This window comes from Mytilus edulis, chromosome 8 (assembly GCF_963676685.1).
Source record: "Mytilus edulis chromosome 8, xbMytEdul2.2, whole genome shotgun sequence".
Taxonomy (NCBI): Eukaryota; Metazoa; Mollusca; class Bivalvia; order Mytilida; family Mytilidae; genus Mytilus; species Mytilus edulis.
Window position 1 is genome coordinate 59,097,070 of NC_092351.1, and position 72,089 is coordinate 59,169,158.

General features: G+C 31.8%; 3 protein-coding genes and 1 long non-coding RNA gene across 4 annotated transcripts in view; all 4 read left to right on the forward strand.

Annotated features, from left to right (window-relative positions):
- The first annotated feature begins 11,980 nt into the window (after positions 1-11,980).
- LOC139487059 (uncharacterized) lies at positions 11,981-17,094 on the forward strand. Its single transcript, XR_011655731.1, has 3 exons — positions 11,981-12,046; positions 12,392-12,485; positions 16,664-17,094. It is a non-coding gene; the product is annotated as an uncharacterized lncRNA (long non-coding RNA).
- Positions 17,095-22,077: 4,983 nt separating this feature from the next.
- Positions 22,078-33,269, forward strand: LOC139487060 (uncharacterized). The gene is made up of 6 exons (XM_071272070.1): positions 22,078-22,201; positions 22,595-22,662; positions 23,886-23,994; positions 25,482-25,543; positions 29,430-29,483; positions 30,739-33,269. Exons 1-6 carry the CDS (start codon positions 22,110-22,112, stop codon positions 31,161-31,163), a joined length of 810 nt encoding a protein of 269 aa, XP_071128171.1. The 5' UTR covers positions 22,078-22,109; the 3' UTR covers positions 31,164-33,269.
- A 6,454-nt stretch (positions 33,270-39,723) lies between these two features.
- Positions 39,724-42,977, forward strand: LOC139484228 (uncharacterized). The gene is made up of 4 exons (XM_071267961.1): positions 39,724-39,893; positions 41,640-41,704; positions 42,294-42,402; positions 42,908-42,977. The coding sequence occupies exons 1-4, from the start codon at positions 39,724-39,726 to the stop codon at positions 42,975-42,977; spliced, it is 414 nt and encodes a 137-aa protein (XP_071124062.1).
- Positions 42,978-69,183: 26,206 nt separating this feature from the next.
- The window catches only part of LOC139484229 (uncharacterized), a 3,461-nt gene continuing 555 nt past the window's right edge, over positions 69,184-72,089 (forward strand). The window contains exons 1-2 of the mRNA XM_071267962.1: positions 69,184-69,341; positions 71,910-72,081. Of these exons, the coding sequence (XP_071124063.1) occupies positions 69,184-69,341; positions 71,910-72,081 (330 nt within the window). The remainder of the gene's footprint in view (positions 69,342-71,909; positions 72,082-72,089) is intronic.

Sequence of the window (72,089 nt, forward strand, 5' to 3'; positions counted from 1 at the left end):
TAGCTGTATTTGGCAACACTTTTACTCAGGCATATATTACTTTTACTGTATTTTTTTTTTTTTTTAATTATTATGGATTCGAGCGTCACTGATGAGTCTTTTGTAGACGAAACGCGAGTCTAGCGTATATCTAAAATGTAGTCCTGGTATCCATGCTGAGTTTGTTTTATAGAAAATGATAACTGAGGTATAATAAAATCAAGTAACAAATAATGAACAGTTACTGCAAGTGTTCATACATTGAGTTTAGCTAGTGATGTTTTCGTAAATGACGAGTTGTGTACATGTTGAATATTTTGTTGAACTGATTCCAGAACATATAGTTAATGCTATCTCTATTTACAACGTTGTTAGATATAATGTTATCGACTTTTTCAATTTTCCAACCTTGTCTATGGGTATGATTCTTTTTTAATACTGTCAATTTGGTTTGCTCATTTATAGTTTTTTTTTGGATAACATGACAACCGAGTATTTTTTGCTTGTACATAATTCGGGAAGGATTGCCACTAAATAAAAAATTCAAACACCTTAATTGTACTTGAATTTAAAACGATTAATCTTAAATACTGAACTTGACCATTTACTTTACTCGTTTTGGTTATACATTGGCGAGTGACATCCCCCCTCCCCCCCCAAAAAAAAAAATTCTTAGTTATGGTTTAATGCACCAATCTCATACATGGTTTTATCATTTATCATTCGAAAGGTTATTATCTGTACGTTCTGTTTTGTTTGGTCGTGTAAATAATCATTTTGTTTAATTAAGATCAAAGGTCCGTTCCTTTAGTCATGGTCTTTTTTACTTTTGCTTAGTTAACATGTATCAGATTGTGATTAGGAAAGTTCATTATATAACCAATATGCATGTTTGAAAATTATAATTTACCACCATAACATGCAGACATTAACCCATAATATCCGTTATATTGTCGAAACACTCTTGGAGGATATGTGTACATGTAAAAATATCCTTATGTATACGAAAGTGTAAATTGGTTGGAAAATACAATAATAACTCGACAGATGCAAATATGGCTACGCATACAGATACACACGTCCGATTTCTAATTTGATAGCATTTTTGAAAGTGTTTACCATACAACATTCAATGTACGGTTAGGTGTGGGTTGGGTGCCCGCTAACATGTTTTATCCCGCCATATTCTGTATGTGCCTGCCCAATGCCAGGGCGTGTAATTCAGTGGTACTGTATATATATTTTTTGTTCACTGTTTTGTGCATAAATTGGGCCGTTAATTATCTCGTGTGAATTGTTTTACATTTGTCATTTCGGTGTGTTTTATAGCTGACTATGCGATATGGGTTTTGTTACCTTAAGCACCTTAAAGTCTTTACCCACCCATATGCATTTCATTTAATTTTTTACTTATTTCGGATAGGACCAAAGGGACAATATTTAAATTCCCAGGTTACCCTTGGCGTCATGGGTAAATTATGCGGTTGAGCAAAGCATCAATCATCAATCTAACCTTCGACATTTGCTATATTTAGGTTTTCCACCTTTCCGTGGAAAGACCTTTTGATTTTGTTCTGATTATTATTTTTTTTCTTCCGCCTAATTTTTTCTTGCGTAGTATTGATGTTTCAAAAGATGTCGCTTAGATATTGGGAATATGATACGGTATAGATTTTACGCTTCAAAAATTGACAAAGGCGTAACCAAATACTTTACGTTGAAAGAGTTATCTCCCCAAACACTGTTTTCTTGTGGCCACTACTCCTTTGCAACCATAAAATATTACGACAAATTTATTTTACCAAATTGCTCGTTACATCTTCAGGATTAAGATTTTATATAATTTTAACCGAAACTATCCGGAGACTCCATAACAGAGTTATTTCCCCTTATTTATTGAATATAAGTGAAATGCGTTTCTAACGGATAAACTATAAGTGATAGAGACCTTAGGTCTTTTGATTTGAGATCCTTGGTCTAAAAAAATGAAAATAAGGTCATGGTCAAAGGTCAAGGTAATATTCTAAATTTTGATTTTGGCCTATTTTTGCTTATTTTCAAACACTGTATAACAGTTCGACAAATTATTTTTACTAATTTGTACGATGTGATATGTCATTACTTAATATATATTGAGGTTGAACGGGTACGTAGACAATTAATGGAAATTTTTACCAATACTTTATTTACAATTACGATTAAAGTGATATAACTCGTTAACCATACAAATTAAAGACCTAGGGTCTTTTGTTTTTATGTCCCTTGTTTGTGACCTTTAAATTTAGGTCAAGGTCATAGGCTAATTGGACGTTCTAGATTTGCTTCAAATTCATATGTATACATCATAAAGCCATAGGAACTGACATTTAAAACTGATTTATCATATTTTAATATGAAAATAGATCTTTACTAGTGGAAAGACCTTCAATTGTTCTCTAAACAATTGGTTTTTAATTCTTCTTTCATTTCTTATAATAGTTATCAATAAAAAATGAAACGTTTCACAGTTGGCACTGAACAATTTCTGGACCCTTTTATTTGTTTATGACACGCGTACGTAATGGTGATTATTGGTTGCTTAACGTTCACTTGCAAATATATCATGCATGTTCAGGATAAGCACAAAGTAGCAACACATACTAGATGTAGGTTCCGGAAGGAGGCCCTCCGGAATTACGTCAGGGAAGTTTGGACTGTCACTGGATAAAATGAGGTATAATATTGAATAAGGACACAAATGTTGCATTTCAACAGGCCAGTTATGGACCTCTCATAAAGTTTTTGCAGGAGTTGGTACGGTGTAGTTAGCGTGGTACTCTCTTTACGCGATACATTGGATCTTATATTCCCATTCGGACTGGACGTGACAGCGTACTTTTACTTTACATCCCACACAACTAAACGGGTGGCCAACTTCGGTCAGGTTTTATTGGCGGTCGGAAAAAGACCAAAGTGACCATATTTAATAGTATATTTCCCAGTCATCCTTTACCAAATTCTTTCATGAATAAAAATATTTTGGCTACAATATAGAAAATGTTTAATATGCTGTACCGGTTAAATCAAAACATCACTTAACATTATTGCAATATATGCACACTTATGAGAACTCATAATACCGTACATCCTCTCGATACTGTTTATATTTGGCATTGAACAAGTTCATGCGTTTTATTACGTCTTAACCTAAAAGCGTTGGATATATACTGATTAATACTTTAGATACCTGATTTACCTCTTAGTTGTTATTCGTTTTGAAATAACTATCAGTTACTACAATTACTCATTTGTCGATATTGCATATGGTTTTTGTGCCTTGTACCGACATTTTGAGTTGAGCAAATTACAACTGTACAGGTTTTTGTTATCATGTTGTTCGGTTAGACCAATGTACAAGATTAAGGAGAGGTTGGGGCTCACGTGTTTAATACCGCCGCTTTTTTTTAGTCGGGTCCAAAGTCAGGTGCCTGTAGTACATTGGTTATATAGATCTGTCATTTGTTTTCTTCTTTAGTACATAATTCATAAGTTATAAATATATAACAGTTAGTTTTATCACTAATTTTTTCACATTTTTTTTTATATTGGGGCCTTTTTCTATATGTTATAGGTTTTCCTCATTGTTAAATAATATTTGCTTTATACACCCACTTCATTTAAACTTTGGCGGAAATTTGTCTCACTGGCCACCGAATCACATCTACAAAGTTTTATATGTAAAAAAAAAAAATAAATAAATAAAGCAGTTGGAATGCCATTTATGGCATTCGGCAAATTAAGTTCAACGAGCTCCTATGTCTTTTTTCTTCAAGGTAAATTTGGACCAACATCTGCATTTGGAAGAGCCTCAAATTGTGAAAAGTAAGTCATTAAAGTTGTATTGACTGCACTATACTTTTTGAAACTTTATTTCCTCTGAAATATATTTATTAACTGTTTATTTCATCTTGAATAACGTTGAAAATCTCAATTTTCAATAGAAATATTCCTATCAGATGTATGCTGGTTAACTATTGCAATTTTGGCTTTGGATGACAGATATTTTAAGTTAAGCTACTTTGACTAAGTTAACAGATAAAAATTTACAATAAAATACAGAAAAGGGGTCGCCGACACCATCTCGAATAGCTTCACAAGAAAATGATTTGTGACAGTTTTTGTCAACGAACTGTATATTGATTATTTAAAAACGTACAACGAACATGACACATTTGATGGAACGAACAATACAGTAAGAGAAAATTTATTTAGTATGATATTACGTTTATTCTCAGTTGTAGGGAACATTTGAAGGCACGTAGTAATTCAACGTATAGTTATTTATTATTGCTTAAGGTATTATTATGCAAATGTGTACGCAAGAAAAGATATTCAGCATTGTTTACCTCATTTAACGTATGAAATTACACCATGTCTGTGCGTTTTGTATCTAGCATCTAACGGTCTATGCAATATCTAAAACTTACAACAACTGTATAATTGAATAAATAAACTAACATGCATATTGACTTATTAATATATACTCAAATAAGTTCTAGAGAGGCATTCGAAATTGTTGTCATCCCAAATGTTGTCCTGATTATCGCTTCGAACGCGTCAACGTCCGGATTCATTTGTATCGGTGTTATACGGGGTGGATATTAGCAGTACTAATTTAAATATGAAAACAATATTTCACTTTTAAATGTGCGGTCTGTTGTTGTTTTAAGTTCTAATGGTATATGAATTTATTCCATTTATGGTTTGAAATCCATCCTTTAGGACATGTCTTGCAGTTAAGACACAAGAGCAATTGCCACATATACCATGTCTACCTTATAACGAATTATTTTTTTTTAAATCAGATCTAGACATAAAATGTACTAATGTTGTTCTTTTTAACTGGACCAGATCACCTCTTTACCTAGTAGACATGTAAACATTGAAGACCTGTTGGTGACCTTCTGCTATTGTCTGTTCTATGGTCGGGTTGTTGTCTTTTTGTCACGTTCCCCATTTCCATTCTCAATGTTATTACTTAAAATTGTTGATACATGTAATTTACACGTCTACTAACTATTCTATGGGTAGAGTATAAATAAAACAAACTTGGTAAATAAATGAACAAGAAGTGCCCAAGTAGTTTAATAATCATTCTGCACAAGGGCATTTGTGTAGACATCACAAATTACACGTGTCAACAGACCTAATAAATACAGAATGCTATAAGAATACAAAACGATAAACGAACACAGGGATGAAGTACAGTGAAAATGAACATCAATATTACGAGATGAGCTCCCTGACAAGCAAAAACACCAAAATTGTAAAATATCAAAATAGGCAATGGGACACATTCTACTCGTCTGCATGCATAAAACATGTATAACACACATAAACAATTCTTCAATAAATGTAAACAAAAACGTAGTATAATTGTCATCGTGACAACTCTGCACAAGAGATCAAATAGCTCAGAAATATAAACAATTAAAGATCAATAATAGGCGAACCCAATAGTCAGCCAAATCAAAATGATTCTTGCTGTATTTGCAAGATGACATATATGCCTACATAACTGGAGATACATCCAATTTGTATATGGCGTCGTAACGTATGAGCAGGACTTTAGTGCCACATATTGAAGTATGTCTGACTTCCAATAATTTCAAATAATTTGCAGCCGGTACCTGTATTGAACAAACAAATATTTTAAAAATATGCGATATAACACATTTAAGATCTGACTACTTTAGCGTTTATATTACCTCTGCAATTGTTCGAAGATGACTGGACATAGTTGACCAATCTAACTATAAATATGTGCGTAGGAAGTCTGAAAAATAATAAGTGTTCAATTTAGAACTACTAACGATTATATATTCATTTTGGTATTGGTAACAAAAAGATTGACCAAACTAATAAGTTTTTATGACGGTGATATTCTGTATTTATATATCACAAACCGTTCGAAATGCCCGTGTCTATTGTAACTTTGATTAAATATGGTTTAATGTCTTATCGCTTGTAGTTGTAATTCTATTTTTTTTTCTATTCGTATGTTAAACAAACAAATGTAAAAGTAAAGACACTTTTTTACCCAGTTCATTTCTAAGATTTTATCTTATTACTAACACAATACTATATTAATATTTTGTGATTGTTATAAAATACATCAATTGTCATAGTTACAAACCTGATCTTGAACAGAATATTTTTTTTAGAAATTTACCTTCCTGTGACGTTATTATTGTGGCGTTGACCCAGTCGTAAGAAAAACAGAATGTGGTTCTGTTGTACTTTTTTTGTGTGCTGTCCTATGTTGTTATTCTGTCGAAATGTACTACAGACAATTTTTTTGTGTCACATTAATTTTGTAATATCGGGCTTTTTAATAGTTGAATAGGCGCTTTCGGTTTTGTTCATTGTTGAATGTCGTATGGTGAAAGATAGTTGTTCATTTCTGTGTCGGTTGGTGTCTTGTGGGGTGTTGTCTAATTGCCAATAATACTAATTTTCTTTTTTTTTTTATATCTGTAGTATTGTCGCTGAGCACATATTTCAAAGGAACCTTTATGAATACCAATAACTATTAAACAAATGTAAGACGGCTGGCAAAAAAGTTTCCATACAATTTATTTAAATGTGTTTACTTGAAAATATGGTTACTCTTTCAAAGAGTAGTAGAAAAAAATAACATTGCATACAAAGTCCAATATGCTCAGTTAATTACACTCTTTGTTTGATATATAATTAAATGTATATGAAGTACTATGCCTGAATAGAAAAAAATATTAACAATATGCACATGTATACGAATATTTTGAAATATACAAAATTCAACGTGAAACTATTAACAATAAAGTTTTAACTAAGACCCACCAAAAACCAAGGATACTAACCAATTTTCTATAACTCTATATTCTTATCATTTGTTAATTATTTTTTTTTATAAATTTTGAATTTTATTTTTTGTTTGTTGGGGAGGGGTATTTCTGTGATTTAAGATACAATAATGCCAAATATCTATTGTATATACTATGCCCGTTAATGGTAAAACGTTTAAACAAGAAACAAGAGTGAGATACTACCTTAAAAATAAGTTCAATATTCTGACATTCAGAGTATCATTCGTAACTATATACATTATTTAAATAAGCACTTGTTTATCTACCTGTACATTCATTCACATTCCTATTAAAGACACACCTTAAATATTTTAAAATACATTATATTCTAAATATATTACATTTTCCAACTAATCAGATTACAAAATGGTTATCTGGTGTTGAAAGTCCTTTAAATTAAGTCATTATACGTGGAAAAATAAGATTTTCTACGCATCAATCAGCTCGAGGTTATATGTAGAAAACGAAAACATAATATCATTGTTTACACAGTGAATTTGATAAGGGTGGAACAAGGTCAATTTTCAAAACAAAGCATACAAAGTAAATATATCAAAGTATATACAATCAAGGGCTTTATCAAAACAACAAACACCAGTTTTTCAACTTTTCTAGAACGAATCCTTTTCATTTTCTTAGACACTTTACATAGCGATATAGGTTATTAATTATGTTGACATGTTTAAGAACAAATAGTGATAGTTATAAAAGTATAATATAAGAGTATTCGTACTCACATGTTTTTCTGGAATTACATGTACCTTTATTGTAATTGTACGCGGTAGAATAAGCGTAAGGCATTTTTCAATTTTATTGTTAAGTGCAATTTTGTAATCGTGAAGATAATGCACGTATATATTTGTTTTCTCTATGAACAGCGTCGACTTCCTGTTAACACTTGTTTTCATTTTTAGTGAATTAATTTGATTTATATACTTACCCACATAAACAGACTTGTGAATACTTCTGTTTTCTGACAAAACACTCACCAGCAGTATTGTCTTACTGTAATCTAAACACACACAGTTATCAGAACACGATGTAGTTATCTGACCATATATCATCTATACCCTACTCATTACACATGTATGTACTAAATAACACATATCTATATAAATCATCAACTACTAAAAATAGAATGTTTAAATGTTTAAACTTGTTTATTTCGTGAACAGTATATATGTTATGTGTGTGATATTTATCATCTGCAATTAAAATGTTAAAGGTAAAGGAATATTTTACGCCGTTTACAACAAGTCATGTGAAAGTTAGATATCGCCATCAATCTTTTAAGATCACACAGAGTGTTTGTTATACTATCAAATATATAAAAATAAACTTAAGAAATCCGACCAATAATAACGATCTACGGAAAATTTTCCGGATTTTACCGAGGTGACAATTTTTTTAACACCTCGATATTTTCCGCCTAGTAAGCGAAAGTATATTTATTATTTTTAAAAGGATGATTAAAATATCACCAAGGCTTAATAAAAGTATATTTTCATGAACTATAGAGTAAACACTCATTATTTCTAAAAATTGTCAAATTTTGACAATCCGGAAATAGAAGTTATGGTAAACAAATATGGACAACTCTGTCGGATGCCAAGACAGACGAAGGCGTTTTACAAAAAAAGGTACGCATATTGAAGTTTCATCGTCTTTTCGTAATGTGGAAATAACGTGTGCAGTTTGGATGCAACTGGTTGTTAAATATGTTGCACCGGCATAGGAAGATAAGTTGATAATAGGAATGTAAACACATCACGCACTTGCACTTGCCTTTGTCACTCATCTGGCGATCTGCCATGGGAGACGATTTGAAATGACCGTTCATTAGGATATTTTAAAGTTCTGTATTTACATGTTAAGTGTATATCTGGAGGGAATTGAATCGACTTCCTTATGGTTCAACGCTGATGCCAAACTTCAGTGTAAAACTTTGAGCAGGTAATTTACATTTACATGTCATATCAAAACATTATAAAACTTGAATTGGACAACATTGTCATGTTTATCATGCCCCGGGAACCAAGTTTGCCTGGCAAAACAGCCGTTAGTCATATTCATCTAAACTAGATACATTTATGAAAAATTTGTTTTCTTAATAATTAATCAATTTAAAAAATAATCCCGGTCAGTCAGTTCACATTTGTAACAATTTCAGGAACAAACACCTGAATCTGGGTCCGTTTGCCCTTATTCACATTCGTCCTCGTACCTGTTCGACCAGGTTCCATTTGTCCTGATTACCTAATTTACAGTTCGTATATCATAGTTTTTATTAATTTCAAGATAAATATTTTATCAAAACAAAACATGTTTTTTTTTTTTATTTATCAAGTTTATCCATCAAAAGACAAGTATCACAATAGTCAGCGATCCAAATTATTATGTCATTGAACAATTATTGATCCTAAACAAGTCATAAACTTTTAAATACTTCCATGTTTCCAGAAATTTCAAGAATATATATACCATAGAAATATCTGAATAGGTTTATTCAACTTCAATGCCCTGAATATTAATATTTTTTTAGTAGGGCGAAAAGACTCTTAGAGCGAACGAGCGGACCAAGGGCGAACATGTTATTAGGGCAAACATACATTTGTACCGGATACCTATTACATGTATATGTTCATGACCATATGCGTATACTCATATGGTCCGACCATACGCGTATGATCCGACCATACGCGTATGATCCGACCATACGCGTATGATCCGACCGTACGCGTATGATCCGACCGTACGCGTATAGTCCGACCGTACGCATATAGTCGGACCGTATTAGTATAATACTCGTTTGGTTATTTACGAACCGAACCATATGAGTATTTGTTTCATATAGGTTTGTTTTTTTAAATTACATTTTAAAAGTTTCAATAATACAAAATTTTTATCTGAAAAACAATGATGTTTACATGAAAATGTGTTATTTTGATAATTCAAATACTACGTCAAAAATAGATATTGACTTCCACACAGTATCATAGCTTTTTTTGCAAGTCTTTGTTGTGCATGATCCTTTTCATTTACAACTTTTGTTTGCGAGTGAAAAACTATCATTTTTGAAGTTGTGTACAGTGATACCGAGGTCAAGGGCCATACCGATATGTCTACACTGTTATAAGAAGTTCTAGATCTCAAATATTGTAACATGACTGCAATACACCATATTCACAAGACAACTTAAATTAACTATATTACTTTCCAGAGAAATGTGTTGAATTTATTTTTTTAAGTCGACATATTCATTTTGTTTATTTTCTTTGGTTACATCTTCTGACATCAGACTCGGACTTCTCTTGGACTGAATTTGAATGTGCGTATTGTTATGCGTTTACTTTTCTTCATTGGCTAGAGGTATAGGGGGAGGGTTGAGATCTCACAAACATGTTAACCCTGCCGCATTTTTGCGCCTGTCCCAAGTCAGGAGCCTCTGGCCTTTGTTAGTCTTGTATTATTTTAATTTTAGTTTCTTGTGTACAATTTGGAAATTTATGGCATTCATTATCACTGAACTAGTATATATTTGTTTAGGGGCCAGCTGAATAACGCCTCTGGGTGCGGGAATTTCTCGCTACATTGAAGACCTGTTGGTGACCTTCTGCTGTTGTTTTTTTCAATGGTCGGGTTGTTGTCTCTCTGGCACATTCCCCATTTCCATTCTCAATTTAATATTGCTGTTCACTCGTAATAACAAATCGGTAATGACCATCAGTACATGTAATGAACATCGGTATAAAATGTGTTTATTATAGTTTTGACAAGTAAGTAAAATCAACTATTTAAAACTTAAAATTTGTATTTAGCTAATGTTTTTATTATAATATAATAATACAATTTAATTAACCTATATGATAGCGTCTTTTTAATAAACGGTTATACCATATGAAAAGTTTAGAAGTATTGAAAGTAAAATAACAGTTTTAATTACCCCGACCATATTATTATATACCCATATGGTCATGACCATACGCGTATGGTCCAAATACTCATATGGTCCGGAACATATATATATATATAACACACTCAATTCAAGGCAAAAAACAAACATAAATATATTGAAAACAATTGCAAAAAAGCATTACACAAAAGTGCAGTAGAACTAAATAGGAAAACATACATGCTATAAGAATGATAAGACAGTTGATGGAATCAAGGCTACCCTCCAACATGTTAGGAAGTTGAATTGCCATGGTAAACAAACAACATGAACAATGTACATTTGATATTTGAAAACCATCAATGGCTATCAAACTTGTGACATTGACAAGGACACTGACACAGTACGAATTAATCGATACATATACATGTTTATACTATAGTATATATTTGATAATATCCATTTAAAACCATCTAATAATTTAATCAGCATTTGAATATAAAAAGTCAAATGTTCATGTAGGATACAAAGAAACATAAATAAAGAGCAAACAAACATTTGACGGTCACCATGGTCATATGTCACTGTATGGGATTTTTATCTGTTTATATTCTATTAATGTTAAAAGAACATGTATTCCCCATTTTAATCAGATATCCATGCTGAAACTTTACTCCAGCGCAATGCACCTTGCTGACATAATGTGTTGTTTGCTCAGTTGTTGTATATTTTTTCTGTATTTGAATTTTTTTCGATTAGTTAGTCTTAAACAAAATAAGTATAAAATTGAGAATGAAAATGGGGAATGTGCCAAAGAAACAACAACCCGACCATAGAGCAGACACCAGCAGAAGGTCACCAACAGGTCTTCAATGCAACGAGAAATTCCCGCACCCGGAGGCGTCCTTCAGCTGGCCCCTAAACAAATATATACTAGTTCAGTGATACTGAATGTATGGTCACAAGTTATAAAGGTTTTTAATGTTAGAATTATTTGATTAGTCATTCTTTTTTTTTACATTGGCAAAAAGCGTTTTTATGTGTTTTTTCTAATGTCCAGTTTTCACTTTATTGAATATATATATTTGGTACGAAAATATGTATTACAAACATCATATGTACATACATGTACATTGTACTGCTATACATGTGCATTCCTTATCTATATGATATCAAAATGAAGAAGTACATTTTTGTAACAGAAATTTATATTTCATTTTTTAGAGAAACCATCCTTGTTAAAGATGTGACATTAATCCCTCTAAATCTACAAAACACAATTGATTAGGTAAGTTGCAGATATTTATGATTATCATCCCAAGAAATGTAGCATACTCTTCTGTCATTTATATGAAGCTACATGTACATGTATTTCTGCAATCTGTTACTGTTAATTTAAATGTACATTTATATATAAAGGGTACAGGAAATAATTAAAAATGATATAAGGACTAATTGTGTATGTTTTCATTAATTAATACACAGGTCTTTTTTTGTGTTCAGATTAATAGCACAATTTTGTTGTCAATTGTTGTAGTGTAATTGATAAATGAATGAAATAAATAGTTGTTGTACCTAAAATTATTTGAAACATGCACATGTCTATATCTTTTTTTTCTTTTATGATTCACAGCACTGATCAGGAGGAGTAATTGGAAAATGCATGTACCTAGCATTGACTAAATGATAGCTACATGTATAGATAGCAGTGTGACAGTTTGCACCAGGTGAAGTTTTACTTTAAAATATGAACTTTAACATGTTTAAGCGTTAAGAACACTCTTACTAGTGATTATCTGTCTAAATTAAACTTATTTAGATACAATTTATAACAAATTTTTATTTACATTTAAAATTGAGAATGGAAATGGGGAATGTGTCAAAGAGACAACAACCAAACCATAGAAAAACATCAGCAGCAGCATTTGTATATCAAGGTATCCATGATTACAATTAACGTTTTAAATTTTAGAGATGCTAACCTTTATAGACTATGGACAACTTATTCTACCTAATACATATATACAGACAAACACAAAGAGGCATAGGTAATAAACAGAACAGTTTTCTAAGATACATGTACATGTTAATTGTTATATTATACTTTGTCTTGAAGAAAGATCGATTGAAAACATGAACACATATGTACATGTACCATGTTTACACATATTAATTTAGATAGTTATCTAACCTGTTTAAAAGCTGATAACTACTAAGTACTAACATAATTTTAGTCTATGTGTTTCTCTATTTGTTAATGATTTATTTTATAGTGGATAGAGTTTATAAAGTTGGATAAAATATTCATAATGCTTGCATTGGTGCAAAGCCATTTTGAAAATAAGAAGATGTGGTATGATTGCCAATGTGTAAACTCTCCCCAATACACCATATGACATAGAAATGGACCACTATAAGTCACCATACAACCTTTTTTTTTTTTAACACTTGAATATAAATTTATTGCACTAACGCTGTTAACAATGACCTTACCGCTACAGCTTTAACTGTAAGGTACCCTGAAATAGTTAGTATCTATAAGAACAGGGTTTCATATAGATAAGTATTTTTTCTTAAATTTTATATTAGTATATTACAATTAAATACAATGTTCAATAATAATGTAATACAATTCAGTACCCTGATCTGAAATAAATGATATATTTTCCTTCTATACATGTAATCAAATTAAATAACGCCCATTTAATACTCTTATCCGAAATTGAATGTTTGGTGTCAATTATCTCGTTTAAAAATTACATGATTTAAGAGTGTGTGACATCGATTTTCTTGATCGGAAGGTTTACCTTGTTTAAAGGTGAGAGAGAGCATGCTTTTTAATGGATGTATGTTGAATTAGGCTACTTTACTTCTTTTTTATTTGGATTTTAAACATTTTAGGTGAGTCTTTTCTTTATTTTTATTTATTTAGTTAAAGTGTTCTAGAAATATCTTAATTAAGAGTGTTTTATTTTGGAGAAATTAAAGTTTGAAGCACTTGGACTGTAGTATATTCTTGTAGATTGTAGGATCTTAAGTATTCGTCCAGTTCAACTTTAAACAGATTGAATACATTAGTAGATTTATTTCTCTGATCGGATACATAGTATGATTTGTAGATAGCAAATCCTATAAGTGTCAGAATTATATTGAATCCGATATACTCATTATCTGTTATTTTGTAGCCTATTACAATGTCTTTTAAGTTAATGATTTTGTTAAAATTCATTTGAGATAAGATTTTATTAATGATTTCCCAAAATTCTTTTAGAAATTTACATTCGATAAAAAAGTGTTGATACGTGTCTTTGAGTTGACAAAGTTGACAAAACGGACTAGTTACGATTTTCCATTTATAGAGATTATCTCTATTCGGTAAAATGCAAGTTATTAGTTTCCACCTAAACATTTTAAGTTTATTAAGTTTTAAATGTTGGTGTATAAACTTAAACATATATTTGGTAAAGTCATAATTTATTTCTAATTCATTTTTCCATTTATTTATGCCAATGTTTGGAGAAATTTTTTTTTGAACGAGCATTTGATACACGTTTTTGTTGCTTAAATTTTCAATTTTAATGTTTTCTTTGTTTATATTGATAAATAATCTGTTAAAATTTACTTTTGATTTGATGGATTCTTCTGTAGCTAAAATTTTTAGCCATGAGGTTGGAATTGAGTTTTTTACTTTTGAAATTTCTGCTATCCAATTTTTAGTGTTTCGCAGTTTTCTAAATATTTTATCTTGGGCAATTTTTCCATTATCGTCAATAATATCGTTAATGTAAATAAAATCACTGTGTATCCAGTTATGCATAATAAGCGGCTTGTTTTGAAATTTTATAAATTTATTACCCCAGATAACTTGCTTTCTTATTTCGACAAAGTTTTTCAATTCTGTGATGTTCGTTTCATGAAATAAAATCCAACTTTTTATTATTTCTAAGTAAAATTCTGGAATGTCCTTAGTTATGTAATCTAGTTTTTTTAAAGTTTGGTTATTTAAATTCATTCTAAAAATGAGGAAATTAGAACCTAATTTACTTAAAAATAATTTTGGTATCAATGTCCAATTTTCTTGTTTTGCCTGTAGCAATCTAGAGACCCATCTTATTTGAAGAGAGGAGAAATAGCTTTTTATGTCGGTCATTTTAAGCCCTCCCTGGTTATAATCTGCTACCAAAGTATGTCTTTTAACTTTGTCTTTCTTATTGTTCCATATAAAACCAAAAATTTCTCTTTCTATATCAACTATTTTTGAGTTACTTAAAGCTGTAACATTTGCTAAAAAAGTAAATTGTGGTATAATGAGAGTTTTAACTATTAGAATTTTGCCTAAAATGGTTAAGTTTCTTTTTTTCCACGATGTTATCAGGTTTCGACTCTTTTCAAATCTTGTATCCCAATTTAATTTTTCACAATCTTTTTTATTAATGCCGAAATATATACCTAGCACTTTTACAGGTTTGTCCGTGAATTTAATTTCATCTACTTTATCTCTACAATGCTTTAGTTTACCAATCCAAATTCCTTCCGTTTTATTTTTGTTTAGTTGTAATCCAGAAAAAGTTCCAAAAATTTCGATTATATTTAATGCTGTTCGGATTTCTTCTTTAGATTTTAGGAATAGAGTTGTATCATCAGCCACTTGCGTGATTTTTAAGCAATGTGTTTTACTATCAATTTTTAATTCTATGCCTGTTATTTTTTTGTTTTGCCTTAGTTGGTTAGCCATTATTTCTACTGACATTACGAAAAGTATAGAAGAGCACGGGCATCCCTGTCGGATACCTCTTAGGGGTCTAAAGGGGGCAGATATCCAACCGTTATTAAATATAGAACTATCTATATTTGTATACAAGGTTTTTATCCAGTTTATGAAGGGTTTATTAAAACCAAAATATTCTAAAGTATGATACATAAAATTCCATTCTAATGTGTCGAAAGCTTTCGAAAAATCTATGAATAAAATTGCTCCTTCTATATTAAACTTATCTGCGTAATCTATAACATCTTGTATTTGGCGTAAATTAAAACCTATAAATCGGTTCTTTATGTAACCGGTTTGATCGGCATTAATGAGTCACCATACAACCTTACACAATAAGACAAACCCTACTGCATACTCAGCAATAATTAAAAGGCCATGAAATGACAAATTTTAACAATTCAAAGGAGAAAACTAACTGCCTGATTAATGTACAAAATAATGAATGCAAAACAAATATGATATATATACAGCAATGAAATACAACTACTGAATTACTGGTTCCTGACTTGGAACAGGCACTTACCGAATGTGGCAGGGATAAACCAGGTTGAACTTTATTATGCCACACCAAAGCCGACATTTTCAAATGTTCAGGGAACTATGAACACTTGTTCATCATTGTAATGGACTTAGAAACAACTGATTGAGTATGCTAGCTGAAATATAATAAATTATGTTTGAAAAGCGCTATATTTGAAAATCAATGGCTTCTATTTAAAAAAAAGAAAAAAGAAATCTAGAACTTTACAATCTTTTTTTTTAAATCCCTATTTATATACGAAAGATAATGTATGATTGCCAAAGAGACAGCTCTCAACAACCAACCAAATGATACAGAAATTAATAACTATCGGTCATTGTAAGGCCTTCAAAAATAAGCAAAGCCCATACCGCATATTCAACTACAAAAGGCACTGAAATGACAAATGTAAAATTAAGCATGGTGGGGTGAAATAAAAAGTGTCTTCCGACTCCTTTCTCCCTACATTTATTGTTGGAACAGCCCTCAGTGTTGTAACACATAAACACATTTGGTAGTCATTGCTTTCATATACTATTATGATATTTTTTCTTCTTCAGAATGCTAAATTTAAAAGTTTTAATTAATTCGCTATGATTTTTATTTACTTCCAGCTAGGCAAGATGTTATCTCTCATATCAAACAGATAGTCGCTGCAGAATATGAAACTGGCAGCCAGTTTTCCTGTAATGTGGTACCAAATTCAATACCATCAGGAGCTGAAGACGTAACAAATTGTGTGGGATCTGACCAACCTTAGACTAAAGAGAAAAGTACTTGCTGAATTACAGATATTTGCTCTCAGCATTTTTTATAAATGTTTTTAATGTTAATGCTCTCCTTTATGAAAAATATGTTATCTATATTGACGAGCATGAATTGAAAGTTCCTCATGTCTGTTAAACTGTTTTCATTTGACATTGACCACATTTCATGGATCAGTGAAAAAAGTTATGGTCAAGCACATATATCAGATTCAAAAAGCGATAGGTCTACTAAATTTGGTATACTGTGTGATTGATCTTGATCTCATTTTCATGGTTTGCTGATCAATGTATTTTTTTTTAAATCTTAATATTGATTGATATAAATACAATCATATTTATTTGTACATGTATCCTCTGAACCATCATGACCATGTTATACTTTTATGATAATATGAAAATAAAAATTGAAATGTGATTGAGTTTATTGAATATCATTATAGAAGATGCATGAAGTAGTATAAACCCTATCCAAAATAGTTCGTGGGAGATAATTAACCTAACTCAGTTCAATGTTGGACAGTAATGCTGGGGTATTCTTTAATGAGCTCTCATTAATGCTAGTTTAGATAAAATAAAGGCATCCTCCGTATCCAATAAAGCCGGAGCCCTAATGCTGTTAATCTGATGTCTGGTTTTACACCTTAGACAAAACCGGAAATGTGTAGCAAAACCATAATTCTAACATGACGTCCTTCAAACGCTTTGAGTACACACCCGTGGTAAAATATGACTATATTGTTTGGGCTGTTCCGATCGTACTCCCACGTCATATACTTTTTTATGAATGAGCTTCCCGAGGTCATAGAACAATGACGTAGGAATATAAGCATTTTACGGGGAAAATACACGCTTGTGAGACCGAAAACATCACAACAAGGAAACGTCAACAAACGATGCTAAAATGTGTTATAAGCCATATGTTTTTATATATTTGAGATATATAAGTAAATTATCATTTAAATTCATCTAAAACTATCTAATTCCGTTTTTGTAAATAGTTTAAGTATGTCACTTATTCATTTTCTTCTGTTCTATTACGCCAATTTAATAGTGTGTTTATTTATGGGAACGACAAATACTTGCCTCCACCTAGAGTGTTTCGATCTAAAAGAATTGCCGTACTTGTCCTATTAGAATCGAAATAATTCATGGGGGCTTGAATATATCGTGATTTTACCACGGCTTGGTTCTTTATGCCGATATTTTACCCCTCGCTATCGTTCATGGTAAAATATTTGTCATAAAGGGCCAACCCGAGGTACAATCACGATATATTGAAGCCCCCGTGAATTATTTCTTAAATATTGTCCATGATTACATTATTCAAAAACCATAAACAAATGACTTTGCCACTATAAAACACATACGTATACAAACATGCCATATATCCATACCTGTATTTTTTCCATGTTGCTAAAATAAATGTTCTTAACAATAGGTCCCATTCGATGATATTCATTAGATGTGGGGGATAGGACCTTTGTTGGGTCTTCGGGATCGGGTTATTTATAGATCAGTATTTCGGGACTGCGCCTTTGAAGATCCAGGAAATCTTTTTTTCAAATTTCGGTATGTTGTGATTGAAATTTATTTAAGTTCAAAAACCAAACCATAGAGCAGACAACAGCAGAAGGTCACCAACAGGTCTTCAATGTAGCGGGAAATTCCCACACTCAAAAGCGTCCTTCAGCTGGCCCCTAAACAAATACATATACTAGTTCAGTGATAATGAACGCCATACTAAACTCTCAGTACATAAATATATACTAGAACACACCCGCGAAATCGCGGGCATATGCAGCTTTTGAACTGTTGAAGGATGATTTTTTGTAAAAAATATTATGTATGGCGAATTTCATAAAAGGTATCAAAAGCCCTCTCCCTTTTTCCAAAGTCCGATATGCGTTTCCTTCTGTTAAATTCAATTAGTTTCGTGTGTCTGGCCTGAGACCACAATTATTCTTGCTATAATGCTTCTTTTGGTAAAAGTCAAATAAAATTAAAAATTTTCACCTTTTCAAACATGAAATAAATGTAACTGCTTGTATATTAGTCTAATGAAATATGCTTCTTGGACAATCCACCAGTACTTTTTCGTTTGAGAGCCTTATGAACATGGCAATGGTAGGATGTGAATCATGTATAAATGACTAAAACCGACTAAGGCTAATTAGAGGGGTGGTCGGAGGGGTCCTGATCCCAAAATTCCGGGCTTAAAACCATGAAATCGCGAAATGCAGAATTTGAAGAAATTCATATCCTGAAATCGAAAAATATATTCTCGGATCCCATAAGGATCAATTCCCAAATCCCGAGCTTAAAATCACCCGATCCCGACGCCCGAAAACGGTCCTGCCTCCCTCTAATCTCTACCTTACGTTAATTTTTGCCAAATCACTATTTCCCTTTCAACAATACATTTTTATACCCCATTTATTGGTATTATGTTTTCTAGTCTGTGTATACGTGCGTTCGTTTGTTCGGTCGTCCGTCCGTCTGTCCCGCTTCAGGTTTAAGTTTTTGGTCGAGGTAGTTTTAGAATAAGTTGAGCATGTTTTACTTATTTTCATATATATGCAAGTGGTATGACCCCTTAAATAGTACATATTTCAAAGAAAACAGTAGACAGAATCAGGGACTTTCTATACTAAAGTTACATAGAGTCCCTAACAGAATACAGAGAGTCTCTATATATTAAAGTAGTATAATCGTAGTTTACATGTAGATAAACGCGTCCTCTCTAAGGAAGTATAATAGTTATGGTTCTTGTGATCTAAACACCATGATATGAAACGCGAAAAATAGTTATCCTTTCTAAGGAGGTATGATAGTGGTGATTCTTGCGATCTAAACACCATAAGACGGAGAACGCTCTGAATGGCTTATTTTTTTTTCATTTTTGTTATCCATCATACTATTGGTTGTACTTGTGTCACATGTTTTACTTATTTTAATATATATGCAACTGATATGACCCCTTAAATAGTAAACATTTCAAAGAAAACAGTAGACAGAATACAGAGAGTTTCTATATATAAAATTAGTATAATCGTAGTTTACATGTAGAAAAACGCGAAAAATAATTGTCCTCTAGAAGGAGGTATGATAGCTGTGGTTCTTGCGATCTGAACACCATGATATGGAGAACGCTCTGATTGGCTTATTTATTTTTCATTTTTGTTATCTATCATACGATTGGTTGTATTTGTGCATGTTTCAAACCGGAAGTCTCATATGACTAAAAGTCAGTCCGATGTCGGAATCATATCCGGACTTCTTTTTTGTCGTTTTTCTCCCAAAATAACTCAATCTTAATAATCATAAGGATGGATGACAAATGCGACTCATCATGTTATCCATAGGACACAGAGACATGATGATTGATTTATTGTGGAAGGAAAAGAAGCGACACACAAAATGAGGTCTTCTCGTTTAATAGTATAGATACTATGTACTGTTCTTTTAATTTATCCTACTTTTGACATGTTTCAATTAGCTACTTTTGAAAACATGAGCATAAAGGAGATAATTGTCCTATTCCATGTCCTAAAATTACCTTTACCTTTCACCTTTTGGCCTCAAGGTTGAAGCTTATCCTTTATCTAATGCATATCTTAAAGTAATCATAATTTAAAAAAATTAATGTAATTAAAGATTATAGTACATAAATATTAGTTTACTATAGAAAATTGAACAAAAAATGAGGTCATTATCTAATGTTAGCTCCTACAGTTACTTGACCTTTGACCTGTTGACCCTACAGGTTGAAACAAAACCTTTATCTTTTGAATATCATCAAATGGTCTTTATTTACAAAGATTATGAAATGAAGATTATTGGACCAATAGGTAGATACACTTTTGAAAATTTAGCAAAAAAGGAGATTATTGACTTATTTCATCTCCAAAAATTACCTTGACCTTTGACCTTTTGAACTTTACATGTCATAAATATCAGAGTTTATTCTTATTACAAGTTTATATGTAGTGATGTGAGTTTGGCTAAAGATTTACCTAAATTATACCCAAAAACATCAGACAGTGATACCAAGTCTCCATTAAGAACTGTGACCTTGACATTATAAATAAAAATTTCTCCAAATTGGTACAGTAAAAGTTTCTAATTTTGTTTTTTAGGATGGAACAATATGTAAAGTTAACTTAAATGTCAATTTTTAGTGCTCTGCTAAAACATTTACTTTTGAACCGATGCAGATATAAGATTGACACATTTTAGACCTTTCTCTTTTTTCTATTATTAGTTACAATAACACAGTTCTAAAAATAGAATAGCAAAACGCAATTTATTTCTTGGTTAAATTTTACAAGGTTACATGTAAGGTTCCATTTGAAAGATAGATTAGTAAGTTATAGTATATAGGTTTCTTAAAATAACATACTATTTAAACCCCTTATTTTAGGACAAAAAAAGGGGGGCACTGTAACCATGCTCTGTTGTTACCCTCAAATATTTTGCGGATTTTTATTTCATAGTAAGAACTCTTAGACCCCCTACTTACAATCCTTGATAAAAGGGAAAATTATTTCGCTTGTTCTATGTTGGCTAATTATGGGCAGAATACCTTAATAAAACAATAGATATGATTATAATGGTTTTATGTACAGATGAAACCTGAGTTAGTGCATACAACACTTACAAAAAAAAAACATCGTCAAATATAACCCTATAAAAACAACAAAAAAAAGAAGAAAAAAAAAACGACACTGCAACAGAAGATTCTTATTGCCTTTCTTTAGATTAATAATCTAATTTCTAAAAGGATACAAAAATCATGAACAGCCTTGAGGCTTATGAAATCTTCCTCATAGATCAAAGTGTATAAAATTTATGTATGTTTATAATGTATTTATATAAAGACTATACTGCGCAGATAAACTAAACCTGATCTGAATATATGTGCGTCGACACTTTAATAAAACGGTACTACACGATTTTATAATTTTAATATTAAAGAACTCATAAATGAGAACGGACATATAGTGAGTGCCCTTATATTAAGTTTTAATTTGATGTTTAATCCTTTTTTTGTATTTAAGTCACCATTATCAAAGTGTAAAGTGTCGGTTTGTTAATGATATAGTACTTTAAACTACTATGTGTTGTACGTAACAAATAAAATAATACACATTGTGTTAACTATTCTAGATTATGTCATACATTTGTAGTTATAAATAACGTATATATGTTTTTTAATGTTTAATTTAATTTCCCAGGCTGTATTGCGGAAGTTCATGACTGTTCATCCTTATTGCCTTTGCAACAAGTTATAAACATGAGTCTGTTAATTATACTCGTACCAATTTCTTCAATCTGTCTTATAGATTTGGCTTATTGTAGTAAGGGAGTATGTCACCGTGAAGACAGGTAATGATTTTGTTTTTATTTGTTTGATAAAATAGATTCTAAATAATATTTGTAAAAAAAAATAATAGTACATAAATGTTCCTGATATTGAAACACAACAATAAAATGTGTTCAAATAATATTAAATGGATTTTTTTAACTTGCAATGCATATATCCTTTGTTTACGAGAAATATACAAATGTTATACTCAATACTTCCATTTGATCATGCCGTATTTGAGAGTTATAACCATTCAAGTTTGATTTCAATTGGATGTTTTCTTTCCAACAATCAAATATGAAGAAGCCTGCATTATTAGAAAAAAAATTGTGAATACATGTGTCGTTCAACCTAACATATCAATTAATATAATGAAATAAGTATTTAAAAAAACCTATTTGTTTATTTTCTAGTGGCATAAATAGAACTCAAGAAACGTTTTGCTGCGATTTTTTCGAAGAAGCAAATGGCACGTGTATTGGTAGGTTTTGTTGATTTATACTTAATCGCATCTCAATTTTTATGAATATTTAAGGTAGTTCAGGGGTTTAGAAAAAAAAAATGACAGAATTTTCTTATACTTTGCCAAAATGAAGATTAAAAACATGATTAAAAGTATTGGTCACCGCGCTTTTTTCAAGGTACGAGTCGTTCAGAATTGCCCAAATTTGCTTAGGTTTTCATAAAAATAACATTTTTGTGCATAAAATTTATGAGACAGAATTTTGAAATAAGATATGAAAAGATAGGTTTTATAATATATTTTAAGAAAATAAAAATACAAAATGGTGTAACCGACTTTGCTTGCCAGAAGTAAACAAATAAAATTATCCTAAATGTCCAGTATAAATTGTATACTGACAGATTATCTCCCCTTGAATGGCTTACTTGAAAAATTTGTTCTTAAAGCACAATTTTTGGTATTTGTTAAGTCATTTTCGATAATGCAATGTATATAAAACAAAACAGTGTAAACAATAAATTGCAAATCAGTCTCCAAATTTGCAGATTTGGGCACATAACTAGACCGATTATTTACTGCGAATGTACAATTCAAGATAGCAGTATACCCCTGAACTACTTTTAGGGCGAGGAATGTATATCCAGTCAAGGTCGTTGTACACTACCATCTTCAACCACCTTAACAATCCTGTAAACAATAATAAATGTCGAAAGGAATATTTTTTCAATTAACCTGATAAGAAATGTCGGGCCATAGCGTTTTTTTTTTGTATATACAATTGCAAATGTAAAAGAATGTTTTAAAATCACTTTCCAAATTTGTTTTTCGTTTTCTTATTTTACATGGGTAAACCATGTTAAACAATACAATTTAAAAATAAAACGTTTTGAATATCAATTTTGACTTAAGCATACTTCAGTCTAAAGGCTTTTCAGATTCTTCCAAAACACTAAATACTGTGGCGTAAAAATTGTTAATGTAATTAAAAAATATGATACGAAGAAAGACGACTAATGTTTCCTTCGACACCGACATATATTTTAAATAAGTGTTGAGAACCATTCATGGAAATTATAACGATAAAGTTCTACCGTTATAATGATATTTAGAAATTAATATTCTAACTCATATACTGTATGTCAAAATAATACTTGTCTGAATCATTGTGACATGCATCTCATTGCAAATATATGGTTCAATAAGATGTCTTTTTCTTTTGCTGTTCTTCTTTGATATTCTAGAATGTAGTAAAGGCTTTGAGTCATTTCAAGGTGAACCTTGCTCACCATGTTCGACGAACAGATATGGAGAGTTTTGCGTAGACATTTGTGAATGTGGAGCTTTTCAGAAGTATGTAACACTTGTATTGAATCCTAAAGTTGTAATTTAACAATCAGACAAAATGATAACTGTATAAAAACATAACTCTCATAATTGAAATAATTGACCAATTAAAATGGTGTATTGCATAATAATCGTATTCGTCACGGTCAGTCTGGTAAATTAAACTAAGTACTAGTATCAAGGAATTAACACTGTTTTCCTAAATTTATTGTGTTGATGTTTAAAAATGTCTAAGAGGACATTTTGATGCACCATTTTGGCTTACATAAATGCCTCTAGCAGGTTCAAGCTGCAAGATAAACAGAGGGATAAGTGAATATAGAATAATATTATATTCTACCCAGATGGCAGATATTTTTAGGTTAAATTTATGGTTTCTTTTCAATTTACTTTTACGCCATTAAATAGCTGCTTGAAGTATTCTACAAATTAGTTTGTTATGCGTTTGTTATTTAATTTCATATGTAACGTGCTTTAAGCTTGTGGGAATATATATATATATGTGTATCAAACTATTCAGGTGTCATTGGCTTCTAAATAGCAATAACATCAAAATTGTTAAATTTCAAAAAAATGTTAACATTCACTTATATAAATCTCTTTGTTTTAAAAGCCTGTAACTGCAACTGATAGATCGATTGAATGGTCATAGCATAACATTTAAGGTCAGAATCGGTGGTCGGTTTATTGTGTTATATCTTGACGATGCAGTGTTGAAAAATTAAAACCTCAAATACTTAGTTATGCAGTCTTTGGTATCAATTGTTATAAAATACATCAAATAACATCATCATTAACTTAATCTGGATTAATATCCAAATGATAAAAGTTTACCTGTGACGTCTCTGTTTGTACAATGGTACATTCGTGTGACACAGTTCGTAATTTTATTATGTTATGGTGTAAATTTCAAAATTAAGTTTAGGTTTTGCTATTCTGTGGTTAACATGTCGAAAAAAAATACTATATATATATTACATGAATAGGGCCCTTCGTTTTCTCGTTTGAATTGTTTTACATGGTCATTTTGGAGCCTTTTATAGCTGACTGTGCGGTATTGGCTTTGCTCATTGTTGAAGGCCGAACGGTGACCTACAGTTGTTAATTTATGTGTCATTTTGGTCTCTTGTGGAGAGTTGTATTGTTGGCAATCATACCACATCTTCTTCTTTTTATATATATTATATATATTTATGTATTTCTCTGTCTGGATTGATTTAGCATTTCTTGTACTGTATTCATGTCCTGTAGTATTGTCAATATCGCAATATATGAAGCAATGTCCAATGCAATATAGTGCAAGGTTTACGTTTGATACCCAAATTTGTTTTTTTGCAATCGATTTATGACTTTTGAACAGTGGTATACAACTGTTGCCGTTCTTTAAACGGTACTCATGCGAATACATGAACATGAAACGTTAACATGTTATAAGATCGTTTTAATATTCTCCAACCTTTCTTGTCTAAAAAAATTATTTATTTATTACACAGATGCGACAATGTAAAAGGCTGCATTGAAGTCCCTGTGACACAAAGTCTTCCTACAGAAAACGGTAAGTATTAAATTAGGAAAACTCCTCTATGTTTCTCTTATAGACCTCATGTCAAGCTTACGGTGTGTGCTGATTTTAAACCTTCACCTTTCCTTTATTTAAAGATATATACATGAAGTATTCTATTAACACCATCATGACCATTAAGATATGTATAATTGAAATAAAGTTATAAAAAGGCAACAACGTACCATGCATAGAACTTGCTTCATGTACGTACGTATTTTAACTGATATTACATATAGTTGTTACATGAGCCAATCCATAGGCATTGCTACACAAACGAACAAAAGGCGATATTCTAAAAAATGAGTTTAATTGTTATTAGCAGATTTGTGATATATAAAACACTGTTGCCTGTCCTAATTCGATTAAGCTGTAAGTTTTACACAACGATCAGTGCTAATAACAACTCCCTTCTTTTGTTCTCTCTTTTTACCTTTTTAGGTTCGCTTAATTTTTTTTTAATTTATTTTTGCATGTATAGTTATAGTGTCATATGTTGCACGTTGGGTATGTTCACCCAGTTAGAAGTTGGGACAATGCTCTTATTTATGATGCAACAATTGATTTGATTTGATAGGAGCAACGATTTTGATTAATATAGTATCAAATAACTTAACCTAACTTAACTTTCTATGTTAGTATCAAAAGCACAAACTAACATAATAGTTGCAGTAGCGATGATATATTGTTTTCTCTTTAGTGTCGAACATGGTTTGATTTCGGATCAGTATAACATTGTTCAAGGAAACAAGTGTATTGTGAACTTGCTTGAATACAAATATTTCGATATTCTGTTTTAGTTGACAAATCGGGACATAATTTACCATTTTATCTATTTGGTTCATCAGATTGCATTATCGTCATAAATGGTAACGATGTGTGATTCTAGTAACGTTCTGCAGTAGTTATCAGCATTTATCATATAAAAAACGGATATCATAAATGGACCGAAGTGCACTTTTTTCTAAAGGAAAAATAATAAGAACTGTGTTTCTTTGCTTCACGCAGAATTTTATTTACAATCTTTATTTAAAAAAGTAGATGCATAATTGTATCTTTCCACATTTATCAAAATGTTCACAAAAACTTCAGAGTTTAAGTTGTTTGTTTCGTGCATCAATAAATTAAACCATTTCGCTTAAACTGTTGGACTTCTACACCAATGTCCTCTGGTTTAGAGTTGTTTCAATGACAATCATACCACATCTTCTATGTTTTGTTTACATTACAAATTGCAACGAGTTTCTTACAAAGTTAGATTTCAACTCCCTGAGGTAAAGTTGAACTTTAATTGGTGTAGCTATCATTTCTTAATTTGTTCTTATTTTACACTGTAGAAATATAGTATTTTGGTATTAAACATAACTTGTGTTCAAAAGTATAAGCGTTCAATATGACGGCTTAACTGCCAACACATTTTACGATAAAACGTATAAAGAGTTGTTTTTGAAACTTGGTACTTACGTATTTTCTTTCCCCTCGAGATTGCTTTGTTTGCGTAATGATTAAAAGGAATAAAATCAAGTAGGAGGGAAATTACCAACTGTTCATCCTCATAGATATAGGAAGATTTGGTGTGAGTGCCAATGAGACAACTCTCCATCCAAATAAAATTTTAAAAAGTAAAACCATTATAGGTCAATGTACGACCTTCAATACGGAGCCTTGGCTCACACCGAACAACAAGCTACAAAGGGCCCCAAAATTACTAGTGTAAAACCATTCAAACGGGAAAACCAATGACCAATTTTTGGTGATAAAACAATATTTTACAAACATAGCTAATCATGTAAATATGACAAATCATTCATAGTAACAAAAACACAAACCTTTGATCTCGCTGTGACGGCGGGACCAATCGTGTTTCTGTCAGGCTACTAGAACAAACGATTTCTCATAAACATAGCACACTGACAATAGTAAATGGAATGTGTAAACAGTCAAAGAGAGCTAAAACGTCAAAATACACAAAGTGTCATAGTTTTTTAATTCGTCCAATTTAGAAACTCCTATTGCTATGTACTTGAGTGAAATAAAAGCTACTTAAATTTCTAATTGAATTTTTTATAAAATATGTTTTGATAATATGTTTTGTCATGTCTGTGAAAGAGATGGATATTCGTCAACAAGACGGTAACCTACCAAGCGGAGGTGTTGTATATTATAATACCAATAGACGAAAACACAGCAAAAAAAAGTGGCCTGAATCCCATTTCTGTTACACCATCGCACTTCAGCGTGTTATACCAACGCACCTTAGAGTGTCATATACCACCGCACTTTCTCGTGTCATCTGATCGCACTTAAAAAAAACATTGCACTGTAGCGTCTGAAACCATCACACTTTAGCGTGACCTTCGCACTTAAGAGTACCATTGCAGAGTCCACAATACATAATTGGCCTTTGAATTCAAGATTGTCTTTGTGCTAAACATGAGGAATATCTGACTTTATGAAGATAAGAGAGTGATAGGATTTCACAGATTCACAAGGCATAGATATTATGCACTGTAGCTTATATTGTGCAAATATTCTTATATGATTTGCATATTGGGAAATACAAATCGTTCATTAATATGATTGGTCGAGAGGGCTTTCGGTAGTGGTTTTTGACCTTATTTATTTTTCAATAAACGTCTTTGACAGAACTAGTGTTTGTAACCACACAACAAATTCTTTTGATTGATAATACGACATGTTTGTTGCCTTTTTTGTTTGTTAGATAGCAATGTTTCAGGAAAGGTTTGTTTGCGTTCACAAGACAATATTATTACAGGTTTAATGCTCTACCTTAATTCAATGACGTAATTATACAATTTACGTATAATAGATGTTACTTGTGGTGAATTAAATTCCTTATCTTCAATTTTAAAGAAACATAAGGTTTACAAGTCATTTAAAATTAATCTATTGGTGTATACATTGAACTAAATCACTCACTGACATAGCATTGTTTATTAGTAAATTTATCGAGTTAAAACACAAATAATTCCTTTAAAAGGGCGTTTAATCATATGTTAGTTTATATCACCAGCTCAGACATTACTACTTACTACGAGAAATCTCTTTTTAGAGAAGGACTGTTCTTGATAGAGAGTTGCCGTTCTCAAGGAAGCTATTAAATCAAGAGTTCCAAATATGAAGTAAAAATCATCCCTTCGTAAATTTTACGGACGCCATCACGAGTTAGTTGACCGTTATGGAATAAACGTTTCACAGATGATACCGGTTATGTTCTTTTGCATTAATGGGACTTACCGAATGAGACTATTTACCGAATTTGTTATAACATGAGCAACACGACGAGTGCCACATATGAGCAGGATCTGTTTTCCTTCCGGAACACCTGAGATCACCCCTAGTTATTGGTGGGATTCTTTTTGCATATTCTTTAGTGTTCTATCTTGCGTCATGTGTACTATTGTTTATCTGTTTGCCTTTTTTTTTTGACGATGGCGTTGTCAGTTCTTTTTCGATTTATCAGTTTGACTGTCCCTCTGGTATCGTTCGTCCCTGTTTTACGGGTTGTTATTTGCTAGTGTCTGTCATATTTGATTTTTCGTAAATAGTTTTGAAATAAATTTTGTAGTTAGTTTTCTCGTTTGAATTGTTTCAAATTTTTCATCTTTTACAAGGCAATATACGGTTTTGTTTTTTTGTTTTTTTCACCTTTGAACGCCCTACATGTGTCTATATGTCTTACAGCAACTTCATATCGACTGTTGTAGATAGTTATCACATTTTCAAATTCGTACTTGTATTGTGTAAATCATATTAGCGGGTCTGATTGCACAGCAGAAGAAATGTATTTAGTATATATTGTCTATGAATCTTTTGAAATATATTCCTAATAACATGAAATCTTTAATATATATTTAAGATATGTCCAGGGAAATCACAGTGACTGAAGATTCCATCACAGTCAAGACGGACAGTACGTTTTAACAATGTTGACTTTCTTATTGTCCATTTAAACCTTTATGTATGTTAGCTGACGACTATTTTTGGAAGAAAAAAAGTTGTTGTGGATAAAACAAGTCAATCATGATCAACGATGTAAAAAACAACTATGATCTATTCATCCATGATGACAAAATAGATATTTATTAATTTCGTAAGAGATTGTAGTAAATATTACAATGAGCTAACAATGTGTATAACAAACATCCACACTGAAGGTAGACAACTAATTAAATAAGTCTGAAATTACATTGATAGAAATGGTCAAAGTCCATCGTCAGACTAAGTATCTCCTGCTACTAATGTTCAAACTGTGACATGATCCAATACAGAATTAAAGGCAACATCAGTATACCGATTAATCATCAATCGATTGAGAGAAAAAAAACTTGTAAAAAGCTAACGCCAAGGGAAAACACATCAATTATAAGAGGAAAACAAAGAAACAATAGGAACAAAAGCAAACGCCAATATACAAAGACATGAATTCTTTATTTGTTTTTACAATACAATTAATAACGGACTGGTGAATATGTCAAAGAGAAAACAGACGAATGCAACCAACGTAGCGACAACACATCCCCAAAGCTAGCCCTTAAAAAAAATGAGTGCTAGTTCTGTGAAAATGGACGTTCTACTAAACTTCAAATCATATAAATGAACTAAAGTTAGAAATCATACAAGGCTAACAAAAGTTGGAGGCTTTCGACTGAGATGTCAACCCTGCCCCTATACCTCTATCCAATGTGAAATAAATAAAAACGCAGCAATACGCACAGTTAAACTCAGTCCATAAGAAGTCCAAAATCTGATGTCAGATAAGGTAACAAAAGAAACTAAGCAAAATGACAATAAAATACAGATAAACAAAGGACTACTTGCAGATCTATTATAATACACAGATATAAAGCTGTATATAAGACAGAGATACATGTAAGCACATTAATTTCTAATCTTTTATCTGTAAATTATTTATGGTCGATTCAAGGGAAAGTAATTTATGCAAAGGAAACAACAAACTAAAAAGTAAAAACAAAATGACATCTATCAATAAACAACAATCATTGTGCAAACATACAAACTTTATATCATCAGTATATCTGAACTCAATATACAGGTACAAGAGCAGGTAGAGGAATACATAAATGTTCAGTATATTAAACATTATATTCAATTTTATAACTACTTTAACCTATGTACAATTTGTTGTTTTATCTTTGGCATCTTAGGTGTTTCCGGAAACATTATCATACTGGGTGCATCTGGAATATTTATTTTACTGCTGAACATGGCGTTTTGTTTAATATGTGTAGTATATTTAAAAAGAAAACACCGAAAACAAGAACAGATAATGCGCACTGAAAATATTCAAAATCACACAACACATGAGTACTCAAGTGAACCTGAAGAACATGAAAACACGTATGAAGAAATCGATGAAACGGTTTTAACAGGAGAGATTTTAGTTGGCAACATCAATACAGATGGTGCATCTAATAGATCTTCAACAAGTAATACAAGCGGTTATGAAAATTTGCCTGAAGATTACCTCAATCCTTATCAACCAATAGTCAATGAAACAGATGCTCGTTGTTACACAAACCTTACAAGTCCTCAAATTACAAAAACGACCTGCGACAGACCACTTAACTAAACAAACGATAGTGGTAGGAAAATGGTTTAAAACAATGACATTTTACATCATCGTCAACATGGTCAATGCTCGTAAAGAAAACAAATTGTGACAAATATGTAAACATCAATTTCTACATGTATGATCAGTGAAGCATATGAAATGTCGAAAAAAAATGCAGCAAGTTTAAATTCACTTACAAATTAATCTGAGAAAACCCTCATCTAGTTGGAAAATATTTGCAATCAATTATGATCATTATATTTCCAGACAGACCGGACATTGTTGGAATTGTGTATGCTTTTTGACAAAAACACAAATCTATGCAAGAAATACTCTGATGCTTGCAAACGCATTTGTTATGTTACATTCTATTGTAAATGATACATGTTTACAACCGTGCTTCTAACCAACAAAGTTTAAGATATGGCATTTTTGTATCTGGTGCTTCCTTGTTGAAAATTATGTTTTCTTGTGTATTCTTAATTAAATCTTAATTAAATATAAGTCACTTGTCAAAAAAAATATTTTGATAAGTATTAGGTGTGTTGTATCTTTCATTTGACATGCGACCATTTCTTAACATGTAATCATTCTAATACTTGATTTTTTTTATTTAAATATGTTACGTTCATAGATATTCTTTTTAGCAGACGAGTAATATTAAAAAGGACACCATCTGTGTTCTACTTATCCATATGTTTTGCGACTTTTCACCAAATGTTTCAATAAAGTGGCTATGTTGGTTTCATTTTTTTCTAGATAAGGAAGTGTCTGTTATGAGTTAGGATGTCGTTTCTCATTTGATAGATGTGTTTGGGCATTTCGACAATTAACAAAGGACTTTTAGTTGTGAGTTTTTCTTCGAGTCTTTTTTTTTCGTTGGTTATATTGTACTTTTTAAACACATCTGTTCGAGTGTACTTCAAATATGATATCACAATAAAATCTCCCTTTTATCAACTTTCTTTCTACTAAATATGTATGAAATATCGTATCTTTCTTAAGCGCTCTACGAAAATGAATTGCGAATATTGACCAATATAATCATGATGATTGCAGAGCCAATAGTTTCATCAAACACGCTTGCAAGTTTTTTAAAGGTTTTTTTTTGTTTGCCTTTTATAAATCAATATAGTAGATCAAATGTCGAGAATCACTACAAATAAATCGGTCAGAATGTTCAATGAAGAACAATAGACAATACTATATATACAATGAACGGATATAAACGATGATTTAAAACTAAACAAAAAATGTTTGAAATTTAAAACAAAAGACCATGTGATTTACATTATCATTAACAATTACATCAATAGTCCGCCATCGGAAAATACTTCAGTTACACATTTAGCATTTTAAAAAAAAACCAAAGGCTATGGTATTTCCGTCCATGACCCAAATTTACATCAGATAGGGGAAAATATCACAAAAAGTAAAGGAAATACCAAATAAGTGTTGGAAAGTTTGTCCAACTTATTAATCACTATATTTTATAGAATATATGTAAAAAAAAGAGTAATACTTAATAAACGTAATAAAAGTAATACTTAAGAGGGTGTTCATGGAAAAACCAGGCAGTGGATGGCACATGACATATTTTGTTTTCAAATTTGTTTTCATCTATTTCATATCACAATTTCATTATTTCTCAAAGTTAAATATTTTTTTATTAACTGCAACAAATAAAGAGAAAAAAAAATACATAGAAAGCACTTAAAATTCAATGGAAAGGGGAGATAACTCTTCATTTTGTACAACATTTTGTTGCGTTGTTAGAGAATTTTAAAATCATTTTCTAAGCCATCCACTGTTGATTCACAAATATCTTTGACATATATGTCCTTTGTATGATATAAACATTGCATTTGAACCAAAATTCAGTGGGAAAAAAATTATGTTGTGCCACCCATATCATAGGATTTGCCTGATATTTACATGGACAGCCTCTTAATAACATGTATTTTTTCAGATGTACTCTGTATTTGTGTTGCCATTTATTTAAATTAAACAGTAGGAATGGTAATTGCAATACAGGTTTTAAAAGGCATAGTTTTGCTAAATAATGTTTAACTATATTAATTATTTTAAATGAAACGCTTCTTTAATAAACCAGTCTGACAATGATATTGTAAAGCTTATTATACAGGTTGCTGTTTTTGTGCATTTCTCTATATATATATACACATGGAAAAAAGTATTGTAACACCAAATTGAAATTCAAATTAAAAAAACACTCTTTCTTTTTTGTGATATGCTGAAATAGAACCAATTAAACATTATTTAAATATCATCTGAGTTTAATCAATAAATATCGACTAGATAAGTTTTTATCTGCCCATGCAGCTTCAGTACTCATAGACAAGAAAAAAGATGATTTTATCCTCATTGTTTTTAACATTTTAAATAACAAAGTTTATAAAGTTAAGTGATTGACACCTTGTAATTGGTCATCCGGAACCCATAACTGCAGCAAGATGGCAGATAATCAGGATGAGAGAAGCAGGTATGTCGCCGTGATAATTGCAAGTATTATTAGTCATCACAATTCCACTATAAGTCGTTTTGAGAATAAAAAAAACAGGCAAAAAACGATGTTAAAGACTTTCCAAGATTAAGAAGACCCCCTTTAAAATCTGCTAGGAAAAATCAAGCATAATGAAGGTTGGTCAGAAGAAAACCGATTACAAACAATACAATCCTGAAAAGAGAATGATGACCATACAGGAGCCTTTAAACAAGAACTCTTCGAGGTCGGCTCATCGCTACTGGCTATCGAACAATAAGACCATTTCGGGGACCTTTGCCTACGAACAGACACACAGTTGCCCGTATCCAATATAGTGCAGAGCTCGCAAAAATTAGAAATTAAAATCGAGAAAAATTCTATACGAAAATTTCCTAAGCAAATGGCATAATGGAAAGCTCAAACACATGAAACGAACGGTTAACAACTGTTTTAATCGTAACCTTATACAGTCATGTTCTCATGTAGAAAATGGTGCTTAAAATCTTGTTTTAAAGCTTACTAAACTTCTTACTTTTTTATCCCATCATTTTGATATAGTTCCATAATTTTTACATTCTTATTTTATATTTTGTTTATTTGTCCATATGACTTGTTGTGTTTCTTTGATACATATGACTTAGCTCTGCACTACCGAATTAGACTATTTAACGGATTTGTTATCTCATATTCAACACGACGGATGCCACATAGGGAGCAGAGACTGCTTACCCTTCCGGAGCACCTGAGATCACCCCTAGTTTTTGGTGGGGCTCGCTTGTTTATTTTTTAGTTTTCTATGTTGTGTCATGTGTACTATTGTTTGTCTGTGTGTCCTTTGAATTTTTAGCCATGACGTTGTCAGTTTATTTTCGATTTATGAGTTTGACTGTCCCTCTGGTATCTTTTGTCCCTTTTTTACATCTCACCATTGTTCTATTGTTCTATGATAATTTTTGTTTTATTGTCTTTCATATTTGCTTTGTTTTGTCTATTTGCCTTTTTTTGTTTCCTTGATACACAATGACGTGGCTCTGATAAGAAGAAATTCACAATAAGTATATAGAAAAGAGGAAGGAAGGACAAGGAAATCTTCTAATTTAGATTTTGCAGAGGATAAAAGAACTTTACTTTATATTCTGTTCATACTTTGAACGACAACGTTATATTGTATCTTCACATATAGATTAGAAAAAAAGCGTTATAAAAAAGCAATGAATTATTTGCAATATTTGATATATACCTTTTGCGCTTCTTTGTTACATATTTGTGTGTTGTTATAGTGATAAAGATTATAACACAATTTTGACTGCTGTATCCCTATTTTTGTCATTTTTACATGTTTTACTTATTAGTTTTGTTTGTTTTGTTCACGCATGGTTGTCAATATAATAGAATTTGATGCGATTGCCGTGCAAGTTAGAGGTTTAGCAAGCTATACAACAAGGTTCAACCCACTATTTCAACATAAGAAACCACCTGTACCAAGTCATGGATATTACAATTGTTATCCATTCGTTTCATGAGTTTCAGCTTTTGATTTTGACGTTTGGTTAGAGACTTTCAGTTTTGAATTTTCCTAGGAGTTCAATATATTTGTGATTGTGACTGTGCATAACAGTAGCATACAATTTCATTATATTGTCAACGCTGCTTGAACAAAACAAACATATATATAAGGGTAAACGTGTCAAAAATGAGGGTACATCAAGCAACATTGTGTTATAATACTTATAACTATGCATGGTTTATACAAACAAACAAATATGTTAACAAACAAACAAAAACATATAGACAAAGCATGTAAGCAATACGAAAGACAAGAATACAAAAATTTCCTATAACATGATATGACGGGCTATAAAACTAAGAAATGTATATTGGAAAAAATAGACCGAAATAATAATTTACAATGATATGTAAAAGAATATTATAACACGTTATAAGATGATACACAACGTCAGTACCTATAATATATACTTCTAGACCATTGTGTATTGTTGTGAATCCGAAACGGAATATGTATCAATAAGTTATTGGTATATTCCGACGAAATTATGTAGAAATGACATGGCGTTATTTGTAAAACATCTGTTTCATTAACTGTCTGCTCAAACACTTGTGATGTTTTACAAAGTCCGAGTACAAGTAGCACCTGCAAGCTCTTGAATGAATACCGAATGCAATGCGATGGGAAAGGTATATCCCATATGCAAATGAAGTTGATATATTGCTTCTAGATTGGGTAAAATTGATTATTTCAAAATTAAAATAGTCTATTTTATCATAGATTCTGGTACTGATATGACTGCTAAATCGAGGTATACATCTACAATAAGGTAGAAACAGTCTGTTTTTTGTAATAACTGGTTCTGGGGGATGTATTAATGGAATCCAATCAGAAAAGTTTCGATTGTGAATGGAAAAAAATCATCAATATATCTGCATGTGCAATTAAATGATCAGACTTCTCTGACCTTCTTGCTATTGACATATCCGAATCATATGAAAATGAGATCGGATCGGATAGGAGAGTTCGTACAAAAAGGAAAGCCGACAATTTTTTGGAAAAAGTCTACTTCCAAATTCAACAAATATGTTGCCAATTAGAAACTTCAGTCTAATGATCACTTGTTTGTCTGTGTAGCATGTTTTACCTTTTGTCCACTTTTCATCAAATGTGCCGTACTTTATCCTAACGTTATAAATTTATAGTGCATTCTACAATTTTTATGTTGAAAAGCATTCTGGATTTTTAAATTTCACATAGGGAATGGTGGTATACTGTGTTAAAGATCAAACGTTTTCAGTGTAAGATCGAGATAACAATTATCCAGAAGTTCTTTGGAGTTGTTTAAGTATCAACATACTGTTAATACCACTACGCGAGTAAATATTTTCACAGTATTTCTGAAGATTTTCTTTTACTGCGGACAGAGACTGTGTTAATCTTAGTTAATCTAATGGACAATTATTTCGTCTAACATTAGTAGTGCCGGTATTGTATTGTTATTCACCTCAGAAACTTACAAACCCTTTGAATAGACTTATTAAGAAGGGATATAATTACGATACTGTTGTCAAGTCATTAAAGATTGCATATTTTGGCGTTAATATTGAGTCACTGATAATGTCTTTGCATCGGAACTAAACACATTTATTCTAAAAACAGTTGTTGGCATGACACGGGTTATGTTCTTTTCATATATGTTATGATGGTATGATACTAAACCCCTAACGGGAAGGATTGTGCCTGATGTTCATATGATGAAATCATAATCTTTCAGTCAGTTTAATTGAAGTCTGGAGCTGGCATGTCAGTTAACTGCTAGTAGTCTGTTGTTATTTATGTATTATTGTCATTTTGTTTATTTTCTTTGGTTACATCTTCTGACATCAGACTCGGATTTCTCTTGAACTGAATTTTAATGTGCGTTTTGTTATGCGTTTACTTTACTACATTGGTTAGAGGTATAGGGGGAGGGTTGAGATCTCACAAACATGTTTAACCCCGCCGCATTTATGCGCCTGTCCCAAGTCAGGAGCCTCTGGCCTTTGTTAGTCTTGTATTATTTTAATTTTAGTTTCTTGTGTACAATTTGGAAATTAGTATGGCGTTCATTATCACTGGACTAGTATATATTTGTTTATGGGCCAGCTGAGGGACGCCTCCGGGTGCGGGAATTTCTCGCTACATTGAAGACCTGTTGGTGACCTTCTGCTGTTGTTTTTTATTTGGTCGGGTTGTTGTCTCTTTGACACATTCCCCATTTCCATTCTCAATTTTATTGTGAATACAGAATTTTGTGAAGCTAATGTATCAAATACAAACAAGGTATTTCATCCGAGTTACTTGTCAATGTAATGTTCATTGAAGCCTTAAAGGACTTAATTCGTCAAAACGTGGGATTATCTGACTGCTCATTTATTCCTATTGTTTTTTACAAGACACTCGTAGTATTAATATTTACATGCAAAGAAAAAATGTTAAAAGCTTTGTACACAGGAACAACAACATATTGATCGTGAAGAGATGATAGACATTGCACAGCCTATGTGTATCTGAAAACAATGTGTTCCTTAATTATTTCAATACCACAGTACCTTTCAACATTGTTTGATACATTATTAAGACACGAAGATTCAAGGTACACGAAGTAAAGGTTTGTTGTGAACTCTTTGAACTAAAAAAAAGTATGTGTATTTTGGTAGGATTTAACAAATCTTTACATTGAGTGACGTATTGTGATCATGAACAGACACTGTAATTGTATTATATAGTTTACATGGTTATCTTACAATATATAAGAGCGCCTTCATTTTGATGAGACGTCTCCACGTTGATACGATATTTAACAAGATTCATGAGTCAGCGTTAACTTTCGTTAATTCATTGATAATATTTTGCTATGTTTATAATGGTAATATGTGACCGATGACAATGAATATGTTCTTATTGTCATACATATTCTCACATTCCGATTTCATCGACTGAAACATAATATGGACGCGTACTATTATATATACATTAAGTAGCTCTGTGACGAGTAGGATCTATTATTTTTTTCACAAATTTACGCTGTTCAGTATTTAGTTTATAATGCAATGTTTTGTTTTATATTCATTTTGATTTATTAAATTTATTCAGGTAAATTATATTTCTAGTTGAAATTATTTTCATTCATTTGTTACGTTTCTTCAATTATATATTTCTATATAAATACGTCAACTTTATATACATAATTGTCTTGTATACTTGTACTATTAAAATATACAAATTTCAACTGAATTCTAAATATTTTTTGCAGATATCAAAACTAAATTCTGAGTGACAGATTGCTTATATATTTAATCAGTTATCAAGGGTAGTAGGATTATAGTTCAATAAGTTTCGTCAACATAAGACTCACCAGTGACGCTCAAAACAAATTAGTTATAAAGCCAAACAAGTACAAAGTTAAAGAGCATTGATGAAACAAAATTCCAAAAAGTTGTGCCAAATGCGATTACGGTAATTTATTCCTGCGATAAAAAAATCCTTAGTTTTTTTTTAAATTTAATGATACCTTCAATATGGTAAAAAAAACATTGAAACAATCTATTTCAATAAAGATACTTATATTTATTCCATTGGCATAGTTGTTATAATAAAAGCAATGCAACATCATTGTTTAAATAGTTTAAATAAAAAGTGCAGATATTTAGAATAAATATTCTCTATATATTGATTTCAAAGTTGCATATTGTTACCACGTTGAATGTTATGTATAAAGAACATTGAAACAAACATTTTAAAAGGGTTGTATTTTGTATTTTTGTTTGTTTGAATTGGAAATGTCCACTGTAACAACATAAACTACTTACACCTACGAGCCCTTATTATGCAAGAGCAGAGTCATACATTTTTTAAAAAATAACCTATATTTGTATAGTGTACAAGTTGATTCAAAATTCAAGTTGATTCTTAAGTTGGCGTTTTTATCGCCAATCAATTTACAATCTGCTGTTGTATTTACTATAGAAATCTTTGATAGATGACAACGAGTATTTTCCAAATGTCATAGCAATTCTCCCGTTCTCTTTTCGTCGATTGTGACTTTTCCGAATGAAACTCGAAAACAAAAACATTCGTACCATTAGATATACATTCGAATGATTAAAGTGGAGGAGGATCTAGTATTTTTCCCAGATTACCGCTGTTCAGCTTTCTGTTTATTATACAGTATGTCGTTTTTTCCTTCAGTTTTATGGTCTCTCTTTAACTTTTATATATGGTTCTATATGTATAAGGTACGCGGCTTTTTTTTTTAGAGATAATATATTGCAAAATGTTGTTGTGTCCAACATAAACATAAATTATTATTGTTCCATTTTATCTCCAATGATATATTTTTTTTGTGCAATTATTGGAAAAATTGCTTTTCCGAAATATATATATTGAAGTGTAGTGAAATATTGCTAATTAATTATTTTTAAAATTTGCAAGTGTATTGAAAGTTTTTCCCTTTTTTTTCAATTAAACAGCTACCTTGTTCTGATACAATTAACATACACTATTACTATTGACAAGTAGACATGATTGATGACATCAACATTCATTTGATATCATTCAATGTGAATGTTATAAAATCTTCCCTGTTTGAACTACGACGTAATATGACTATTTATATGATTGTAGCTATCTTGCCTTTCTATCTCATCAAGGCTAACAAAGATTACAACAGAAGTGGAATATGCTATACAGGGTAAGTCATATTCATAATACATTTGAAAAATTACATGAATAAACATTGAAGTTACAATACGTGGTCTGACTGAAAATGTGACAATGCTCTGATATGGACGAACCAAATTGTTCTACAATGAACACAATCGATACAGTATATTGAAGCTATATGACTAATGTAATACAATATAAACGAGAAATGCAACAGATTAACGATTTTCTAAAAAATAAACAATAAATGAAATAGTTACAACATCTGAACTTCAAGCTCCTGATTAGGGTGAATGGTACTAGTAACCGGTAATTGATCTTTAAACATTGATTTAGAACTTAGCAGCAAAACAATCCGTAAACCTCAGGTGAAATGGCTTGATATGTTTGGACTTTTGATCATGTTGATTTTGAATTTTCCTCGGAGTTCAGTATTTTTGTGTATTTACTTTTGACTCGTCTGAACGATAGAAAGAACACAAAACAACTAACACATTCTCGCAAACTGATATTATAATTGTTTATTAGACATTTCAGCTAATACACTCTTCATGATTAACTAGTATACAAAAATCTCAATTAAAAGTGAGAAATGTTTGGGAGAATCTAGGACAATCTGTGCTCATAATTGTGTAGCATTACATTCTAAAGTTATAATTAGTCCACACACATGACGCACTAATGATGAAAACATTATATGAAAATTGAAATTGTCTGGCACGAAAATTCCCAGAACTCATATGTTCTAATAATATATTATTAAGGAGCGATACAATAAGATACATAATATTACTTCAATGGTATGTGTGTTATCATGATATTACAATGAAATTAGAAACACAACCAGATTGAATAGTTTGACCTAGAATTACCTTTTTTTTCAAAATTTGCCAACATTTCAACGTTCGCCTAAAAACAGGTATTGGTGAAAAATAGAAAGACCTATGGTTCATAAAGTGAATTTATAATTTTATCAACTATAATGAAGCGTATCCTTAACAAAGATTCTTAAAACAAAAACGTTACCAGAAGATAAACTCGTGCAGTATTTATGATGTCAATTGTGAATGGTTTGTATCTTGTTATAATTTAATTTTGGATGTAACGCGTTTTCTGATTGTCTGACGTTATTTTGTTATCAGCCCATAGACATAATTTAGTTATGTGACAGTGACGTCATCAACATGTTTTCATAGTTTTCTACGGTTTAAAATGAAATTTAGAATTAAATTATAAGAAATGACTAATATTTTTTCTGTCTATTCGAAATATTATAAAAAGAATGTGGTGCACACTGTTAAATAACCCGCTACGCGCGTTATTCAGTGTGCACCAAATTTTGTTTATGTTATTTCTTCATAGACAGAAAAAAATATTACAGTCATTCCTTAAATGTTATGCAAATTTTTGTACATATCATGTTTAAACTTCCAATAGAAAATGATTTGTTCTGCATGCTGATGATTTGGTTTTGTGTGTTTTATAGTCTGAGTTATTCCTTTTATTCCCGGACATAATGATGAAAGTAAATGGTATTTGTACATAAATTAAACATTTTAATCACAAGTTCCACAGAATAAAACACAATTAGCATGATTTTTGGTAGACCTCAATTAATTCTTTACAGTTTAGTTGATCTATGAATTCTACTTTATAAAGTATAAACTTATATATTATAGACCAACTGTTTCAACCGTATAGCGCTTGGCGCAAATATAATGTAACAATTAATTATGTAAGGTTCGTTTAAATAAAAGTTTTATTGTATTGACAGCACGGAAATAGTCAATGATGTTTTTTGCTGCGATAATTATGAAGCAGTAAACAGAAAATGTAGAGGTATTGTTTAGTTCTATATTTAAGTTGTCAACAATTTATTCAAGTTATTTGTTTCTCTTTTTTCAATATTATTAAACGGATTTTTATTATACAGATAGTTTGTTATTTACCACACTATTGACTTAGCGGTGCCCTTTTAAAAAGGACATTTGACACAGAGAAAATTTGAAACTATGTAAACATCAAATATTACATACCACCTGGTGATGTTTTCCACAAAAAAAAGGTGTATGTCTTGTTATACTTAAACCAAATATCATAATCACTGTTTGAGAGACATACATTTAAGAATGTGTCATACATAAAACGAACTTGTTGGATTTATATAGGTATTTATTCGTCAAACATATATCTAGTTATGCAGTTTTGGTATAGCAAAACTATTTTAAAAATATATATTAATTTTAGTTGTCGGTCAGTTAGTAAATGTTTGTCATTGTACTGCTTGTTTTTTCATCGTCTGCTTTGTTTTTTCTAATTTTTGTTTATATAGTTAATAAGATTGCAAAAGAGCCGTTGAGTAATATTTTTAACGAAATAAAGCTGATTTACGAAACAAATTCAATGTGTACATGTTTTACGATTATAGAATGTGAAAAAGGATTTGAGTCAACCAAAGGAGACCCTTGTAAAGCATGTGCTGCCAACTTTCACGGAACAGGATGTGTAAACAGTTGTGAATGTAAAAATTGGGAAAGGTAAATGCAGATACATACATAAATTTTAATTGAAGTAGGAATTATATGAATTGTATTATCACAATGTGTGACCAGTTTATTTTTCAATATTTAGCCAGTATCGTTTGAAACATTGTAACTGTACATTATACAGACGCTCGGTTCTTGAGTATTATGATAATGTAAGGTACAATTTAACGTCAATCTAAAGTCAAAAGTAAGTAAGTTATCTATAATAGCAATATCGGTAGCACTCTTACTGCAGCCAAAGTATAATTTGATAGTTTCTGTCGCAAAAAAAACCCACATAAATCAACGAAGGACTAATAAATCACAAACGGTATGGTAACTGACAGCTAGAGTAGATAGAAATACATTTCATGATTTATACAAACGTTTAATTTTTCTTTTTTGTCGAAAAAGGATAACATTTAAGTCATACCTTTTAGTTAAACAACAATAAAAGACATATTGAGCAAATTGAAGTGTGTGTACGAAAAAAAAATTACCGATTTTAACATTTCAGTTGCGATCCTGTAAAAGGATGTGTGAATATGTCAACAACTGTCAATCAAGATCTGTTAACAAGTATGTAGATATACTGATAAAATATACTTATCAAATAATTTATTTGGAATTAAATCTTCTTCGAATGGGTTTATATCACCATTATATGAAACCACAAGAAAACAAAAAGTACTAGAACAGTGTGTATGCAGTGCAAAATTATTAATTACTATAAACAGTTGTATATAAACTTCAAAAACATTTGAGAGTGAAACTATGTTTTTAATTTTCTAATTGTGATTTTATAGGTTTTTCTACTTGTTCTACGAGTCAGCAAATGAAAAATGATGAGAACGATTCTAGAGATGAATTCGTACGAGGTAAATGTCCTCACTAGAGCCAAGTTAAAATGACGGATTCATTATACAGTGTCCTTTTTCATTTCAATCATAGTGCCATAACGTCTTAAATATTTAACGCATAATAGCTATCGTACAGCCATGGAACATTTACCTCCCAGTTTGCATTTATATTTGAAGCTGAATGCCCTTTTACATTTTTACGGATAGGCTACAAAAAATTGACGTTATTAGAAATAGTAACCCAAACGATACTCATATCACAATGTTGTTGTATTTGTTAAACATTGCTTAAGTAGGTACATTTTTTTATATATCCTTTGAGCATATTTTCAAAAAAGTCAGGTGTAGAGAAATTAAAAAATCATATTATAGTACCCTTGCTTAGTCACTTGACATTCACATGTTGTATTGAATTGACCAAGAGAGAACTAGACCATGTAGGCATCATCGTGTAGCGAGTGGTTTGTCGATATTATCACAACATCATCTATGATACATTTTTCTTTATGAGGTGTTTCTCAGACGAGAAAGTGCATACCATTCGATACCATTCTTTTTTTTCTTGTTCAGATGTCTTTAAAATTTCAATAAGTTATATTATATATACATTAATATATAAATGCGTTTTGTTTAAATATACTTTTTCACTTTTTTGGTCATTTGGTATTAAGATCCTTCTACAACGAAATTTGTTTTACATACACACGTATAAAAATTGTGGTTTTTATCCAACGCAATCATAGGTTTAAACCTAGTTTTCAATTTAGACTCGTTTACATTAATATCTATACATATCAATGACTGATCTTTCGAATTATCTCCTTATCAAATATTTCCTGTATATATTATTATTGCTAGATCAAACTTGTATTGTAGTATTCTGAATACATCGATAGACAAACATATAGAAAGAACGAGAAAGGTCATGCACAGGAAAACAACCACATTTTTATCAAGTACTTTAAGGAAATCATATAATTAACTTAAGTTCAAATCTTGACGACAATCTAAGTGATGAAAATCCATCAAAATGCAGTAACAATTAACACTAATTTAAAGGATTGCATGTTAAACAAAAATATATTGATACCAAAATTTAAACAGATTCACGCATATAAACTTTATTTTTCAGACACAACGATCAAACCTGTGCTTGTATACCTTATCACTTCGGCACTTCTTACATTCATATTAACTACAACGGCTATTATTATGAAATTCAAAAAGCGACGATACTCGGATAGTTTAACACACGATAGTGCCTCTAGAATTACACATCCTCAAAATCAGATTCTTCAAAATGATCAATATACTACAATAGCATAAGTACATGTATGTGCTTAAAATTAAAAATTAAAATTAAAATGCATTAATCGTGTTACTATGGCAGTGATGACACATATCCAAGTCACGGTGATCACTAACAATTTGCTCACGATTAATAAACGTTTTGTCTTTATTATATATTTATTTTTATTATAAATGAGTTGACAATTAAATGATATATATATATTTTTTATTAAATAAAAAAATGTTACTGGTTGAAATTGCTGATATCTGAGTTTAGCTAAATGATAGTTTAAAGGTACAGCTATTTGTTTCTTGGTGTTATTTGTCTATGCCATATATTGACTGCCTACCGATATGTACGCATATTATGTACTTATGAAACTGAATTCATATGAGGCATCCGTTATGATAACATTATCTCAGTTTGAATGAATCGTAGGATTGGCAAAAAACGCCAAATCTTTTACTTTAATCTTTTTCTCTCAGAAATTGATATCCACAAGACGAAAACCAGCTGTAATCTACCGTCTTGCTAAATAAGAAAATGTCTTTTTCAAGTCGGTTTTATTACAATTGTTATCCATTAGTTTGAAGTGTTTGAGCTTTTGATTTTGCCATTTGCTTAGGGACATTTCTTTTTGAATTTTCAATTTTTTGTGAATTTTCTTATTGCTTGTCAATGTTTCATTCTCTGTATCTCATATCCTTCATAACTGTTCATTTCTATGTAAAAACATTCCAACATCATATGAGGTGATTATCTCTCAAGTGATATGCTATGTGACAGCTTAAAATAGTGCAATGATTTACTACATACAGGTTGTTTAATAAAAGGAATCTATCAAAGTCAAAACATTTTCTATAAAAGACGAAAGACATCTCATCAATTATCTTAAAGTAGGAAAATTGAGGTTGTTAAAAAAATTAAAGTATAAAATGTCTGAAATATAACGAGTTTTCTTGACTTTACAGGATATTATCGAAAGCGTTTCCCACATTTTTTTTCTAAAGTGGCTGCCCACTTGACTAAGTAAACTCGAATACAGGTAAAGATTATATGGGATGAAAATTCAAAAAAGCTCAGTTGATTAATTGAAAAATGTGTGGTAACGAGTGATACTATTCCTAATCTTCCGATAACAGAAAGGACTTTATATTCTAGATACGTTTGCAAGTAATTTTAGAGGCGGACCGTTATGTCTCAAAAGCAGACTTAAAAAAAGCATAGTATTGCTTATTCATGTCAAGCATGGTTTAGTATATTAGATTGAATTTGGGATTAGACACAGATGCAACATTAAGCACCAAAATACAGACGCGTTCTCAAGACATCCAAAATTTGAAGTCAAAATAGTGACTGTAACGAACGTTCGTTAATTTCGACAAAGAGAACAAAATCCAATTGTAAATAAAATATATGTCTAATTAGCGCGTCTTATAGAGATAACAGCTCTGGCTACAGGCTTGAAACAGACAGTAACGCAAATATTTTAAATATTAATAAAAGATAAATCGGTTAAGCTGTGGACAAACCATACCGGATAGCACAAACGGACGCCTAACGGTAAAAATAAAGTTTTCCATTGTTGAAATTGTTATCCGTTGGGAGTCCGTTGAATTACTGACCAAAAAACGGTTCATCATCTGTTTTATCCGCTATACGTCCGGTAGAGGTCCGTACCACATTCGTTCAACATCCGTCTTATCCGTCATACGTCCGGTAGAAGTTCGTTGGTAATTAATCTACCAGATCCGAAGCGGATGAATAACGGATATAAGATGGAAACGGAACGGCAGAGTACAATAAATAACGGCCGCATACCGGATGTACAGCAGACATTTCATTCGTTTAACGTCCGTTGAAAGTTTTGAACATGCTTCAAATGTTCCACCGGACAGAACGGACAACGACATATACGAACGAACGTCTAACGAATAAGAACAGAGGCCTAATGGAAATGAACGGACTGAAAAAAAAAGTTATCCGTTCATCGTCCGTTCAAGCTATCCTTTAAGATGTGACTGGGGATTTAGATACGACGGTGCGGCAGATGAAAGATGGTTTTATAGCGAAGCTTAAAATTAACAACGGTAAAACATATACTTTTTCTCAATCAAAAACCGACAATGCGGAAGATGAAAGCTGATTTAGGAGACAAGCTTAAACTTACCAATTGCACAATTTAAAAGCTGAAGGTCATAATTTATGGACACAATGGGATTCATTAGAAATACATAAAGATTTTCTGTATCGACGGATCGACTATAAGCTTAGCCAACGAATATTACAGATGGTAGCGCCCAAAGAGACAACTTATTATTTATATTTAAAGAATTACATAAAAATCGTATTGGTGTACATTTTGGTAGGATAACACGCAGGATAAAAGTGTTAAGCACCATTTCTATTGCACAGGTCTTATAGAAAATTTTAAAAAGATGGTATAACTTGTATAACCTGGTGTTTTATATGCGCTAAAGAAAAACCAAATCGCAGTACAAGAACTTGCAGTTAAAACAGATCCAGGTAACAGCTCCGATGCAATGCGTTGCCTGAGATATCATGAGTCCCTTGTCAATAAGTCGCCGTAGTAATAATTACATAATAGTTGTTGACGAATATTACACGAAATGGCATGAAGCATATTCGGTTCTAAATTGCACGGCTCTTACCGTTGCAGATAAGTGAGTGTCTAAAGTTTTCAGTCGTTTCAAAAGTCTGACGAAAATCCATATTAAGAAAGGTCGCGAATTTGAAAGTGAAAAACTTGGTATTAATACAACGCGTTCGAAGCCATACGGACTACATCCGGGCGGACTAGTGGAACGATTTTATAGCGTATTGAGGCAAATACTGTCTCTTGTCGCTCATGAAACCCAACAAGACTAGGAAATACTCCGAACTTGCTAATTGCATATCGTTCGGAACATGCAAGCACTAAATTTAGTTCGAACTTATTAATGTCAGACTCAATGCATTAAAAGATGTCAATCTGTATGCTAGAGTTTAGTATTTGCATCGTGTCAAATCGTGTAGGACATTCTTTGAAAAAATTATACATTTCATATATTAACTGGTTTGGAATTATTATGTTGATTGGTCTGATGACTGTTATTCAGTCCTACGTTACATGATGTGCATCTTCAAATCTCTCTGTAAGGTAAGAGAATCTGCCATATTCTGTTGTAATAAAGTTGAATGCTCAATTCTTTTACGTTTGAATTTCACTGGTTTCATTTATTAAGATATTTAGATGGCGCTTTAACATAAGCATACGCATACATATTCTTCGTTATTTGAAAGGACCAATTGAATCATTTGATAAAAAGTTATTCAAACATGAACAAAATTTATACATAAAATTAAAAACAGGCGGTCATACATGTACAATGTACGTTAAAAAGAGGATTTATATGGGTTGGTACTACTTATTGTTGTATTTCATCATGCCCTTTTTTATTATTCCATATACTTACAGTATTGAAAAAGACAAAGAAAAAAGAATATCATGATGTTCAGAAAAAACATAACACATACAAATCAGTGATTCGAGTATCCAGACAATCACGAAAGCTGATTTGGGAAACAACTATCATCGGAATTTATTTAAAATAAAACAACCATATGTTAAATTTATCATATCTAGTCTATCTTATAAGAAAGATGTTCATGCAAAACACTAAATATCGATGATAATTACTTAAAGTTTGTTATGCATCAATGCAAGGTATACCCATAAGCCATAAACAGGTAGTACAAAGTGTGCTCGACAAGGCTCACCAGTCCTTCACCTTTTATCTTAGTTCATAACTACTTGAATATATGCTTCCTATATTAAGTTTTTGAGTGTGATCTAGGTTTTTTTCTACATGTATGTGTTGTGTGTCAAGGATATATACTCATATCAGTTGTTTCACTATAATAATAATTTTTATTTTTCAACGAAACATTTAGTTTTACATTTGTGTACTGTGATACTGGTCAAAAACTACATAAAATTCATTAAGTACTTAAATATAAGCTACTTAGTTAAATATTTTTGCAAAACAAATTCCATTCAAGGCCTTGATATGGCTTTCCTAAGCTAGCAGTGAAGTGAGCGTGTCTTTGCGCCGTGTTAAATGCCTAGTTGTGACTCTGACATAAAGAAAACACTGTTCCGTTGCATTAAGTGTGTGTGTTTTTGTGGAGTTTTTTTCTATGCATGTGATTTTGTTTCATGAACGGTTACCCATATACGTTTTTTCACTATACCAATAATTTTCGAAAGGAAACAATGAGATATGCACTTGTGTGCTGTGATATTGGTAAAAAGCTACAAAAAACATAACAAATATCCTTAGCTGATCATAATCAAAACTGCAAAAAAAAAACATAAAATAAAGAGCTCAAATATTTGTATGAAAATGCATGTTCATTAAAATCATTCAGAAATTTAAGCAATACATCTTGTAATTATCATACTTACATCAATAACAATAATCATATTCCAAGTTTGGTTGATCATGTTGATATCAAAATACAAATACGTTATCTTAATGTTAAAACATATTTTAAATTATCTTGATACTGTCAATATTGACTCACATTGTGATTACTTATACAATTAATTGTATTACATTATGATGATGAGCCAATATGTTTCTCGTGTCATTCCGAAACCAACCTTCATTTCAAAATGAAATGTAACATTCATGATGATACAGTCTACAAGCTTGAACTATAAATTGCACACTGACAGGTACATAACAATAACAACTCGGTTTGTTTTATTACTTTAGCAGAACAATGTAATTATAAGTATACATTTCGTAATTTTATAGGTTTGTAAAAGCGTTGATTGCATTTATCGATGAAATTGATGATTTTTCACATTCAAAATTTATTGTGCATGGTTTGCATGGATCATCTGCTGATTCGATTAATAAAGAATGGCACGGACTTAGATATACATCTCCATTGCAACCCTCGTGTGATTTTTTCTTGTTACCACTTTTCTTTCAATCTCATGATCCTCACACATATTCTGTTCGTTTATTTCAGTATATGGCCCGAGGCCACTTTCATCAAAGTGAAATTTTTCTGCAGTTGCTATGTTTTCTTGTGGTATACTATTGAGATATGCAAAATGTTCAAGCAGCATTTTCTTATTCAAACCAATACATATACTGCTACAGACGACAATAAGGATAATGAACAAACAACATCCAGCCCATATGATGTATGTTATATACTGATTGGTACGTACACCTAGAACAAAATAATGATAAAAAGGTTGTACAATACTGAACATATGATGGTTACAGAACAACTGTTTAATATAATAAGTCAAATAAACTTTAACTATTATTGATACATTACACATATATATATTCAAACATATATTTAATGTAGGGATCCTAGATAAAATAGGGTTTAATTCACTTAACATTATAGTGTCAAAAGCTCTAGTAGAATACCATACCATACACTTAGTCATTTAAAACCTATTAACAGATTTACCGTATTCTTAACGAGTGTGTCATTCTTTAGAATTTAACGAATGCAGACAAGAATTGTTATACACTTGCCTGCATACACGTGAACATTATATTGTTCGACTGATATGATAAATTTTAACAACATCAGTTTCCAATGTTAGGTTATATGGAATGCATTTCCCCCCCAAAAAAAAAATTTCTAACATGTCTAATTTAAAATATCGTCATGAAGACGTGTTCACAAATGTTTTAGTTCATATCATTGTTGATACTACTTATTGCTGTATGTTGTTATTCACTTTTTTCCATTCCATATACAAAAATTATTGGCATATTTGAGAAGGTAATAGAAATGAATTAATTACAAAGTTCAGAACAATAAATCAAAATACACACACAAAGCAATGACTTGTGTATTCAGACAAACAATAAAACTAGTATGAAAACATCTAATATCGGAAGTCTGGTTTAACTATGAAAATCTTCTAAACACTAATATGAACTAATGAATCGTAATCCTAGATATATACATGTAGTAATCTGAGAAACATTCGCTTACCATTTCCGTCAGTTCGACCAGTGTTATTTTCGAAGTCACAATTTGTAGTGTGTTTGCTTTCCTCTGAACCTGTAAAGTTATTAGAACATATGAAACATCACTTTATAAGAAACAATTATAAGTTGTATCATACTATCGTTCTTTTTTTCTAAAAGATACAAGTTAACCACATTTTTCCTTGATCTTGAAGAATAATATTTTAATAGAACAAATACAAATCTTGAATTTCCCTGTACAGGAGAGGCGAAATATACCAAAAATATACATATATGGTTTTAATTCTACTAGCAATGTTTCCCACTCGAAATTTGCAAAATGACGTAGAAATGCTTTGCGATAACGTTAAAGAAAAGCCTGCAATAATAACCGGCAGCAGTTGATAACAAAAGTCATATCATATTTAAAATTGATGTGATATATATTTATATGTACACATTCGTTGTATCGTACAATTATACCATTATTTTCTATAAGTTTATAATAATTGTGTTTATATTCTGGGAGACCATGATAATTTAAAAGTTTTCTTTGGCTTTGAACCAGCTTTTCGAAGATGCTGATACTTGTGACACTTTTGTCACATTTTTTTCAAATCAAGGGCTTGTTATTCAACCTTCGTCACTTTGTCTGTCATAGTTGACATTTTTTATTTCGTTTATAGTTGTGTCATAAACAAGGCAGCTAGATGAATTGTTTCACATTTTGGCATGTTGGGTAATAAATAGCTGTAAATATGGCATGTAATTCTTTCATTGTTGAAGGCCGTGCGGTGACATTTTATAGTTGCTCAAATGCTGGTCATTTGAGTTGTTGGTTAGTTGTCTCGTTTGCAATCGTATTGCATCTCCTTATTTGATAAGGTAAGTGCAGGTAGAGCAGTCAAACCTCATAAGCCGGAACCAAATGTGTTTTCTGACGCTCTGGACTGATCAAAATCTGAACACTGGTATCTCTTTTTGATTCTAATAAATCTGGATTGTTGAACACACAAATACCGTCTTTCTTCCAACGTTTAAACTATTTTTTTCGACAATTGTTTAAGTGCAATCGTATGTGATATCAATTCGAGAGTACCGTATGTGTAGCTTTTTTTTAAATTAAAACTTTCATATTATTTTTTGCTTTGTTCATACTGAAGTATTTGAGGTCAAACTGCTTACTTTCAAGACAATATATATAGAACCAAATGTAGAAAACTGGTTTCAATATTTTTCTTGAAGATATGTGAAAGACTAATTAATATTTCAGTTATGTTTTGGTTTGTTAAAATAGCAATTATGGGATCCCCACTCCAGACCAGAACTTGTGTTACAAATTATCAAATGTTGTTTAATAATAAATAAGACCAGCCATTTAAAAAATAGTAAAGCTTGTTAAGAGCTGAATATGGTTATTTTGAATCATCACAAATATAATCAGTTTCTTCTCCAAGCATCCTTATGCTAAGCAGACAGGAGAACACATACTTAATTTGGTTTAAAGACCGGCAATATCCTGCATTGGTTCCAAGCATACAATCGAAGTGCCATCGAAGCTTTCTAATGTGTTGACAAATGAAGCGTATTGTTGAACTATGTCGTGTTATTGTCAAACATAATATCAACAAGTTATAATTAGCATAAGAAATTTGAATTTCCTGGCTTGGTAATTATACTACAACTATCTTATGTTTTACTTATTTGCCTGTAAATATATAAAATATTAAAAACCATACTTACTGTATAGAACATTTTTGTCTTGTTCTGATACTTGTACATGTATATCCACGGTTGTTTGTTGATTATCATCAATCCCTGTAGAAACTTAAAAGGAAAACAATATACGTATTTGCATTTAGTATCAAAGTTATGTTTCTAATGGAGTTTCTGTTTCCCTATATAGTGTATATATCTAGTGTCTATAAAATGGTGCTCCCTGTACTTGTCCGATCAAAATGATGATATTATTCTATTTTTAAACCAATAACTGAAATAACTTTATAATTTGTCGAAATATGCATGTAGTGTATATTGTTTTGGAAAATGTTAAAAAAAAACTGTTAATAGTAACCATAATAACATGAATAAGTACACTACATTTAATTTAAACTAAATACATACATCTTTCTGTAGAGGCTTCAGTGTGTAATGGCACACATCCTAGTTTACTGTCACATCTAAAATAAAACAATTTGCACTTTACATGAAAGATGTGCACCTTAAGAGAATACGATACAGGTACAGGAGAGGTAATGACGTTGCTAACGTAAATTGATAATTTCGCGACGTCAAACTATGATTTATCAGGAAAATGCAGTTTTTGACTGATTTTTATCATTCAAACTTAATGAGCTTGAAATCGAGTTGATGGTCCCCTCTTTTTTTTTAAATTTCATTTGTTTTGATTACGCGAGAAGAATAAGTGTGTCAATTTTCTTGAAAACGTAAATATTGCTTTTTTTTTTAAATTTGATAAATATACAGCAAAAAATTATGTTTTTTTTTCTACATTCATGAACAGTTGATAAATATGAGTTATTTCTGAATAAAAAATGTATTAATTTTAAGGAAGCTGGCCTGTCATGTTTTAGAATTTTGGTCAGATTTTCGGAATCCTCTGGTTTTATCCATTTGAATTGATTAACAAATTTTGCCCCCATTTTTCTTTTTATAATTCTTTAACATGTATAATGATAAACTGTCTGCAATTTAAATTACTTTTTAATAGTTTTTGAGGACTTTAACTTCTCAATGATAAAGCTATGAAAAGTTAAGAGAGAACATTTCCCCGCCAAAATTTCAATGGCTAATATATCAAAAACGAGCACGGTGACCTTTATATTTTTTTGCTCTTTGAATTCCTTTATTAAAACACTATCAATCTAAACTAGTGTTTCGAAAAGTTAATTACTTTAAAACTGAGAAGCAAACTACCCTAAGGATACTTTTGACAAATAATTTAACAAAAAACAATTTGAGTTTATCTTTTAAAACAAAAAAAGTAATGTCATTTTTTCGAAAAAGAAAACACGGCAACAAATCCTGATTTTGAGCAAATATACAAAATTTCTACCTCATTTTGTACTAAAAAATTAGCACATGGAGATGTATTTTTTATTACATATTTGGTTGAATCAAGTAAAAATTGGTGTATTTGGAATTTTTTTATCATACTGTTAATACGGGATCAAAACTGTATCGTATGCCCTTAAGCGTGTTTTTAACTATAAACTACAAATTAAAATTAACAACGTAAGTTGACAATGTATGGTACATATTTAAGTGATGTACACTTAGTTTGTGTGAAGCACGGAAGCATTATTTTTTTTAATCTAAAATATCCATACTCTCAACTCTCTAACTACATTATCCTTCTGCAATTACAAAACAAGTGAAAAGAAAAAAGAAAAACTCACTATCGACGGATTCTTTATGCAAATATAATTAGATGTCTCCTTTGAAACAGTGTATCTACTCTTTTAAAAAAGAAGCATCCAATTTATATAATAGCAGGTTCAGAAAAGGAAGATAAGAGTCAAATCAAAACTTTACGATTGCTTTTCTGTGCATTGGTTTAATGTTGTAACGGTAGCATATGCAACTATAGCAATATTATATATTATGTTGCAATTAATAAGGAAATACAATTTAACTTTGATTTGATTATACAACGGAATCCTAGCATCGTCTGAAACGTTCGAGCCGATCAAAATCACGGAATTGTATGACACCTCTTTGTAGTGTAGTTATGTACAGTCGTTTGTAAAATGCCATTGCCTGCGTAAAGGAACTACGGAGAAGGTGTCAAGATACATACTTATGTCTGTAGTTCATCAGATAGATGGGCAAAAACAGAAACATGTAAAAAGTACCAAAATATCGAACATCGAAAATATGCTTTCAATTTATTTTCTTCCGGAATCTTGCAACTCCGAGTATCTGTCCTATTTGTATCTTTTTTCAGCAAACACATCAAGGATGAACAATATTTTACTCGAACACACTTATTCATCACCTAGAAAGATTAGTTGAGCTGACATGATACGAGTACGGTCTGTGTACAATTGGATGAGTAATTAAAGAAGTTATCGTAAAAAAGTACATGTAATAGAGAGGAGTGTATACATTTTTTTTTATATAACGATGTTTCCTTTGTATCAAATTTAATCACTTCTTTGCGAGGACTGTGTAAAGTCTTGTATAACGATTGCCACATGTGAAAATGGAGCTGCATGTCTGTCCGGAGTACAGTGGATCACTTTAGTCATAGTCAATAATTTGATTGTCTAAATAATACCGCGCTTAGGTCCATATATGTAATATGGTATGCAATATACATAATTATTATTATTATTTATTTTACTGTTTGTGGTTTCACTTCTTTACTCTTTTGTATCTTCGTATACGTTATCTGTGAAGCAGTTCTATCGAAAGATCCATCTTTCAGATGTACAGTAAAAAGAATAAAATTACTTCATCTCCCTTAAATTGGTAAACCCAAATACACAAAATGTTCGAACCTTAGTGTTCTTAATGCTCTTCAAACTCGTATTTTTCTTATTTTGTTACTTTTCTAATACGAAAATAAAGTTTATAAAGACATTGCCTACCTTTCAATTTCTGTACAGTAACAAGTATGCGCACATTTCATTCCGAATTTATTTTGCTCACATGGTTTACAAGGTTCCCCGTTTGATGTTGTGAACCCATTCTGACATTCTATAAACATAGAATATGTCGGACATTAACGTACCTGTCGTAGTTCTTATTTTGGAATATCATGATTAATTGTATTGACCAAGATATAAAGTTAAGCTTATACTCGTTTTCTAAATCAAACTATTATTTACAGAACGATTATTATTAGTATGCACAAGTTTTTTTTCAAAATAAGGATTACAAACACTGTTACTGGACACAAACTTTAAGGAAATTCAGAAATTAAGTACAGTATATATACCATTTGTAATACAATCTTTAACGTGCTGCGGCAGAAACAAACAACATAACATGTGATAGGTCCAAGTTAGGTGGTCATAAGTGGCTAACAGATCAATAAGATTTCATAAACTTGCTGACAGTGTAGAAAATATAATACTGTGAAAGTACTTTCATTCCTGGGGAACCAATTTTCATGGTTTTCGTGTATGACTTTATCCACGAATTTAATTGTCAAACGACATTAAACAACCCTTGTCTAAATCAAGGCATTGAGAGATCCCATGTAGGTTTTAGAAGTAATATGATCTAGAGAATATATCGAAAATCGCCAAATCTGAGAATACAATAGTTTGCACAGGACAAACGCACTATGAACTACAACTGAAGCCAGGATTATACCAATTTAATCTTTACAAACATACATTGTACACCTTTTTATCTTTTAATCCTTATAAAGAAATATTTGTGATCGACGAAAGCCAGACTTCGGGTATTGATACGAAATGATTAAGTCTTCATTTTTCTATCCTCATAATTCTCGTACGTATCGGAAATAATAATTTCATGACGGGCTTGCTCTTGATTTTTAAGGATTGTTGTACAATTCAAGATACGTTTATAGCATTTGTTCAAATTACTGTTTTCCTATGGTGACATGTTTATGGCCTAATTAAATGGAACACCTTTGATTGTCTTTTATCTGTTGATCACTCTATCTCGGGTTGATTAGTGTGATCACTAAGACTTACATTGGTCAATATAAAAAAGAAGATGTGGTATGATTTCCAATGAGACAACTATCCACAAAAGGCCAAATGACATTGACATTAACAACTATAGGTCACCGTACGGCCTTCAACAATGAGCAAAGCCCGTACCGCATAGTCAGCTTTAAAAGGCCCCGATAAGACCATGTCAAACAATTCAAACGAAAAAAAGTAGCGGCCTTAGTTATGTAAAAAAGTGAACGAAAAACAATTATGTAACACATAAACAAACGACAACCACTGAATTACAGGCTCCTGACTTGGGACAGGCACATACATAAATAATGTGGCGGGGTTAAACATGTTAGCGGGATCCCAACCCTCTCCCTAACCTGTGACAGTGGTATACCAGTACAACATAAGAACGAACTATAAAAATCATTTGAAAAAGGTTTAACTCATCAGATGGACAAACATACAATTGGACGTGGCCGGGTACTTATACATCCCGACACAAACAGACACAATGAACAGATCTGAGAGTTAGCTGACAGCTAGTTCAAAGCCACTAATAACTAATAAAAAATCATGCATCTAAGACTAAACTATCAATCCGTACACATCCAACATCCAATGGATTTAGTGTAAAGACGTCATAAACATCTAGGGAAAAACATGACCTTGTGTAATGCCAAGTTACAGGTATTCGGTAGATTGTAGATCCATGAACATGTATATGTATATAACATACTAATAATATTTAGTTAGCTTTTAATTTACTGATAACAAAATCAATATTTATACCAATAAAAACAATATTCAATAATCGTATTACAGTGTTGAATAGGTAACCTTTTAGAATAAGTTTATTTAAAGGAGCGACAAGTTTACATGGATCATTTTTAAATTTCCAATGTTTACTTTGCTATTTCCTTCAATCCAGACAATTTGTAAAATTCGTTTCTAATGGATTTAGTTTTGCATTTTTTTTTAGAAAACAAAAATCCACGAATTTAAAAACCCACAACCATATAAATGTTGCTCAAACCACGAAAATTGATAGCCACTTTCAAAGTACTTTCACAGTATTGTGAATTGTTTAAACATATCACACTATGTACATACCAATGCATTGGCCGTTCTTCTCCTCAAAACCTCGGCAGCAAAAATAGTTACGAAAGTAAGTTGTTTTTCCGAAAAACTGTGTACTTAAAGAAAAAGGTTTAAAAGGTCTCGTAACTGATTGTTAAATACACACAGAGCAAGATATATTTTTAACAGCTACACTACCATTTTGATAGTTTATTTTCTAATATTACAAATTCAATTATTAACTTACCAAGCCAGCTGTTCTCCAGCCGTTTTTTGTTGTTGTTCATAAATGTATGGTCGAGCGTTTGGTTTTTCAATGTTTGTGTACTTTTTCTCTTTGAACGTTCAGAGGAGTTTGGTGTGTTTGTTCAGACATGTATTACACAAAAGCAAATATATCCACAGGATTTGATAAATGTATATCTTAAACGTTCTTACAAGCCCGCAAATGTAAATTCGTAAAACCTACGGATTAAAACAGATTTGAATAAGTCTTTAAGAGTATAGGAATAGTTCCTTCACCATGAATATAATATGTTCAAAACTAGTAATGGCAACTTTTAAAAAAATCTGTATATACTAGTAAGTTGTTAAAATTAATCAAATCCGCTTACCTCTTTGTCTTTGAACACAGTGCGTGTTCCGAATCTGATAAACATTTTGAACAAATGACAGCAAACACAAACATTTGCAATATTTTCATTTTGCTGACTTCTATTGCAGGTTGTAAAAAATAATTGTGCTAATTGATAGATCAAACAATCGTATACAAGGACATAGTTGTTAGTATTCCATAGATTTTTTTTCCGGAAGGATGCTAATTAATCTGCATGGGAATTCAAAATACGAATGAATGACACGGTTAAAACTATTATCTATTACCCCAGAATTACCGTGATATTGAACAGTCATCAAATAGACTGCATATATAAGATATTAATACAGTTTTGGCAACTCATCTTTTAATATAAATCAAAACAGAGTTTTACGTGATGCATAATGCACTTTCACTTTCTTTCTGCATCAATATGAAGGGTAAATATGATCAAAATTTGATAATATTGAAACTCCTTTCTTGAAAAAAAAACAAGGCGTCACATGTTCACGATATTTACTGACGTCCTTGACAGGATTGGTCAAGATGCTGTGAATTGTGGTTAGAAATTCAAACTTCAATTCAAATTTGTAAAAATATTTGTTGAATCTCGACAACAATAAAATATATCCAATAAGCGTTCAAGCCATTTCCAAGCGAATTTTTCCCGAGTTTTCCGTTTTCTATTCGATTCTAATTCGATTTGTTTCCTCCGAAATGTACAAATTGACCGAATATGTCCCGACAGCATCCCAACTGCGTCCCTACAGATATCAGACAAAAATGCGGGGTTCACACAGTGCCGATTATTGTTCCCGTTTGAGATTAGACAACGTTAAGACACGGACATTTAAAATGTCGGCAAATACCCCCCCCCCCCCCTTCCCCCCTCCCCCTTCCCGACGGTAAGATGCTTCCCGTAACATTTCAGTAACATTCTGGAAAACTCATCCGATTTTGTCTAGTCGGATTACAATCGTTATTATATTGTGACAGATTGAGCTGTGTGGGATCAGAATCATAACAATGTTCTGTGTTTTTGGACAGTGTTCTGTGGAGCTAGCATCATCTGGAGAGATTTGTCATTGCTTTTTTTTTGGCGGATTAAGTCCAGATTGTGTCCCGAAAGCAAACCGTCTTTGACGAAACCGTTCCGAAACAGTCCAATTATTAATACGAAATTCAAAATATACCCTCTTCTTAGTCCCGACAACTACAGAAAACGATACGACTGAGTCTAGAAAAGGCATTTTGCAATGCGGTACATCAGACTGTGATATGATTGCGTGACGACAGTACTTGATCATCCAAAATATAGGGATAGTTTTCTAACGGATATCTTCCGTCAGCGTCGGTTTACTTTCTGGTCAATGTCTGGTCAATGTTTGATGACTGTCGGATCACATTCGGCAGAATTGGGACGCTTTCGGGATAAATTTGGTTATTTTTAACCATGGGAAAGATGCACATCGGATTACAATCAGAACACGTTTGAATTGAAACGGCTGAATTTGGACGATGTCTGAACAATACATGATTGATGTGAATAAATAAATGTTGTTTTTTTCAAATTTTGATAAAATGTTGAATTTCCAGCCACGATTCTATCGGGAATGCTCATAACAAGGACGGTAATAAAAATCGTGTGTATGTGACCCCAGCTTAAACAGAGAGTACACCGACGCTGATGGAAGATCTCCGTAATAAATATACTGTCGCAATATTCGGGATCTTCATGTAATGTCGGAGCGCAAGATGCTGTATTGCATTGCAGGGGGTCGGGTTTATCGGGACTCAGTCGTATCGTTTTCTGTTATTATTGGACCTTTGACGTTGGTATCAATGCTGAACTTCCTATTAACAACAGGCCTTTTCCGGAACGGTTTTGCATAGACAGTTTGCAATACCTGGATGTAATTTGGGCTCAATTGGTAAAAAATCAGCATTGACACATTTATCCAGATCATCCACGGTCCAAAAGACAACGTCCAAATGACAAAGAACATTGTTCCATCATATACTAGTACATCAGAATCTGCCACGACATAGTCACAATTGTAATTTGACTAGACTATGTTTTGCCGAATGGTACAGGATGCACCTGACTGTCGGGGTGCTTGGTCGACCATTTACCATCGTATACGACTTTCTTAAGACGATGATAAGACATTTAGAATAGTAATCAGACTTTAAGTAGTGTCTTAGTGCTGTCTGATCTCAAACTGAATTCTTTAAACAGTTGCTTGTATTTTGAATCCATATTTCGATATGGTTCGTGATATTCAGTATGAATTTCTATATAAATGCTACTTATTCAAAATGATTTTAATGTATAGAATAGACACAAGCAATGTGCATTCACAGCATATACAACTCAACGCATATAAATGCTTTAATTGTCCCCTGCGTAACATCGCGTTGTGAGGGTATGGAAATACCGGGTATCAATCCGACCGTCCGTCCGGTCTTGTAAATCATGTAAAAGAGATTTTTTTGTAAATTGTTTCTTAAAATTTATAATATAGGTTAATATAAGCAATAACGCAGACACTCAAGAGTGAGTATACAATTAGCAAACCAGATCCAAAGAATGACCCGACTGGCAGTTCATTTTCATACTTTCTAGCTAGTTTTTGTAAGTACACGACGCAGCCATTTAAGGAGAGGACGTCTATAATGTTGTTATAACTTGTATCCAATCCTTTTTGCTACTTTTGCCAAAAATATGTTTAAACTAGTCATATAAAGATGAAATATTACAATCCACAGTGCCATTCAACTACTTAAGAAAGTGTATGGACTTGCAATAGTGACAGGTTCAACTACATCTATTGTTAGTAGGAAACTTGTGTTTAGCATATAAATTAAGTACACTATATTGGTTGCAAATATTGGAAAAGTCGCCAAGAATTTAAACATGAAAAAATTCTAAAGAATAAACATGTAGACGTTTCTATGACTAGCTTTACACTGATGCTTCTCAATACAAAGGAGTAGGGGCAATAAGGCCCTTATTTGGCCCAAATGTACTGCAAATTTACAAGTTATCATACACATTATTAATTAACTGAAAACTTGGCTAAGGTATAAGGTACTACGAAAGACACAACAAATTTGACATCGAACAAGTTACCATGGCAACAAATCATGACTTAATTTGCATATTTTGTTAAATTTCGTGATTTTCCTTGTTTTTTTATCAAATTTGAAGTATATTTTAGATTGAAAAAGTATATGTGCACCCAAGAAATAACTTTATATTTGGTGAGATTATGCCAATAGTTATAATAAAGCCTCTGTTAAATTATTTTGTTGTTTCTTGGCTGTGTAGGATGTTTCCACAATGGTAAATAAAGATGAAAAACTGAATAAATTATGTATTTTTCATCGTGTTTATGAAATTTTCATATTATGACGTAATTGTGACGTTATTAGATACAAATCTTAATGTTTTTCATTTATATTTCTTGACCCTGTCAGTGTTCCAGATAATACAGAGTTCTGAAGATTTGTGTATTAAATGATAAATTCAAAGATCACTCTGATCCGAGAAAGAATCTGGCGTATATTCGTTACGTTTGTCCGATATCAAGGACAACATGAAAACATAGACAATTACATATGAGTTTGGACATTTATATATGATAGCTTGACCAGACCGTTGTAATATAACTCAAAATTTAGTGCTTCCTCAGCAAATGTTCAACGCAATTTGTTATTCTGTATACCTTTGTTCAAATCAGAATGTAAAAAAAAAAGATATATTAGGGATCGTTTCCTCTGTGCTTACAATAAAGAAGATAGCAGAGCCCGGCTTTTACTGGGAGTGGATTACGACACATGTTGTGCACAATATAAGAAAGGATCCTTATGTGAATGCCGTATCATAGATCAGTAAACCTTGATATAGACAAACAGTCACAAAAATCGAAGACCTGTGCAAGCAAAGAGATAGAATATTCGTAGGTATTTTTGAAAGAACACATGGTGAACGGAATTGCCTAACAATTGGAAAAGAATGTCACACATGCAAGAAAAAGATTTAATTTGCTAATTATTGCATGTCAAACAGAAGAAATAAGTTGAGGCAATTCAGTTTGATTCCAATGGTGACGACAGAAGAGAAGAACTTTATTGAAACAAGTGTAGACAGCATTCAACATTGAAGGAATCTATATTTATAAACAAACATGGCGTGGTTTTTAAACTTGATACCGGGGCTTTGACAAAACTATTTCGTAAATTATCAATGAAGGATATTAAGAAAAGGAAAAACCATCATAACACTCGTAACATTGACACCAAAATATTGCCTATTGGAACAACAATGTTAGAGTGTACTTTCAAAAAGAGGAAATACAATCTTAAATTGTTCATAGAACGACCAATTCACAGCCAATAACGTGTGCCGAGACATGTGGTAAAACATAATTCATTGTACGAGTTCGCGCCGTCATCAAACCTTCGACAAAGGAAAACTTTATAACTGATTATGGTGATATTGTTAAAGGACTAGTTACATTGCCTAAAACACATCACATTCAAGTAGAACATTTTATTTCGTCCGTAGTTCATCCGTTGCGTAAAATTTAAACAGCACTTGGTGATGAAGTCAATAACAGAATAAGACTGTATGGAGAGGTGAGGTCTACCAGCGAAACAAGATAAGCAGATCAATTGAGTTCATAGTATGGTAGTATAAATGAATCTAGAAAAACACGCGTGAACATATATTTGAATCTTGCGATCAAGCGTGAACAATATCACTTAGAAACACATGATTAAATTGAGGAAAGATTGCCTTACGCAAGTTTCTTCTCCCGTTTTGATGCGAAAAATGGTTTCTGACAAATACATCTTCAAAAGGACATTTCAAAACTATTAAATTTCAATACGACATTTATACGTTAAAGATACAATAGATTAACGTTTGGTTTATGATCAGCGCTTTAAGGTAAATGAACAAAAAGATTAAGGTACGTGTAAGCAATGCTGGCTTAAAAGCAAACCAGAAATCGTTTGACTACTGTGGCAGAAGTTTAACGATTTATCGATATAGTACAACCTTTGGCTAAGTTCATCCCTAATCTATTAGATGTTTTCTGATCCGATTCGAAAAATGTAAAAAAATGAAATAGTATTGGAATAATGAGCAACAGAAAAGTGTCGATGAACTCACTCAGTACAAACAGTTTGTACCCTTTTTGTGATTCTATTAAATGTAAATAAACGATATCAGTTTATACAATGAAATATTTACAGTTCTTGAAGTCATTTTCACAAAGGCGGTCGTAAGATTATTTTTAGCTCACCTGGCCGAAAGGCCAAGTGAGCTTTTCTCATCACTTGGCGTCCGGCGTCCGTCGTCGTCGTCCGTCGTCGTCCGTCGTCGTCGTCCTGCGTTAACTTTTACAAAAATCGTCTCCTCTGAAACTACTGGGCCAAAATTAACCAAACTAAGCCACAATCATCATTGGGGTATCTACTTTAAAAAATGTGTCCGGTGACCCGGCCAACCAACCAAAATGGCCGCCATGACTAAAAATAGAACATAGGGGTAAAATGCAGTCTTTGGCTTATAACTCAAAAACCAAAGCATTTACAGCAAATCTGACATAAGTAATATTGTTCACCAGGTCAAGATCTATCTGCCCTGAAATTTTCAGATGAATCGGACATTCCGTTGTTGGGTTGCTGCCCCTGAAATGGTAATTTTAAGGAAATTGTGCTGTTTTTGGTTATTACCTTGAATATTATTATAGATAGAGATAAACTGTAAACAGCAATAATGTTCAGCAAAGTAAGATCTACAAATAAGTCAAACATGACCAAAATGGTCAAACATGACCAAAATGGTCAGTTGACCACTTTAGGAGTTATTGCCCTTTATAGTCAATTATTAACCATTTTTCGTAAATTTTAGTCAACTTTTAGAAAAATCTTCTCCTCTGAAACTACTGGGCCAAAATTAACCAAACTTAGCCATAATCATCATTGGGGTATCTAGTTTAAAAAATGTGTCCGGTAACTCGGCCAACCAACCAAGATGGCCGCCATGGCTAAAAATAGAACATGGGGGTAAAATGCAGTTTTTGGCTAATAACTCAAAAAACAAAGCATTTAGAGCAAATCTGACAGCGGTGAAATTATTCATCAGGTCAAGATCTATCTGCCCTGAAATTTTCAGATGAATCGACATTCCGTTGTTGGGTTGCTGCCCCTGAAATGGTTATTTTAAGGAAATTTTGCTGTTTTTGGTTATTATCTTGAATATTATTATAGATAGAGATAAACTGTAAACAGCAATAATGTTCAGCAAAATAAGATCTACAAATAAGTCAACATGACCAAAATGGTCAGTTGACCACTTTAGGAGTTATTGCCCTTTAAATTCAATTTTTAACCATTTTTCGTAAATCTTAGTAATCTTTTAGAAAAATCTTCTCCTCTGAAACTACTGGGCCAAATTTAACCAAACTTGGCGATAATCATCATTGGGGTATTTAGTTTAAAAAATGTGTCCGAAGACCCAACCAACCAACCAAGATGGCCGCCATGGCTAAAAATAGAACATAGGGGTAAAATGCAGTTTTTGGCTTATAACTCAAAAACAAAAGCATTTACAGCAAATCTGACAGCAGTAAAATTGTTCATCAGGTCCAGAACTATCTGCCCTGAAATTTTCAGATGAATCGGACATTCCGTTGTTGGGTTGCTTCCCCTGAAATGGTAATTTTAAGGAAATTTTGCTGTTTTTGGTTATTATCTTGAATATTATTATAGATAGAGATAAACTGTAAACAGCAATAATGTTCAGCAAAATAAGATCTACAAATAATTCAATATGACCAAAATGGTCAGTTGACCACTTTAGGAGTTATTGCCCTTTATAGTCAATTTTTAACCATTTTTCGTAAATCTTAGTCATCTTTTAGAAAAATTTTCTCCTCTGAAACTACTGGGCCAAATTTAACCAAACTTGGCCATAATCATCATTGTGGTATTTAGTTTAAAAAATGTGTCCGGTGACCCGGCTAACCAACCAAGATGGCCGCCATGGCTAAAAATAGAACATGGGGGTAAAATGGAGTTTTTGGCTTATTACTCAAAAACCAAAGCATTTAGAGCAAATCTGACAGGGTAAAATTGTTCATCAGGTCAAGATCTATCTGCCCTGAAATTTTCAGATGAATCGGACATTCCGTTGTTGGGTTACTGCCCCTGAAATGGTAATTTTAAGGAAATTTTGCTGTTTTTGGTTATAATCTTGAATATTATTATAGATAGAGATAAACTGTAAACAGCAATAATGTTCAGCAAAATAAGATCTACAAATAAGTCAACATGACCAAAATAGTCAGTTTACCACTTCAGGAGTTATTGCCCTTTATAGTCAATTTTTAACCATTTTTTCGTAAATCTTAGTCATCTTTTAGAAAATTCTTCACCTCTGAAACTACTGGGCCAAATTTAACCAAACTTGGCCATAATCATCATTGGGGTATTTAGTTTAAAATATGTGTCCGGTGACCCGGCCAACCAACCAAGATGGCCACCATGGCTAAAAATAGAATATAGGGGTAAAATGCAGTTTTTGGCTTATAACTCAAAAACAAAAGCATTTAGAGCAAATCTGACGACAATAAAATTGTTCATCAGGTCCAGAACTATCAGCCCTGAAATTTTCAGATGAATCGGACATTCCGTTGTTGGGTTGCTTCCCCTGAAATGGTAATTTTAAGGAAATTTTGCAGTTTTTGGTTATTATATTGAATATTATTATAGATAGAGATAAACTGTAAACAGCAATAATGTTCAGCAAAATAAGATCTACAAATAAGTCAACATGACCAAAATGGTCAGTTGACCACTTTAGGAGTTATTGCTCTTTATAGTCAATTCTTAACCATTTTTCGTAAATCTTAGTCATCTTTTAGAAAAATCTTCTCCTCCGAAACTAAAAGGCCAAATTTAACCAAACTTGGCCATAATCATCATTGGGGTGTTTAGTTTAAAAATGTGTCCGGTGACCCGGCCAACCACCCAAGATGGCCGCCACGGCTAAAAATAGAACATGGGGGTAAAATGCAGTTTTTGGCTTATAACTCAAAAACAAAAGCATTTAGAGCATTGTTCATCAGGTCCAGATCTATCTGCCCTGAAATTTTCAGATGAATCGGACATTCCGTTGTTGGGTTGCTTTCCCTGAAATGGTAATTTTAAGGAAATTTTGCTGTTTTTGGTTATTATCTTGAATATTATTATAGATAGAGATAAACTGTAAACAGCAATAATGTTCAGCAAAATAAGATCTACAAATAAGTCAACATTACCAAAATGGTCAGTTGACCACTTTAGGAGTTATTGCTCTTTATAGTCAATTTTTAACCATTTTTCGTAAATCTTAGTAATCTTTTAGAAAAAAATTTCTCCTCTGAAACACCTGCGCCAAATTTAACCAAACTTGGCCATAATCATCATTGGGGTATGTAGTTTAAGAAATGTGTCCGCTGACCCGGCCAACCAACAAAGATGGCCGCCATGGCTAAAAATAGAACATAGGGATAAAATGCAGTTTTTGGCTTATAACTCAAAAACCAAAGCATTTTGAGCAAATCTGACAGCGGTGAAATTGTTCATCAGGTCAAGATCTATCTGCCCTGAAATTTTCAGATGAATCGGACATTCCGTTGTTGAGTTGCTTCCCCTGAAATGGTAACTTTAAGGAAATTTTGCTGTTTTTTGGTTATTATCTTGAATATTATTATAGATAGAGATAAACTGTAAACAGCAATAATGTTCAGCAAAATAAGATCTACAAATAAGTCAACATGACCAAAATGGTCAGTTGACCACTTTAGGAGTTATTGCCCTTTATAGTCAATGTTTAACCATTTTTCGTAAATCTTAGTCATCTTTTAGAAAAATCTTCTCCTCCGAAACTAAAGGGCCAAATTTAACCAAACTTGGCCATAATCATCATTGGGGTATTTAGTTTAAAAATGTGTCCGGTGACCCGGCCAACCAATCAAGATGGCCGCCATGGCTAAAAATAGAACATGGGGGTAAAATGCAGTTTTTGGCTTATAACTCAAAAACCAAAGCATTTAGAACAAATCTGACAGCGGTAAAATTGTTCATCAGGTCAAGATCTATCTGCCCTGAAATTTTCAGATGAATCGGACATTCCGTTGTTGGGTTAAGTTGCTGCTCCTGAAATGGTAATTTTAAGGACATTTTGCTGTTTTTGGTTATTACCTTGAATATTATTATAGATAGAGATAAACTGTAAACAGCAATAATGTTCAGCATAGTACGATCCTCAAATAAGTCACATGACCAAAATGGTCAGTTGACCACTTTAGGAGTTATTACCCTTGATAGTCAATTTTTTACAATTTTTCGTAAATCTTAGTCATCTTTTAGAAAAATCTTCTCCTCTGAAACTACTAGGCCAAAATTAACCAAACTTAGCCATAATCATTTTTGGGGTATCTAGTTTAAAAAATGTGTCCGGTAACTCGGCCAACCAACCAAGATGGCCGCCATGGCTAAAAATAGAACATGGGGGTAAAATGCAGTTTTTGGCTTATAACTCAAAAACCAAAGCATTAAGAGCAAATCTGACAGGAAGTAAAATTGTTGATCAGGTCACGATCTATCTGCCCTGGAATTTTCAGATGAATCTGACAACCTGTTGTTAGGTTGCTGCCCCTGAATTGGTAATTTTGAGGAAATTTTGCTGTTTTTTTTTGGTTATTATCTTGAATATTATTATAGATAGAGATAAACTGTAAACAGCAATAATGTACAGCAAAGTAAGAACTAAAAATAAGTCAGTATGACCAAAATAGTCAATTGACCCCCTAAGAAGTTATTGCCCTTCATAGTCAATTTTTAACAATTTTCTTAAAATTTGAAGATTTTCAATAACATTTTCCACAGAAAGTACTGTTATAGATAGAGATAATTGTAAGCAGCAAGAATGTTTAGTAAAGTAAGATCTACAAACACATCACCATCACCAAAACACAATTTTGTCATGAATCCATCTGTGTCCATTTTTTAATATTCACATAGACCAAGGTGAGCGACACAGGCTTTTTAGAGCCTCTAGTTTTTCTTAAGATAGATATAGGAGGATGTGATCTGAGTGCCAATGAGACAGCTCTCCATCCAAATAACAATTTTTTTAAAAGTAAACCATTATGGCCTTCAACACGGAGCCTTGGCTCACACTGAACAACAAGCTATAAAGGGCCCAAAATTACTAGTGTAAAACATTCAAACGGGAAAACCAACGGTCTAATATATATATAAAAAAAGAGAAACGAGAAACACGTATAAATTACATAAACAAACGACAACTACTGTACATCAGATTCTTGACTTAGGACAGGTGAAAACATTTGCAGCAGGTTAGACGTTTTAATGGATCCAAACCTTCTCCCTTTTTCTGAAACAATAGCATCACATCGCAACATAGAAAAACACACATTAAAATATCAATTGGCAGGCTTAATTCAATCAAAAAACGTAAATTAATACACTACATGTATGAACGAATAAATTTGATCTGCGATATCTGAATGCAAATGCACAGTTAATAAAATATTAGGGAAAAACATTCAAGGCCAAAAAGCAAACAAACAAGTCCAAACAAAGCCATGGCAAGACACCACTGCGAAATATTTAACCCTTCGAAAATATTCAATTTAGAAAAAAAAAAAACGGTTTTAAAAAATACAGTTAAATCTTTAAGTTTATACAAATGTAATAAGACGATGTGAGTGAAAAATTAATTAAGTAAAAACTTACGACTACGCATAGCAACCTTGTTTTACTTTCGTTTCACATCCGCAATGACGACTTCCGATTATCACTTCAATCTAAAATGGCAGCACACGGACAAGGTATTAGGTACTGTTTAAGTAAGTATATTGCTATTGGATTCAACAACCAACCCTAAATGTATACTTTTTTCTGATGTATGTACAAAAGTATGTCGATATCGTGATACATGCATGACTCTCCCTGTTTTTTAATTATTTTCCAGTTCCAACTTCCGAGCTCCATTCACAGAAATGTATAAATGAAAATAATTTATAAATGTGAAACCGCACTGACAACGTCTGCTCGAAATATTTATAGATCGGCTTTTATATCGTCTGTGTACCGTTGTGAACATTAACTTATGGGTCCCATTTGATAAATAAGGTTAGACCAAATTATTAGACATGTTGTACAAAGAGAACTGTCAGGATGTCGTCTGCTGTTTAAACTTTCCAAAATGGCAAATGAAAAGAAGAGAAAGCCAAATTGGACAGAAAGTGAGCTATATGCTCTAACTGATGGTATTGCTGCCAATATTAGATTGATAAAAGGGAAGTTCAGTATGACTGTTTATAATGATGCTAAAAACAAATGCTATGCAGAGATAACTGATAGGTACATGTACATTTTCAATTAAACTATTTACTCCAATGATTTCAGATCCCATTTAAAATCATTTGTCATATTTATTACACACAAATAATAGAAACAGTGATTTCAAGAATACTCGCATATAAATTAAACCTGCCAAAGCTTACTTTCTGTGTCTTTTTTTATCGTACCTTTATTATTATTATAGTCGTTTAAATAGCTCACCAGAGCTCTCGTTTTGTCTGTTATTATGTATATGTTACAGCAAATAGGTGAAATTAGGAATTACATGTAATTACTAAAATTTAGGAATTACATGTAAGTCCCGATGCACTTAGTAAATACAAGTAATTCCTAAAACTGCCCAGTTATTACCAGTAATTACTAATTTTTAAATGATTTTTTACACCTATTTACTAACTGTTTAAACAATGTTGTAAAATGGTCAGCTGATCAAAAGTTATGGTAATACCTACTAGAAGATCAGTGAATACTCTTCGAAAGTGATAAACCTAAAATGTTCTTTTTTGTTATTGGTGCATATAAGCTACAAAATATATAGCAAATTAAATACGATTTTTGTGTAGTTACGTCATGAATTATAATGAAATTAGAATTCCCTTTTAGCAGGCAATCTCACTGGTTTTATTTTGTTAAATATGCTGAGAAACATGGTTGATGAGTTGTGCATTTGCAAGTTAATAATTTGACCTCTTTGAATGTTAATTAATGTTAACTTGGAAAAAACTAAGATCAGCTATAAGTGATATACGATAAAAGTATTATTTTACAAACTTTACTTCAAGATATTATCTTATGATCATAAACAAGCTTCTGTCCAAGTTTGGTGGAAACCCAGTCATAGTGAAAAATTAATGTTAAATGGCATGAAAACTACAAACAAGTTAATTATAACATGTATAATAAAATGCGGGAAAAAAAGGATTTCATTTGTACATGATTTATTTACTTCTTTATATTTGTCTTATGATCATAAACAAGCTTCTGTTCAAGTTTGGTAGAAATCCAGGATAATTTAAGAAAGTTATTAAAATTTAGCCGCTGATGACCGAACATAAGTTGGTTCGCTATGTCTCGCGTTTTTGCGATAAAAGTCACATGCATGCTCGACAAAAGTGAAAATAATGTCAACAAAAGAGGTGAAATTTTAAGTTGACTTATTCAATCCACAAAAAGATTAGATTAATCACAAATATCCGACAGAAGAAGTCATTGCTGTCGCTTTGACACATTCCTCATTTCCGTTCTCAATTTTATAGTTAATAGATATAGGACGATGTGGTAGGAATGCAAATGAGAAAACTCTCAATTCAAGTAACATATTTTTTTTAAGTAAAACATTGTATGTCAAGGTATGGCCTTCAATACTTAGCCTTGACTCACACCGAACAGCAAGCTACAAAAGCCTCCCAAAAATACTAGTGTAAAACCATTCAAATGGGAAAAAGAACAGTCTCCCTATATAAAAACGAGAAACTAGGAAAACTGATGAACTATTTAGAAAAAGGTATTTAACTTTTGTCATTGGGCAACTTGAAAAGAAAAATTAATATAAACAATAGGCTCTCAAGATCCTGAATCGCTCACCTGATTTTTTTAACTCAATTTATTCATCAATCATGATTTATATTTTTGAGTTATAATGTATATCAGTGTTTGCTTTAAATTGCTTTTTGTGGTCATATATGCCACAAAATGAATATATAAGTTATGTAGAAAATCATCAGATATAAACAAAATTTGAACTTGATCTGCAATTTGTCAACTTAATACCAATTCTGAAATCAATATGTTTCAAGCATAAAGGGTAAGTGTGGAGTTAATTTTCAAAGTTCAAGGACCACAACTCTGCACAAAATCATCAGCCTGAAACAAAATTCGAACTTCATCTATCTTGTCTGGATAAAACTTTTTACCAATTTTCAAATCAATATCACTTCAAACTTCCCACAAATGTCCGTCTAAATTTGGGATTGATATCAATGTCTTGCATGCCGATTTTTAAGGAGTTTCAAAACGTATTAAACCACCATTTTCCAGTTTCGATTCACAAACTCTAAAGAGTATGCACTTTTTATGTGCCTTACATTCCTAAATCCTTAAGTCTAAGCCCTAAAAATCCCTATCCCTTTACTTTCTTGTTTGGTATCTTGAATTATGTCTTTAATTTTAAAACAAAAAAATCAAGTCAGTAAATACCAGTAATCACTGAATCAACTAGTAAATACATGTAATTACTAAATTGGCTAGTGATTACAGGTATTTACTGAAATGTTTAGTAATTACGTGTAATTCCTAATTTCACCTATTTACTGTAACATATATACATGTATATGCCGACTCTGAATAAAATTTACTTTCTTACTTACATTGCTCACTATCACACCCGTGATATTGTTTGCCTTATACATAACTGGAGAATAATGGCTTTTCCCCTGGACATCTGTAGAAGAATCCTAATTTTTTTTTTTAAATGTATTACTAGTCATAAATTATCATGTATAAAATATTAGATAGTACAGGAAACATGCTTTTTGTTCATTTTAAACCACATCTTGAATTGATTTCCAGTGTTAACTCTGTAAAATCTTCGGCCATAAAACGAGATGTGTCTGACATTAAAAAAAGATGGCAGGACATACAAAGCCTGGCAAAGAAGAAGGAGGTTGCCAGACTCCAGGTAGTGAACAAAACTGGTGGAGGACCACCACTAGAGGATACATTAAAAGCATGGGGAAAAAATGTGAGTAC

What these genes read in the sequence shown, in the direction of transcription:
- LOC139487060 (XM_071272070.1), top strand. Translation starts at nt 22,110, where the DNA reads ATGAGTCTGTTAATTATACTCGTACCAATTTCTTCAATCTGTCTTATA. An exon ending in GAATGTGGAGCTTTTCAGAA is followed by an intron (nt 23,995 to 25,481) that starts GTATGTAACACT and finishes TTTATTACACAG; the next exon opens with ATGCGACAATGTAAAAGGCT. An exon ending in AAGTCTTCCTACAGAAAACG is followed by an intron (nt 25,544 to 29,429) that starts GTAAGTATTAAA and finishes TATATATTTAAG; the next exon opens with ATATGTCCAGGGAAATCACA.
- LOC139484228 (XM_071267961.1), top strand. Translation starts at nt 39,724, where the DNA reads ATGATTGATGACATCAACATTCATTTGATATCATTCAATGTGAATGTT. An exon ending in AGTGGAATATGCTATACAGG is followed by an intron (nt 39,894 to 41,639) that starts GTAAGTCATATT and finishes TTGTATTGACAG; the next exon opens with CACGGAAATAGTCAATGATG. An exon ending in GAATGTAAAAATTGGGAAAG is followed by an intron (nt 42,403 to 42,907) that starts GTAAATGCAGAT and finishes TTAACATTTCAG; the next exon opens with TTGCGATCCTGTAAAAGGAT.